Source organism: Argentina silus (assembly GCF_951799395.1).
Source record: "Argentina silus genome assembly, chromosome: 9".
Lineage (NCBI taxonomy): Eukaryota > Metazoa > Chordata > Actinopteri > Argentiniformes > Argentinidae > Argentina > Argentina silus.
Window position 1 is genome coordinate 6,928,476 of NC_139663.1, and position 71,683 is coordinate 7,000,158.

At 43.6% G+C, this 71,683-nt stretch overlaps 5 protein-coding genes across 5 annotated transcripts; all 5 read left to right on the top strand.

Annotated features, from left to right (window-relative positions):
- Window positions 1-13,315: 13,315 nt before the first annotated feature.
- On the top strand, window positions 13,316-21,423 carry LOC310809271 (vascular cell adhesion protein 1-like; the record flags this gene model as incomplete). Its single annotated transcript, XM_083676465.1, has 10 exons — window positions 13,316-13,469; window positions 13,742-13,969; window positions 14,094-14,360; window positions 15,997-16,320; window positions 16,460-16,702; window positions 17,309-17,524; window positions 19,941-20,213; window positions 20,348-20,677; window positions 20,778-21,029; window positions 21,128-21,423. The coding sequence occupies 10 exons, from the start codon at window positions 13,316-13,318 to the stop codon at window positions 21,250-21,252; spliced, it is 2,412 nt and encodes an 803-aa protein (XP_083532591.1). The 3' UTR covers window positions 21,253-21,423.
- Window positions 21,424-24,495: 3,072 nt separating this feature from the next.
- Window positions 24,496-26,279, top strand: LOC310809272 (intercellular adhesion molecule 5-like; the record flags this gene model as incomplete). The annotated part of the gene is made up of 5 exons (XM_083676466.1): window positions 24,496-24,539; window positions 24,794-25,110; window positions 25,286-25,618; window positions 25,895-25,963; window positions 26,230-26,279. 5 exons carry the CDS (start codon window positions 24,496-24,498, stop codon window positions 26,277-26,279), a joined length of 813 nt encoding a protein of 270 aa, XP_083532592.1.
- Window positions 26,280-26,741: 462 nt separating this feature from the next.
- LOC310809752 (hsp90 co-chaperone Cdc37-like) lies at window positions 26,742-29,506 on the top strand. The gene is made up of 8 exons (XM_083677184.1): window positions 26,742-27,072; window positions 27,530-27,811; window positions 27,894-27,996; window positions 28,092-28,207; window positions 28,425-28,547; window positions 28,702-28,884; window positions 28,992-29,063; window positions 29,258-29,506. Exons 1-8 carry the CDS (start codon window positions 26,959-26,961, stop codon window positions 29,396-29,398), a joined length of 1,134 nt encoding a protein of 377 aa, XP_083533310.1. The 5' UTR covers window positions 26,742-26,958; the 3' UTR covers window positions 29,399-29,506.
- Window positions 29,507-30,124: 618 nt separating this feature from the next.
- tyk2 (tyrosine kinase 2) lies at window positions 30,125-38,658 on the top strand. The gene is made up of 24 exons (XM_083677183.1): window positions 30,125-30,247; window positions 31,186-31,380; window positions 31,564-31,687; window positions 31,772-31,904; window positions 32,026-32,189; window positions 32,281-32,656; window positions 32,768-32,938; window positions 33,170-33,327; window positions 33,421-33,538; window positions 33,656-33,839; window positions 33,985-34,103; window positions 34,250-34,417; window positions 34,581-34,668; window positions 34,960-35,087; window positions 35,315-35,450; window positions 35,723-35,874; window positions 35,977-36,127; window positions 36,234-36,325; window positions 36,463-36,655; window positions 36,864-36,982; window positions 37,202-37,374; window positions 37,480-37,597; window positions 37,701-37,811; window positions 37,896-38,658. The coding sequence occupies exons 2-24, from the start codon at window positions 31,194-31,196 to the stop codon at window positions 38,034-38,036; spliced, it is 3,504 nt and encodes a 1,167-aa protein (XP_083533309.1). The 5' UTR covers window positions 30,125-30,247; window positions 31,186-31,193; the 3' UTR covers window positions 38,037-38,658.
- A 1,059-nt stretch (window positions 38,659-39,717) lies between these two features.
- On the top strand, window positions 39,718-50,266 carry raver1 (ribonucleoprotein, PTB-binding 1; the record flags this gene model as incomplete). Its single annotated transcript, XM_083677786.1, has 14 exons — window positions 39,718-40,044; window positions 41,222-41,288; window positions 41,811-42,280; window positions 43,212-43,403; window positions 43,519-43,639; window positions 43,780-43,880; window positions 44,425-44,506; window positions 45,118-45,323; window positions 45,436-45,520; window positions 45,625-45,767; window positions 45,972-46,043; window positions 46,139-46,258; window positions 47,463-47,528; window positions 47,645-50,266. 14 exons carry the CDS (start codon window positions 39,718-39,720, stop codon window positions 47,789-47,791), a joined length of 2,199 nt encoding a protein of 732 aa, XP_083533912.1. The 3' UTR covers window positions 47,792-50,266.
- Window positions 50,267-71,683: the final 21,417 nt, after the last annotated feature.

Sequence of the window (71,683 nt, forward strand, 5' to 3'; positions counted from 1 at the left end):
CTTGCTAAGACATGAGGCACTGTGTTTATTGTATCTCTTTATCACTGGACTCTTGTGTCATGGCAATTAGCATATCTCTCTAAGATAGAGTATATGCTGCTGCTTCCTTCTGTTCCCCATATCCTCTTTCACTGTGTGTGTGTGTGTGTGTGTGTGTGTGTGTGTGTGTGTGTGTGTGTGTGTGCATGTGCATTTGTGTGTTTTTTTACTCCAATGCTCATGTGGGAGAACAGCCTTTGGTGGTGGTGTGTCAGAATCAGCACAGGGTCAGTAATGAATTCCCTGGAAGTATAACTGATTTCTTGTGGAGGCAGGACCATGATAATGACTGGAGAGATTGGCAATGATTCACACACTGGATCTTATTGTCAGTTCTGTCTCCCTCCCTGACATCTGGGCACAAACCCGCCAATGTCCCTGCAGGCAGAGAGCTGAGCTGAGCCGCACAGCCCTCTGTGAATTCAGCCCCTCTTTATTCCTCTTTCCCTGGCCTGCTTTACTCCTCTAGGGTGCTCTGTTTTTCTCCTTTTCTGTGGCACTGCTGTGGGCATTCTGGCAGTGCTGGTGTCTTTGTGTCATGCAGGCCAGGAGTGGCCAAGCCCAGGCACACCTCTCTGGAAAGTGTGTTTCTGCACCGTCAACGGAAACAGAGACCTGATGGCAACAAACGTGTTATGACTCAATCATGGCTGGCCTGAAGAGGGTAGGAAAGGCATGTTTAAGTGTGCGTAACTTTGGATGTGTTCTTGCAAGAGTAACATGTGACATGAGGGTGTGCAGTTAGGTGCGTGTGTGTGTGTGTGTGTGTGTGTGTGTGTGTGTGTGTGTGTGTGTGTAAAGTATAGCCTCAGGATCCTGATGCTTGTACCTTCCCAGCACTGAATCGATCTGCCGTGAATGTCTACTTTCACACCAGCACCAGGGTGGATGAAACACAGGGTTTGATCAATAACCCCCATCTCTCTCTCTCTCTCTCTCTCTCTCTCTCTCTCTCTCTCTCTCTCTCTCTCTCTCTCTCTTCTCTCAGTAACAACTAGCTTGATCTTCACAGTCATCAGAAAAACTGTACAGCCCCATGAGAAGAAGTAGGAAGACGTAGTGGTCTTAATAAGGCCCCCGGGCCAGGGGGGTGTTTTCCTGCCTGAGGAGAAGCAGCTGGGCCAAGCCAACGTTGAATCAGCGTTGTGTCAGTGTTCCCTCGTTCCCTCTGATGTCATCATTTACAGGCAGTAGAACGCAGGTAGAGACAAACAAACAGTCAAGTTCATTGACTCACATCAAGGGAAAAAAGCTTTCTGTCATATCCCTTTCTCCATGATTCCATGGAGAAATGATTCCATGGCCTGAGATTTCAGACAAATACTGTACAGTACAACATGTCTGAACTTGTTCTCCATTCCTTTCATACACTTTGGTTTTACATGTCCTAACCTAGTTCTTTCCTCTGATAGCTTCATTTTAGAGGCTCAGCTATTTCCTCATGGACTTACCTTACTCTTCTACACTTTTCCACTGCCACATTGCAGCCTAGCAGAGTTCTGGACGTTGAGACACCTGGATCTAGCTAAGTTTTCCACCGAGAACTTTCTGGTTCAAATGCAGTTAAAGCTATAGTTTACAGTCATGTGATGATGATGTGGCATGAGCACTAGTGAGAATCAAATGAGTTAGGGGCCTCCACACCCCCACAGACTTCTTTCCCTCCCTCCAACCTCTCCACTCACTCCCTCCTGAATAAAATATTCGTGGAAGTGTGGGATTACTTTCACAAGAGGAACATGAACCCCCTGACTTCCTGCCCACTGATGAGGTCACCAGTCTCTAAGGGAGTGTCTGTGAAATGCCTGTTCAATAACAGCAGAGTGATGGCAGTGCAGGGAAGAGAGAAGAGAAGGGGTGCTGACGGGGGAGTTGTGGAGGAGTAGAGGACTGGAGGGGGGCTGAGGTGCAGAGTGTTGGGGGAAGGGGTGGAGGGAAGGTCCAGTGCCTGTCTCCAGCGTGCCCCGGGCACTTGGCCTAGCACAGCATGTGTTCATGTTATGGAGAGTGCTCTGGTCTCTCTTAAAAATTAGGCAAAGGGGGTGGGGGTGTTAAAACTATTCAGCCAGGAAAATCTCACAAAGTAGGGGAAAATGTTCCAGTGTTGGCCGAGAAACTTTCTGCTTTTCATTTATCACAGATGGCTCTGTGACTGCTCTGTGGAAGGATCTATCCCTCCGATCTGCCTTCTGATCTATTGGGAGAGATAAGGATCAGTACTTCAATATCCAGCATGCTCTGCTTTACCCCGGGGCCTGTGTCATTAATATCTGACAAGCCTTTAATAAATCTGGCATAACTCATTATAGCAGTGTCTTGTGTAACCTGTTGTGTCACATGGTGTTCCTCGGTTAGCTAGCCTCTCCCTAATATGGTAGATGATCCAAGTGCGCTGATTAGAGAGGGACCTGCTTTGTGTCTTAGTGAAGGTCATTCTGAAGCTCTCTGTTCCAGAGGTCCTGGGCAGCTGGGCTGCTGCTCTCGGGTGGATGAAGAAGGTGTTGGGGAGGGTGGTGGGGGGGGTGGAGACACCTGACGCCCCTTGCCTGAGGCTGGCCTAGGTGGGGGTGAGGGAGGGATGAGAGTGACTCTCAAACACAAAGCCATCTTGTTTTAACCCAGGCCCCAGATGGAACTGCTCTGTTGCCAAGGATCCCGATCTCTACATCCTGCCGCCGAGTGAAAGGCCCAGTCTTCAAACGACTCGCATGAACAAAGACTCATACAGTGGACTAGCGCTGTGTCACATACTCACACTCTCTCACTCATATGCACACTGCCTCGCTATCTTTATCCCCCCGATCCCTATCAGTCCCTCCCTCCATGCCTCCATCAACCATTCTCGCCCTCAAACACTCATACATTTGTATACTGACTCACACAAAAACAATGTAATTAAACCACTCTCTGCAACCCACACACACACACACACACACACACACACACACACACACACACACACACACACATACACACACGCTCTCCCCCCTCATATTCCCCCTCTGTCTCACCCTTGGGCAGTAACAGCCTAATGCTTTCCAGATGCCGTATTCTCCACCCTTACACAACGTTGGAAGTGCCCCCCTCTCAGGGCGTTAATGGTGCCCAGGAGGCCTCTGAGGAGGGAAGGGGGCAGCAGCCCTTTCAAGCTCCTACCAAGTCTGCAAAAAGGCTCCTACCCTACTTTCCCTTTCACAAACTAATTGCTGATCTGTCATCTCTTTGCCCTGATCAGCAAGGTTTCCAGTGATTAGCTGCATACAGTATGGGTGTGGTATGAGAAACCAGTATTACTGAACGAAGATAGACTCTTAAGCATTTGTCAAAACATAGTCCTCTCCTGTCCACCCTCCAGATGGGTGACAATATTGGGTTACGAATTATCTGTGTCCACAGGATGGGCTCCTGCTATTGGCTGTAACCATAGTTGGGTATCTGGTGTCGGCTGCTGCTCAGCAGGGCGCCCTCCTTGTCTCCCTCCTTGTCTCCCTCCTTGTCTCCCTCCTTGTTCCCTCCCTACTGTACCTCCCAGTCTGGAGCTATGAATATCCAGTTTAGAAAATCAATGACCAGTCTCAAGAGCTAGCTTATCTTACTGTCTCCTCCCTCCCTCTCTCTACTAACATGTTCCCTGCTAAATGATCCTCCATCACAGTCTAGAAGATAGGTGTTTCATACAGGAACATGTCCTGCAGTCTATATCTGTGAAAAGCCTGATCATTAGCCACTATCTGATTCTCAATATGGAACCAAGGCCCACAAGAGAAAGGCATTGAGAGCCACAGCCCCTCAGGCCCTGCTTTATGATGCTAATCCTTGTTTAAAACAAGCACTTGGTCTGCTCATTTGGCCACCAGACTCAATTTTTAATTTATTCATGTTTTGCAAGACGACCTTGGGGTTGTTTGGAGGTGAAATATTCAGATGAATGATACATGACTGCTTACAGGGGTGGCTGTAAAACACACTCACACACACGCACGCACGAACACACACAGGAATCTGTTCATTTCCAAGATGCAGGCAGAGACAGAAAATTAGATGACAGAAGCTGGTACGACTTGGACGCAGGGAAACTGAAAAGTGAACAAGACAACACATTAACATCTTGGCAGGCCAGCTGGTCCAGAGGGTCCAGGGGGCATGAGTGCAGAGAGAGAGAGAGAGAGAGAGAGAGAGAGAGAGAGAGAGAGAGAGAGAGAACAGGAACAACCTCCAGACTAAGCAGCTCTGTGAGAATGTGTCCATCTGCAGTACATGCTGGAGTCTGCCCAACACAAACATTCTAAAATTAAACCACAGCAAGACAGCCAATCTCCATGTTTAAAGTACTCACAAACAGAGGATTACCGTGTTACCGTCTCTAAAGCTCTGAGAAATGGCCATTTCTGAGGTTTATACCACCACAATTGAGTCAACGGTCCTACCACTGAGGCACGGGCAGTTGTCAAGTAATGTAATAATATGCTACTGTTGAGTCTCTCATTCAGCACTAGAAGCCAGTTTCACAGATTTAAAATTAATCTTAATCTAGACTGCTGAAAATGTGGTTGTATGAACATAATTCACTAGATTAGGACTATGACCCTTCTTAATTCCTACAGTTTAGTTTTTTTAAAATAACTTGATGAACTCAAATTGTTGGGGAAATATTTAACCTTGACCTTAAGATCAAATATAGTTTCTCTTTTGAATTTGGGGAATGGAATATCTAGACTTGTTGCAATTACACAATGGCACCATATTCACACCAACGGTCTAACATGATTTTAGTCCCCTTCGCTTTATCATACAATTCTCAAACTAGCTTTATATCTGAAATAATTTCTAGTGGATTAACTCCGGCAAAACCAGGCCTCCTCCTGTGTCTTTATATATGTCTACTTAACCAGCCCAAAGATTCTTCAGAGCTTTCAGATTATATATATCACAAGAAATGTACCTATCAATCATACTTCCTGTTCTATGTCCTGTTTAACCAGGTTAGATGATTATCTAGAGATGTTTATGTTGAAAGGAAGAAGAAACTATTCAGTAATGATTTAACCCAAAGGACCACACGTGATTATTCTCATTGTCCCTCACTGATAATTCAAGGTGACTATGAGAAACTGGAATCGCATGTTAGAAACCAGTCTGCTCTGACCTCACTACTTGTGTTCCCATGAGGTTCGCTACATACATGACCTCAGAATGCTTGTCTGTGGTTACTGTGGTTGCCACTGTTGAGGTTTTCCAAATCCATATGATATATGAGACTGTTGGCATAAAAACAATCCCCCTCCCCACCACCACTACCTCCTGGTTTAAAATTAGAGCAACCTGCTGAAAGCAAAGGAGAGAAGGACATTTTTCAGAATAATTAAACAAGCCAATGACTAGTGAGCTTTCCAGTCAAATAAGATGCAGAGGTCTACTGAGGTATTTCAGGTGGCAATAGACTGCCATCTAGTGGCTACAAATAAACACATCATACAGTGTTGGTGCTCGAGTGTCTTTACACGGACTACGTAGTATCAGAGATTTACAGAGCCAGTTTTACTAAGAACACGGATCCTAACCAGTATCCGGTTCTGCGCCTTAGGACCTTCCTCAGGACTATTGTGTTCGTAGTTTATTGATTGATGAAACTAGCTTTAATCTATCTAGTTTTACAAAGGTACATTGATTTGTCTGATCGTCCTAAACTTGACTAAGTTATTTCCTGTTGGGGGGCGGGCGGGGCCTATGCAAAACAAAATGACTAATTGTGTGCTATGATACACTTTGCTTTGCTTGAACATGAGGGGGAGCCAGAGATCAGTGAGAACATGGTTGTCTTCAGGGAATTTCATTATTACTGTTATCACTGGTTCCCCTTGCATTGTAGAAGGGGGACTAATACAGTTGTTATTGTTCAGTTATAGATACAGTATAAGTGTGTGTGTGTGTGTGTGTGTGTGTGTGTGTGTGTGTGTGGGTGGGTGGGTGGGTGGGGGTGGGTGTGAGAGTACATACACATGCATGCATCTGTCTGTCTATTGTGAATTGCATGTGAGTTTACATTAGGAGGGTTGGATCTTCTCTAAGGAACAGTGTGTGTACACTGCGAACAGCTGATGTAGAAGGGTCTCTTTACTTGAACAAAAAATATTTACAGTTTATTACCCCCATATGCATTACACACCATGCTATAATCCCCCCACACAGCACTGGGCCCACCCAGTTCCCCCTCCCACAAGCTCCCCATCCCCCCAGAAAAACATTCTTCTACACTCTGTCCATGAAACAAACATCACAATGAAACAAAGGAAACAGGAGACTTCTGTGTTTGGTTATTCAGTATGCAAACATTGATACTGGGCCGTTATCAAAACCATTTCTATCTTTTACACAACTAACCATTCCCAGATGACTATGATGTCAAGTATGTACTCTCCTGTGTGAAGATTTGTCATGGCATATTAAGGCCGGTCTATTGTATTTGGCAGCACCACACAAATGACCCCCATGGTGTAGGTATCTATCATTCATTCAGTTCCATGATGATACCAGCCAGCAGCTCCAGTCAGGATGATCCTTGCTGCCTCCTCTTCCCCCACCCAGGAGAAGCTGGCTGTATCTGCTGTTTGTCAGTGGGGAGTGGCCCTCCTAGAGGGAGAAGGCAGTTTGTTCATGCAGGAGCATTCTCCCATGACTCAGCTCGACTGGAGCAGAGAGGCCCCTTTCCTGAAACCATGTGATTACTCTGAAGGGGGGTACATGGTCCTTTGTCTCTGTAATGGACTGGGCTACTCAGCCCCTCAACAGCCATCACGTCCCTGCCTTCATTTTCAACTGGAGAACCATTTCCTATCAAGAGAGAACAGGATTCAAAAGAACAGATTGAGAGCAGAGGGGAAAGCAAAGGGGAGGGGAAGGGAAGAGATGGGAGAGCGGAGATAAAGAGAACAAAAGGGAAAAGAGGGAAAATGGGGATTGAAGCTCTAATTCTTCTAATTCAGACAACAAAATCTGACAGACAGATGGGCAAAACATCATGTATAACTTTCTCCCCGTAAGACTCAGTACTTTATTAATTTCACACAGACAATAGTGAATGTAAAAGAGAAAAGGGGGAAGAGAAAAGAGGAATAGAAAAGAAGAAGAGACTCACAATTTTAGAACAACAAGATAACCTATACACAGAGACCAGAGAATTTATTACAGGACAATATCTACTCATGACACATTCGACATTGCTTTGAGGAGCAAAGCAATGGCTCCTGGCTCCTGGCTCCTGGCTCCTGGCTCCTGGCTCCTGGCTCCTGGCTCATGGCTCATGGCTCATGGCTCCTCTCCTCTGTGTACTGTTTTTCCTGTTTGTTATCTGGTTCCTCTATATGCTTCCTTCAAATTGTACCTCACTAATGGAAGTAGAGAATTCCCCTATCCACTTAATCACAAAACCATGCTTCTGGTATTACTTTCTGTTTGAGGTCACTCACAAGTTGATGATGACTTACAAGAATCAGACAGGAGGGGCTTATTGGAAATGCACCAGAAGAAAGAAAAATCCAGTTTGTTTGAAGTGATATCAAAAACACACCCAGTCTCAGATTTGTCTTGTTTCAATATCATTCTAATACATTGATGTTATTATAATACAAATGTGGCTGAATGTTTAACATGGCTTATACTTTAACATGTTTATGTTTTACCAACTAAAAGTGTTTGAGAAGGAGACTAGCATCTGGATGTGTGGGATCTCCCCAGTGCAGTTCATATGGAATCAGACATACTGTACCTTTCCTGAAGCACATATGGATTCCAGATTTGACCTGATCAGGGAATAGACACACACCTTGGAGTCTGTTTAGTTACATAAGCACTGTGTGTGACAGAGACAGAATGTTCTTTTTATGTTTCTATCCTGTTATCTTAGAATAAGAATGTGGGAATGTGAATAGTTTACATTTCTAATTTTTCGAGGTTGCGACAATTTTTTGGTTAGTGGCAATGAATAATGGTTGCAACATTGCAGATGAGATCATGGTGAGTTATGTTGTAATCATGGTAGTCCTACAGTATGAACACTATGATAGATCAGAGTCAAATAGGAAGGAAAACTCCAAGAAAATGTTTTTTTAATACTGGGAACAGACAGGAACTGACAACACACACACACACACACACACACACACACACACACACACACACACACACACACACACACACACACACACACACACACACACCAAGTAGCCAACCCACACACCCACTGTTAGGCATAATACGTATGAGGAATCTGTAGACACAGAGGGACCTCTGTTGAGCTCATGTATTACAAATGATCAAATTACAGAGGGGTTTGTGTCAGTGGTTATATGAACAACAGCTATATTGTTATACTGGATGTTAATTAATCTGATGTGTTTCACTTTAGCACTGCATTTGTATTCTTTTACACTTTGAAGAAAAAATCCACGTCCAAAATTCAGCAGCCACAAGAGTTAACTGTACTTAAAAGGTGTGAGAAATGAGAGTCTGGTCACCAAAGCTGATGAGGGCTAGTGTACACACAGTAGAAGGTCATTCTATCAGTATCAAGGGATTACGTATCAATCAGAGATTGGCCTTGGTGTGGGTACACACACACACACACACACACACACACACACACTCACACTCACACTCACACTCACACTCACACTCACACTCACACTCACACTCACACTCACACTCACACTCACACTCACACTCACACTCACACACACACACACACACACACTATTGAAAAGGAAATGTTTTAGGACTAACCCAATGAGCAATGTCATTGTCATTCAGCCTCACACAGGTCTCTGTGCTTTACAGTAAAGCCAATGTACAGGGTCTGCATGGGGTAATAAGGTAACATGATAACAAGAGTAAGACATGATAGTGATCTATCCAGAGAGAAGTGAGTTTGGGGTTTCCTAGCAGGGGATCTGAACATTGCTGTCCCATTTGGCAGCTGTTTGTTTAATTTCTATGTGCCTTTGACCTCGTTGCTAAGATACACAGGACCCTTAGGAAGAGATTAAAATGTGCTTTTGGCAGGTTGTCAATGGCAAAGCTTTTGATCCATAATTTTACATTTGATATATTTCTTCATGCTGTGTGTGTGTATGAACATCTAATAGTGTCTCATAGAGACTTTCCCATGTAGAAAAGGGAAGTAAACACAATCACTACAGAGCACTAATGAAGGGAGTGTGTCAGAGACATGACTGGAATTTAAACTCCTTTTTTTTCAACATCAACACACTGTTCATCGCTCTGGGACTCCTCCTCTGCATCTCACATTGTGTCTTTTCTCCCCTTGCCTTCCCTTTTTCTGACAGCAAGTTGAAGCTGCCTTTGACCCTTTATGGATTTCAGAACTCTGCTTAGGGATTGCAGCTGGGTTTTTTCTCTAAACACTCCCATTGTTCTTTAGATTCAAATGCTCTATCATCAAAGTTAATGTAAACCCTATCTTACAACACTGACCAGTTGAGCAGGCAAATAGATAATTCCGTACAAGAATAACTACAAGGCTGGAGCTTTCTAACAGTCTACACTGCTACTGCAAGCAGATGACCTATTTAATCTAGTTCTGGACGCAGGTATTGATTGAACTTGAGCTGAGTTTCTTTGCTGCAGTGTACACTGTGTGATGTCTCTGTCATCAAGGTCGGTGCTTCACCTGCACCTGCCCTCCTGTGGGTCTCAGGGTCTGGAACCTGTGGCTGTGATAGGGAGCTCTCACAGCAGGGTCTGATTGGGTATTTCTGTACTCTCAACCCTCTGTTCTGACACATCTTTGTCTCAACCTCCAGAGTAGTTATTTATGGATGGCGCCATCACAGCCAGCCACCCACAACTTCCTCACCATTTGATGACTTATATCCTCACCACTCACTGACTGTAGAGCCACTCTGCAAGAGCTCATATCATCAGACTACTATGCTGTCATTTCCATGAGCCATGTTATGCAACATCTAAATAGGAAAGCTAGAAATAATAGAAAGATACAGGATATGACAGGTCATTTCACAATGCAGGGGACATTCTACATTCTTCTGTTTCCGCAAATCTGGTCAAATCATGTTATTTGGCTGACTCTAATCAGCTGATCTAAATCAAGATTTCTCTCAACTGAAAACAGATGCAATGAAGTGATCCCGTCTAACATTATACAACAGAATGAGACAAACAACGCCACTTTGTAACCACTCATGTTGTCTCATAGGGAAGAACACATGCACAGCCTCACTTTACCAAAATGCTGGTGTGTGGGAGTCAATCTGTGAGCTGGTGAACTCAGAGGCGTAGGCATGCCTACAAGCAAGGAATGACAATAGCTCAAACACACTACAGGGTTTGACATACAGTATTTCATCTAACTGTTCTCACACAGTGCCTATAGATGGATGGTTTCTTTAAAAATGTAGCCTGGCTTAGTGAGCATGGGCACTTTGACATGTTATAAATGTTGAATTGTCAATCAATTACATACTTATGGATTGTGATTGTGAACTGGTCACTAATATCTGCAAAACACAACACTTGTGGATGTACTTGACGTGTGGAGGCAATACAGAGTTGCTACTGTAAGACACTGGTGATGAAACACTTATGATGATGCTCACACACGTCAGGGCAGGGCAAGCCAGATCATTGAAGAAAAGTGGTAAGCATTGCTTCAATTTAAGTTCCAAGCTTCACAGCCTCCTGTGCTCTACAAAGTCTGTTTGTCGGTCTCACTTTCTCTCTCGCTGGCTCTCGCTTTCTTTCTCTCTCTCTCACTCACTCACACACACACACACACACACACACACACACACACACACACACACACACACACACACACACACACTCTGGAAATTCCTGAAGTTTACCCTTCTATATTGGGCAATCGAGGGGTGCTCCAGGCAGAGCACGTGTCTGCTCGCTATTTCATTCTCCTCTTCAAGTAATTGAATACAGAGTCAAAATAGGTTGCGAGACTTGCGCCAATAGACAAGCTGAGCTTGCGTCGGACTGGACAGTACTGGACAACATTTTTTGGAAGCAAAGAATTTTCTTTATCGCCTGCCGGGTATCAATACTTTGTTTAATATCAATGTGTGAGAGAACATTAAGTCGAGTTTTTCTGTGTTTCCTCGTCTCTGGTGTGACAGGTAAAGTTGCCTTTTGTTTTGTTTAGCTATAAAAACAATATGTATGAGTTAAAAGCTCATGCAGTAATTAGAGTATTTCTGACTGCCCATTTTTATTATGAGTTATTTCTGTTGTTCCAAAAGAGTAGTCAATTTCAGAACAGTTTAGTGAAAAGTAGGCTTGCACTTTTATTTATAATTATAATGGGGAACACAGATAATGCTGTCATTTTTGACAATCCTATGAAGAATAGGGACAATAACAGCCTTTGTTCAGGCAGGCAAATTGGATCATATTTCATCGTGGCCAGAGAGTTTTAGGGTTTAAGCCATTTTTAAATAACCAGAAGAGGGCGATGTCGTAGTTAACGAACATAATGTGTGCTCAACTAAGGTACTAGTCGGCAATAACTTTCAACTTAAAATAAACAATGTCTAGACTACTTTGCAAAGTCTACCTGGGTAAATTATTATTTTAGTAGTATTTTAAGTATCTGATTGAGGGTGTAAAATTGATTGATTATAGCTATTCTTCTCTGTCCTCTGCTCTGAACTGTAGGAATGCCGACAGATGCCTCCTGTCCTGTTGACCTCCACCCTCCCAGGATGGTGTTAAGATATGGAGAATCAATTTCAGTCAACTGTAGTACAACTACCACAGGTCTTGAGGGTATGGGCTGGGAGGTTACAGTTGGAGGTACAGGTGCAGTAGAAAATGTTACCTCTGTCACCTGGACTGTGGAAAACCTTACAGATTGGAAGATAGAGCCTACATGCTACATTAATAAAAATGACTTTCAGTGTTTGAAAACGCTCCCAGTTGTTCTCTACAGTAAGTTTTTTTGTTTGTTTAATTGGTCAACTTTTACAAATAAGGAAAAATAAGAATGATCTAATTTAATTGGTGACAATAGTTACGATTTAACTATTATTATTTTATCTCCAGAGACTCCAGACAGTGTCTCCATAGGACGTGAGAGTGACACTGGTCCAATGACAGAGGGGAAGGAATATCCACTCATATGTGACATAAAGGACATCGCTCCTGTACTGTACCTCACTGTGAGGTGGTTCAAAGGGAATCAAATCATAAAGAATGAAACCTTTTATGATCTTATAAAGACACCAAAGGATTTGTCCCCCAGCCTTAATATCACCCCCAGTAGAGATGATAATGGAGCTCAGTACAGATGTGTGGCAGAACTGGACCTGGGACCAGAGGGACCACAACCCTCTGCAATGTCATCACAGCTTATTGATATTACAGTTCACTGTAAGTCTATTTATTTAAGTCACACATGATTCAGACAATACTAAAGTACTAAAGTGATCTCATAGAACCCCATTATTCGATACCAACGTTAGCCTGTAGTGCCTGTAGCGAGGTAAGAAAAATATGATCTTATTACTAAATTTGAGTGAACTATCCCATAACTTAAAGTACCAACACCTCTGCTGCTCTCAAACTTCTCCTCATTTGACTGTAAACACAGCAGTCCCTTTGGCCATGCTGAATTACGGATAGGGACTATCAGCTGCCAGCAGCCTTTGGCTACAGTCTGATTCTCTACCCTTCTGCCCGAAGTGTGCACTGATCAACATTAGATTAGTTAGAGACAAGTCCAGTACACCCGTCCATGTACACCAGTCCATGTGTTTTAATCCATGAGGGGAAGTGTAGTATGCACTTTGGTTAGAGGGGTAGAGAATGAGCCACAGCCCTGGCTTACTGCACTGATGGCAGGATTGGGGGTTGTAGGCTGAGTGGAGCTCTAGTTCTTCATGGACCACAGCTGTAGTCACTCACCCTTAAAGGAGAAGGCAGCCATAACCTTGGGCTGCCTCTTGTGATGCCATAGTTGTTGTTCTACAGCTGCTCTACATTCAGATTTCCAAATGAGCATCAATTTGCAGGTATTTTCACCCCTACTTTTCCAATTTGTGTCTTTTCGTTTGACTTTGGCAACAAAAATGTGACGATAGGTCTCTGTTTTTTAGCATTAGTGTAACTGGCGGAATATGCTATGCATGCTTACTAAAATGTTATCTCTGTCCCCCCTTTAGTTGGGCCTGAGATGAACTTCAGTCCTTTCCTTGAAATATTGGAGGGGAAGAGTTTGGAAAGTTGCTGCATGATGCAAGGAAATCCCTCCCCTCGTATCAGCTGGATGAAAGATGGGCATCCCATTGTGCCCTCTGAACCTCTCAGCAGGACAGACACTGGGCAATACTTCATCACAGCTGAGGGACATAGGAATGTCACCATTTCAGTACAGGTCTCTGTGGTGTGTGAGTGTCCCATTTGTTCCCAATATAGCACTGTTTTCTAAACAATACACAGCACATTAAATAATAACATTGGATATGGACATCCAAATATCATTTTGAATAATGACAATTTGTTGCTGAATTGGTGTTTTTGAAAAGATAGAAAAGTGTCCAAACTGAAAAAATGAAATACAAAAATGAATAATGACAGACTTTCCTACCATACTTTCCTCACTTTCTGTTTGGTTTCCTGCATTATTCTGAAGACAATTCTTTGTTTGTCACTCTTTTAGATGGTCCAGAGTTTAACTGCCCAAACACTTACAGTGCTGTTGAGTATGCTCCCCACAACCTGTCCTGCACGGTGGAGGGCTATCCTACACCTGAGATCGTCTGGTTCAAGGATGGAGATATGGTGCACCTCCCAGAGAACCTAACCAGGAGTGATGCAGGGCATTACAGCCTCAGTGCCAACAGCAGTCACTCAGTTGTCAGCCACAGTCTGGATATTGACATTCTGTGTAAGTTATCATGAAGAAGAATTCCTATCAAGGACAAAGTACCTAACTAGCAGTATTATTTTCATGTGGCATTTCAGTGGCTGTCGCATTTGGTCTTACACTCCTATGCCTCTTTTGTCTCCAGACCCGCCATCTGAGATACGTGAGCTGGTGGACTCTGAAGAAGTTGACATTGGATCTACTTTTGGGCTTAAGTGCTCCTCCACAGGGAACCCCCGCCCTGAGTACTCATGGATTTACTACCCAGCCCCCAATGTGATGGTGCAGAATGACGATGGGGTGTCTCTGTTGCATGTTAACCATGCCACAGGGGAGAACAGGGGCTCCTACACATGTTATGCCCGGAATAAGCAAGGACAGGTCTCAAAAACTACCAGGGTCACTGTGAGAGGTAAGGCCTTCTTTGTGACTAGACCATCAATGACACTCTTGATCGCACTGTTCTTCTTTGTTAGTGTCAGGTTTCCCACCATATCTCATCCGCAAAAAAATACGAAACCACCCTATGTGGTCTTGTTATCTTGTCCATACTTATTAATATGTAATGACTGAACTACTGTAGATAATCAACTCTCAGGTGGATTTGTAACACCTTTATTTTTTTGAGACACCTTTGCTTAGTGGAAAATCAGTGATGTTGTACGCATCCTGTAATTTGCGATTTATTTCGATCTGATATGGAAAAAAAGGTAAAAAGTTGTGTTGAACTGGAAAGCTTACTAGACTGCCCCTATTAATGTAGTTAGGCATGAGGTCAGCTGCATAAATACATTTCTAAGACAAGGTTTTTAAACATTATTAAAAACTATTGAAGACAAGTTTTTTAAACATTATAAAAAACTATTGATGGGCTCTCGTTATATCACTGAATAACGCAGACGTCCGTAAAAGCGCTCTCGGGCTTGTGGGGGAGGGTTGTTTCCTATGATATTTAAGAGGGAGTGGAAAGGGTATAGAGTGATGTCTGTGCTTTCCTTAAATACGTCAACAACGTCGGCCCCGCTTCCTATGAACTTTAGGAAAGCACTGTATTCTGAGGCTGCTAGATAACGGTCCGCTGGACGTTCAGGCGGGTTTATAAACGGCCAAGGGATTTCAGGCAATGGATGGTCTATATTTAAATCGTCTTCTTTCAGTCACGTTGACTTTGGAACTGCTTTCGCTGTTGAATGGATCCGAATCAAGTAAGTTATCGCATTGGACTGGTCGTCACGTTTCCACATTACTGCCTGTAGTTTTTTTATGTGTTCCAAACACACATTTTTCCTGGAAGTATCCTGAATTACAATAAGAAAAAAATAGACTAATAATCACTCATATCAGCACATAATGTCGAGAGAAGAGTCGGTCATTGTAAGAGTATGACTCTGGCATAACAAAAACGCGCGCGCGCGCGCGCACACACACGCACACACACGCACACACACAGACTGAGAGAGACACACAGAGTCAGATCATTGAAGATAAGTAGTATACTACTTGCATTTGAAGTTACAAGCACTATGTGTGGGTTATCGTGATTTATGGAGCTTACCTTGGTGAGGAAGGGGCAGTGGCATTACAAATTCCATAAAAGAATGGGCACTAAGTGCCCAGCTTTGTAAAGGGGGGTGTCCTTCCTGACTCTTTTCCTGTATTTCTGAGTCACTGGCGGCTTTTGTTCCAGCTGCATGTCACATTTCACCACTGTTCCTTTGTTTTTGTGGTGGGCATTGGAATAGCATGTGACACAGTGATTAAATGTTATACATTTACAGACAGTTTAATAATTGTTCATTACCCCCTTCTGGTCTTGAAGCTGTAGGTACAAAAGCAATTTCTCCTATCAAGGTCAGCCCCCAGTAATGGTGCTGTTTCTGTTGTTCTGTGTCAGTTCAATCGAACACATTTCTCAATGCATAATGAGTATTTCTGTATCTGACAGGCGATCAGCCGCCATATGTTGTCAGACATTTGCTGTTTCCAAATTCTCCGTTGAAAATGTTTGAGTTTGTCCTACTCTTACACAAATTAAATGTTTTCCACAGAGACCGCATACAGTGTCTCCATCTCTCCTCTGAACCACACTGGTCCGATGGTGGAGGGGACAGACTACCAGCTACTGTGTGACATCCAGAACGTCGCTCCTGTAAAGTACCTCACTGTGAGGTGGTACAAAGGGAATGAAAACATTAAGAATGAAACCTTTGATGATATAAAGACACCAGTGAATCTGTCCCACCTCCGTAATATCACCCCCAGTAGAGATGATAATGGAGCTCAGTACACATGTGTGGCAGAACTGGACCTGGGACCAGAGCGACCACAGCCACCTCCTGTGACATCAGCACCTTTCAACATTATTGTGTATTGTGAGTTCACATACTATTCAGCATGTAACAGGGCTCAAATACTATCTTGTACATTTGAGCACATGTGTTCAGGAGCTTCTGTACCTACTGTATGATGCTGATAATATTTTTTCCATCTTCCTTGCCCTATCTCACTAAGATAAGCCATGTATCAATGCAACTAAACTGCCAGCAAGAATACCAGTGTTCAGAGGCTATCCTGAAGAATTAGTTTGTGAGGCTGAAGGTTACCCACAGCCAAGGATCCAGTGGCTCTATGACCCAGAGAAGCTCGTCCGTGTGGCTGGAGGCAACCTCACAGTCTCTGAGGCTGGGCTCTACAACTGCACCGCCACCAATGATGTTGAAACCATCTTTGTTGTTGTAGAGGTGGTTTTAAAAGGTAAAACGTTTACTGTGATCTACTATGTATTAACACTACGCCTCATAGGATGATTGAGCCTCTTGTTCAGTCTTACCTCTGTCTGGTATGCTTTTCCTGTTTCCCCTCACCTCTATATGTCCTCCATCCCTTATGTCTTTGCCCTTCTTTCTGGTTGACTGCTATGTGCTCTCAGAAATAACAAACTTAGAACTCTTAACTTACAGTATATTGTATTCCCCATGCTGAGTGCTCTTTTCGATTTGTCCCCTCCAACACCCTACACAGTTATTATTAGTGATATGTGAGCTGCTGTCGTCCAGTCCCACCTTTAGTACCCAATATTGATATGAACTATTCTTTGTGCACCTGTAAGACCACTCTCCGAGGAAAGGACAGAGGCTAGTTATTTCCCATTTGATATCAAGTGATAGCTTGGTAATGTTGAATATGTGTTGCTTTCTTGTGGCAGTGTTAGTTGAGACTGAGTATTGACTGTCAGAATGTCAGAGAGAAGTCTAAATTCAACCTTTTGTTTTAAATGTTGAGGGGTTCATTCTGAAATAGTGGGTTTTCGGAGACAGCAGAACGCTAATGGATTGGTGTGTTTTGTCTCCCTTGTCACAGAGGATTACCTGCCCCTCATTGCGGGCTTAGTGGCTGCCACAGTAGTGGTCATCTCTGTCATCTTTGTCTTCATCTACTGCATCTACTACAAGAACACCAAGATGGGCGGCTACAGCCTAAAAAACGCCAAGCCCAACACCCAAAATGGCGATGTTGCACAGAATGGTCGGGACACTCCACTCCCCATGACAAAACTGTCTCAGCCAAACATCTATTTCTAGGAAGAGGAGTCTTGGGATTGTCTTTGGGATAAGCAGCTCTTACCACTCTGAACCAATAGCCCCATGCTCCCACCGGCCAGAGACTAATGTGGTTGAGGGGCTGATTGCCACTCATTCAGCTGGCTGACTCAGGTCTTGGTTGATTTTGATCCATGGGATTGTTTCCTCCAATCTCCCCATGCTTCATGTACTCCTCCAGATTTTAGTTTGAACTATGATGTACACAACTGCTGTTTACTGTAACTGCTGTTTTCACTGGAGGACAAGAAGCAGCAGCAAATGGACAAGGTGAAATCCCTCTTTGGAAAATGGCTTTATGAAAATGTAATTCCTATAACTGGTTATGGAAAAACTGGTTTGTATTGAATAAGCTCGGACAAGGGAATTTAATGTTGAATGTCTATTTTGTTTGGTCTGATCCTTTTTACCTTGGATGCCTACTGTATGTTCTGGGATTTTGTCCTTTACTTTGTCACGTGTAATTGCTTGAGAAGTACGAGAATGTCCCCTTGTAAGTATTGGAGTGTGTACTTATAAACACGCAAAGTCTGACATCCTCTTCAGATTGATCAGAGAACTCCATTAACGTCAATAAGAGCACTGTTCCACCATCATCTCTTGCTTTCTTTATTGTGGGACAGTAAATCTCTGAAGGATCATGCCAGCTATACCCCATCTGTGGATCCCATGTGCAGACCTTCCTACTGCTCTCCACTACTACTCACCTAGCACTGCCTCTTGATCAAGTAATCAGAGTTGAGTGACCTAACTGCATTACAATCACACCTGACTGAATGCCATCTCTGAATGTGTGTGAGCATGTCTGTCACCTACAAGCAAATCTAATTAAATCATGCCTATCATGTCTGCAGGGGCTAGGTAAAAGCCTAAATCCATAGAGTATTATGAATTATTTCTGTGTGGTAGCTGATATAATTGCATATATATTTAAGTATGTCAAAGTTAGTGCTTCAATATAAAATTGCACTGGAAATTGGACTGCAAAGGGAGAGTATTAAATGCCTAGCGATGGCAGTGGATACTCAATGGGATGGGAGGTGAGATTGGTACTCAGTTACCATCTGACATCACCTCTATTGCCATTGCATGTGCTCAAATAATGTTGTAGGCTACAGAGTGTGCTTATTGATGTGTTTAGAAAATCATTTCAATCTTTTGCAATTGAGTTCTCATTAAAAACTGAACTTTTCTATCGGTTGATTATTTGGTAAAATTATTGATCGATCACATGATGACTAACCGTCATTGTAACGGAAGGGTGCGTGTGGTTGAGCAACCAACACCTAGGCAGACAACGCCACCTTGGGAATTGCACCCAAGGAAATATTTTAAGGAGGGGATAATTCAAACACCTTAAAATTCACAACATACAGGATCGATCCCCTAGGTTCTGTAAATGTGAAGACAGAGAAATGATTCAAAATCAAAAGGTTACTACCGTCGTCAGTTGCACGTATCAACTACTCCACCTGGCGATGACAGACTACAGCGCATCAGAAAATGTATTATCTCGGCGGTGGGAACCAGCACACTGTTGCAGCCTACAAGTGCGCGTCACATACCCAACCCAAGCCCATCGGATCTCAAGCCCTACCCAAAATACAGCACTATCCACATCGTAATTGGAAGTGTGCTCCCCGGTGAATCCCGTGCGACGCTGTTTCGGAACAACACATTCTACATTTTGATTCAAATTCCTGGCTAAAATAATAATGTTTAAAGGATTTGCAGGATTGCTTGCACTCAGCGGAGTATGGGTTGTTTTCACAGGTAAGTTGTGGGTCTTTTCTTGCAGTTTTCTTGTAGTTCTTTGTTTCGTTGACCGTTTACACCATGTGTAGCCTATTTAACAGTTTACACCTATAGGTGTGAATCTATTTACAATATAGTAATCAGTATATAGGAATAAGTTTACAATATAGATATTGGGTGCGAATAGTTGTTACCATACGGAAGTAACAGTGATACAAGTGTACAAGTACAAGTGTTGAAAAATGTTCTTAGCATGAGCCATCGTTCATGGTAGTGGCAACTGCAATTCTACGAGAGGCTGACAGACTGAAACAGAAAGCGGTGTGTTTTTCCGTTTGTTTTTCCGTTTTTTTCCCATTTCATGGCCAGTTGTAAACAAGCGCTTTTCAGTTCCTAGTATGCATTAGAACGAGTACACAACAATTGTCTCCTCACATAAGGCTTTTATCTGTTTCACCTTAATCAACCGGGTGAAAAGTGCCAGTGAGTGAATCAAGAGATCAGTGAACACTCAGACAGTAGATGTAATTGCATATAATATAACTGATGTCTATCTCTCTTGTACTATTGTACTATGTCGTTTTAGGCCTACAGCTGCCAACTGCCATGTTAATTATTGCCTCTGTTCTTACCTGTAGGTAGGTTTACAGATGCCCTCTGTCCCTTTAAGCTCCACCCTCCAAGAGTGGTGGTGAAATATGGAGACTCAGCCTCAGTCAACTGCAACGCATCATGCACAGACCTTGAGGGTATGGGCTGGGAAGCCACATATGGAGGAACTGATTTTACAACAGATGTCAGCTCTGTCACATGGACAGTGGAGAATTTGACAGATTGGACAATACAGCCAACATGCTACATTAGTCAGAATGGAAATCAGAACACTGAGACTCTCCCAGTTGTTCTCTACAGTAAGTTTACAATAAGTAGGATTCTGAGTTTGGACCCAAGTTTACAAATTATATTAGGAAAAACAATAATTTATATAGTCTAATTGGCGACAATTGCTTTTCAGATTATGTAACTATTATTATTTTATCTCCAGAGACTCCAGACAGTGTCTCCATAGGACGTGGGAGTGACACTGGTCCAGTGACAGAGGGGAAGGAATATCCACTCATATGTGACATAAAGGACATCGCTCCTGTACTGTACCTCACTGTGAGGTGGTTCAAAGGGAATGAAAACATTAACAATGAAACCTTTGATGATCCTAAAAAGACACCAGTGAATTTGTCCCCCCGCCTTAATATCACCCCCAGTAGAGATGATAATGGAGCTCAGTACACATGTGTGGCAGAACTGGACCTGGGACCAGAGGGACCACAACCAACTCCCACCATGACATCAGAACGCTATCATATGTCTGTATACTGTAAGTGTCTCTGGTAATTTTTTCATTTTCAATTTTGATAATGGGTCGTCATGTTTGATTTGCAAATTATCTCAAATATATTTCTGTTTATGCTCTTCAGATCCCACAACCTTCCTTAATCCTAAACCTGAGACCTTGGAGCTGGAAGAGGGTGATGAAATCACCTTAAACTGCTCTGCTACTGGAAACCCCCCTCCTGTGTACAGATGGCAATCTTCACATCCTCAAGAGGAGCTGGAGGATCTACCTCATTTTACCTCCACCTCTCTGCACCCAGGGATCTACAATTGCACTGCCTCCAATTTACTGGGCGTTGAGACCAAGAAGTTCATTGTCAATGCCAAATCCAAAGGTAAGACAATGTATTGTATAACTGCTTCTAATCTACCCTGCAATGCCCCTCAGTATTTGTAATTCTCTAATACTCACACGTGCCCGTTTTCTCATCAGGAAGCCGCTCTGGGACCACTGCTGGGATTGTAGTGGCTGCGCTGGCTCTTTTTGCTTTTGTGTCTGTGTGTGTGGTTTATCACAAACAGAGAATCTCTCCTACACAGGATTATGGGGTCAGCTGAGAGACTGGCACATACACGTTTATTAACTAGGCCCTTTTCCCACAGGGGATCGTACAACATTCTGGGCTATATTTGGAGCGTTCCTGGGCCTGGTGCTGCTGATTGTTGTTGTATATGGGGTTGTCAAAATGAGGGCAGGCAAAGACTCCATTATCTGAACAGACTGCAAGAAGTGCCGTCCATCTGTCTTCAGCGGAAGAACTTCCTCACCAAAGACTATATGAGTTAAAATGTTAGCTTTATCCTGCATGACTTTAAAATCTAGGATTGTAGTGGCTGCACTGGCTCTTTTTGCTTTTGTGTCTGTGTGTGTGGTTTATCACAAACAGAGAATCTCTCCTATTGCTGGGACACAGGATTATGGGGTCAGCTGAGAGACTGGCACATACACGTTTATTAACTAGGCCCTTTTCCCACAGGGGATCGTACAACATTCTGGGCTATATTTGGAGCGTTCCTGGGCCTGGTGCTGCTGATCGTTGTTGTATATGGGGTTGTCAAAATGAGGGCAGGCAAAGACTCCATTATCTGAACAGACTGCAAGAAGTGCCGTCCATCTGTCTTCAGCGGAAGGACTTCCTCACCAAAGACTATACGAGTTAAAAAGTTAGCTTTAATCCTGCATGGCTTTAAAATCCAAATGATTAATTGCACCCCATGTCCTTGTGCTGAGTGGACGCTGTTTTGAATTTTCTCTGTAGCATGAGCTATGTGCATGGGATCTGTTATGGTACAACACACCAAAGGATTAATTTACGGCCATGCATGTTATTTTTTAAACTGTTTTGCCATGATGTTTTTAATCAATCATGCTTGACCACTGTGCTCTGATGACAGCACCAAGTTACCTAAATGGCTATACAGTAAGAAGCAGGCCACACTCTGTTGCTGTTTCCAATTGTGTCATTGAATTAATGGTGGGTCAGTAGCGCTATCTGAACCAATAGCATCATCTACTCAGGTAATGTAATCTGTTTATTAAACTTACCAGCTGGCTCACATGTTAGGTTTTGCATTTACTATACTTTACAATATTTACTTGACACAAGGCACTGAGATCATGTTGTTGTCACTGGTAATTCCGTGCTGACAATACAGTATGGTGACTTTGAGTGCCTCCACGGCTGTCTTTTTTTATGACCAGCTTTTTGTGTGTGCTTTTTTTCAAGCACAATGTATATTCAGTCTACATAGTGTGAGGCCTGAGTATTCTTTGTGCTGTTCCAAACAGTGCTGATAAGGTGCACATTTTGAGGTACGGTGCACGCAGAATATATTTGTATGTGTTACTTAGTAATGGTGTATGTTGTGAATTTTTATCTTAGCCATATAGACATCAGCTGTTAATTCCCGTATTTTCTCGAGTTCAGCAACAGCCAATATTTGTGTAACTATTGTCGGAGCAAATGATGCTTGTTTTGGTTACTCAATTTCCGATTAAAACGATGATTAGCTCATTTAGAAATTACTTGTGTAATAGGTTCAGGAATTATACTCTCTGAAAGACGGTTGTGTTTCGAAGGAACAATTCTTACAACATAGACAATCTGCAGGATGTTGCTGTGTGCTAGTATACACTGTTAAACATAAGCCAAGTACTCCAGCCATGTATGATGCTCTGAGAAAGAATGTTAAAACATCAATCTCTGTCTTTGAATGTGACATGTTCCTCTGCTGCCTTCTCTAGGCTTTTGTGAAACCTTTCTCTCATTGTCTATCTGCCGTACATCAACCATCACTAACACTGCCATACTAATCAGTACATAACAAAGTGAATGTAAAGCATAGAAGTCCATCTGTTGTCCTTCCTGTGGTGGCCTCTATAAAGACTTCCTTTTCCAGAATTGAGTGTGTCTTTTATGTCATTTGAGTCCAGTTTCCTCCTGGTGAAAGGTTTTCTCTTGTTTGTGTGCGGCCTGACTGTTGCTATAACAACCTGGCAGTGTGGACAGGGCAGCTTGCCAGCACAATGTGTATTGGAGTAAAAATGTTATATTATTCACATATAATCATTCAAGACACAGACAACTTGGAGAGGGACAGCATAGCAAAACAGAAAGCACACATACAGTACACAGGCGAGGCAGCTGTGCCTTCCACAAATACACCAATAAGCATCCAATTACCAAGCAATGTTTCTGGCACTCCACTCAGGGCTAATACTGCTGTGCAGTGGTCGCACATTCTGGTCACAGTATGAGACCTACACACTACATGTTGATGACAACTCAAGTGTGACACCTCTCACCCTTGGTGTTTTGACACAGCATGGAGTTCACAAGCAAAAGGGATCAAGCATGCAAGCAGAACGCAGAGAATCAAACTTCACACACGTTTAATTTTAGGCAAGTCAACACATCATATCCGTTTAATTCCAGTTAAAAGAAGTGAAAGTTGTCACCACATCAATCTGCTAAGGTCAACAAGGAACTCAATAGCCTATACATGTGCCCAAAATGATGGTGTTAGTATTTTTAAAAGATAATGGATACAAATAATTCTGTCTTTATTAATTGTGTGTGAAGTGAGTTATTCATGGCTGACATCTGTTTACAGGTCGAAACTATGGCACTGCTGTAAAGTGTTAAAAGTATGAGTTATCTTATGGTATACAACCTATTGAAACAATTTACTGCACATTATCGACATAGGTCAATGTTTTGAATACTTCAACTGATTTAACGATAATGTATAGGCCCTACAGTGAGGCCTCAAACCCCCCTCTCCCCTTCCTAATTCCCCCTAGGGGCCTACAGCTAACCTACGGGATGAGAGCCCTCGATTGGGGAGGGAGGGCTTTTGTTAGCAATCACAGTTCACGTTTGAGTTGCCAAGCAGGACCAAGTTGGAATTCCACTCGCTTTTCAACTCAGACCACTGTGGATTTACTTAACAGTCGGATAAAACGATGGGAAACAACCTGATTAAATGGATTCTAACATTTTGCATGTTCTGCTCTGGTAAGACGTGACAGGCCACAGTTTCTCACTATTCATTAAATTGGCTGATTCCTGATTATTATGTAATGCTCTGGATTATGAAGGGATTGCGCTCGGGTGAATATTCTTGGACTATTATTGTCGACGAGTTTATCATTGAATTTGACGTATTTGCCAATTTAATCTTTGTCGTAATGTCTAGGGGAAAGCTACTTGAGCAATGTGTTGCTCAAATCGTGCAGTATTGTGCAACGGTGACCTGCGCATAGCATTAATTCAATTGGTTACCTGTGTTGTGTCCGCAATGAATGTGCACCCGAGGCAGAAGACGCCAAACGCAGTTCTAGAGTCAGTTGCCCTGTCCTACCCCAAAATATTTAATCAGGACCGTCAATTTAAGAATTACTCTGGAAAGTGCTAACTGTATGTAATCACTGAAAGTTATTTGATTTTCTTTGGACATTTAATTTGAATGTACAGTATTTATGGATATGAGTGTGGGTGTTTTTGCAATCAAGTAGGGTAATAAGACCATGCTTTTTTACCTAACAAAATCAACATCTGATGATTATTAAGATTATATGACAGTGCTGCTGATAAAGACTTGGTGAAGCAGATGATGATGATGATGATGATGATGTTCATGTCTCAGTGTCAGGTGAGGGTTGCTCTCTGGAGCTTAAACCCTCCAGGGTTGTGGTGGGATTTGGAGAGTCTGTGTCTGTCAGCTGTGAAGCCTCTCGTCCAGTGCGTGTTCTTGGCTGGGAGTCGGCCATCGGTGCAACACACACTCAACGGGATCTTGCTGTCCAATGGAGGGTGGACAGTCTGATTGACTGGATTGAGGAACCTATATGCTATGGAGTGTTTTTCACTGCGCCCAGACAGTGTGAGGAGAAACTCAACCTCATCCTCTACAGTGAGTCAACCTGGCCTAAATTAAGGGCTTTTTTCATTTTAGTTGAATCTAAGGCTGAGAAAGATTTTAATATCTTCAGTAAATGCATCTGGGAATAATTCATCTATTCCAGTCATAATGGCTACAAAACATGCATGTGTTAAGCTTGAAACTCTAACCAGCCTATCTTCCACAGAGACCCCAGACAGTGTCTCCATCAGCTCTGTGAACCACACTGGTCCGATGATGGAAGGGAAAGAGTACCAGCTGCTTTGTGATGTCCAGAATATTGCCCCTGTTCAATACCTCACACTGAGGTGGTATAGAGGCCAGACTGAAGTTTATAACCACTCATTTTCGGACCTCACACCTGCCTCCCCTGTCCAAATATCCTCCATTCTCCTTGTTACCCCAACCAAAGCTGACAATGGAGCACAGTACAGATGTGTGGCACAGCTGGACTTGGGACCAGAGGGGCCACAGCCACCGCCTACAGTGAAATCAGAGCCTATCAATGTTTCTGTGCACTGTGAGTCTGTGAAAACATTTAAACTTTACATTATAAACTAAAGCATAGCATGTATGTTTGTATGTTTGCAATATCCATCCCTTATGTTTCTCCTCTCAGACCCACCAATATTCCTCAGTCCTGAACCTGAGACCTTGGACCTTGCAGAGGGAGATGAAATCACCTTAAACTGCTCTGCTACTGGAAACCCCACTCCTGTGTACAGCTGGCAATCTTCACATCCCCAAGAGAAGATGGAAGATCAACCTCTTTTTACCTCCACCTCTCTGCTCCCAGGGACCTACACCTGCACTGCCTCCAATAAGCTGGGCAAGAAGAGCAAGCAGTACATCATCAAGTCCAAAGGTAGGAGGACACAGTGAAGTGCAACAGTGTTTCAAATCTGCACACGTTTAGAGGACTCATACAGAAGTCTATGTCCTTGGTTCATTTTTCTCAGGTATGTAATGCAAGGGATGGTACGGAAGTAGAGAGGCCACATTGGAGGTACAGTAAGTGGCTTTTTCAGCAGTGGGATTTGGCTTTATAAACTTTTGTGTGATGTGTAGACATTTTGTGAAAGGAAGACCAGCATGGTCTAGGTCTGACTGTACTGTATTGTCTTGTTGCAGGTGTGAAAGCATCACGTTCAACAGTCAACCACCGCATAGAGAAAGACTAGAGACTTCACCTTTTTAAGGACTCTTAATAGTTTGTAGTATTGTATAATGATTTATTCATGTTAATAACGTATATGCTGTATATAACCATTGATAATACATGTATATAACTTATATGGCTAGTGGTTAATGTTGGATATGGGAATAGTTGGTCTTGTCCACCTCATGTGTGGAGAACACAAGACAGGTAGCACACATAGTGGGTAGCGAAACTTGATTTTGCACATTGTCTTTCTTTTTCTTTTTTTACATGCATACTAATAAAATGAATAACACTGACATGACTTCTTGGTATTGTTATTACTACCAGTTATGCTAGAAATTGTAATATAATTGCATATTAGAACTAAATCTGTGCTCTTGGACTGTAAAATCTTGCGTGAAGAGGCGGAGCATTTGGGCAACGTCCCTCTTCGACAAGTTCTACGTAGTGGAGACGTCAAAACGGAAACTTGTAAGGATTTCCTCAACAGCAAAGCTGGTGCTAAATTGCTGTCCGCTCTTGCCCAACAAGAGTAAATATATTATTCACTGCCGAAAATATCTTACAAGGGTGTACCTAGTTACATAGGCGTTGTACATAGCTAAAGTTATCAATAGATTTGATTTCGTTCAGCCCGTTTAAAGTGCTCTTGTAGCTGCAGCGAATCTTTAGCCTACTAGCAAGCTAGCCAAGCTAGAATGGCAAAAGTAGGGATAGACTACAGCGTGTGGGACCACATTGAGGTTTCAGATGATGAAGATGACACTCATCCGAACATCGATACACCCAGCCTTTTCAAATGGAGGCATGAGGTACGTCCCCATGAGTCATGGGTCTGGTTTAAAATTTGTAACAACAAATTAGTCTGAAACGGGGTGGTTTTAAGGTGATGTGATCTCGGGTTTGTTGTGCTGTCCAATAAATGGTCATTTCAATTAATGAGATGTATACTAATTGATTCTCGAACAATATAATTAATATATTAACTGCCAAATGAGCTCTCGGGTTAAGCCTCTTGGGTTTAAGGAACAGTGCAGGCCTATACCCGTTGCTTTGAAATATGTCAAAACTCAATGTCATGGACTCGTGCCTTTGATTCTGTCTGAATTTTGAGTGGTTACATTTCCCAGCCCTTTCTCCCAACTTTATACCAAACAAGTGAAAAACGAATTAAGGGTTGCAGCTCTAGCAAATGTTAGCTAGGTGGTGTGTGAAAATGACTTATTAAAACATCTGACGTTCCTTGATTCCCACACACGTCTCTCTCAGGCTCGTGTGGAGCGAATGGAGCAGTTTGAGAAGAAGGGGGAAGAGCTGGAAAAGGTGCTTGCAGAGGTCAAGCGCAAGCTGGCAGATGCCCAGAAGAAGACACGGGACCTGTCGAGCTCCGCTACGGATGATGCCAAAGCAAAGCTGAGCAAGGCACAGGCAGAGGAGAAGAAGCTGAAAAAGGAGGAGCGGGAATGGGAGAAGAAAGTGGAGGACCACCGGCGGGAAGAGAAGAAGATGCCATGGAATGTGGACTCACTCAGCAAGGAGGGCTTCAGCAAGGTGAGATTTGGTTGGGACCACATGAGATCTTAGACTGCAGGTGTTGATTACTGATGTCTGATTCTCACTCTGTTTCCCCTAGAGCGTTGTGAATGTAAAGCCAGAGACTGTGGAGACTGAGGAGCAGAAAGAGCAGAAGCATAAGACTTTTGTGGAGAAGCATGAGAAAGAGATTAAACACTTTGGTGAGTGCCATTCCCTCTGCTCCCATGCTTTGCTGAGTGTTAAATGCTATAATTAGTTGATGTGATGATATCCTTGAATTATTTATTTGTTCCAGGTATGATGCGACGCTGGGATGACAGTCAGAAGTACTTGTCAGACAACCCTCACCTGGTCTGTGAGGAGACGGCAAACTACCTGGTCATCATGTGCATTGACCTGGAGATAGAGGAGGTGAGAGCAGCAGAACACAAACCTCTCCATATATGGCACTAATCTGCCATATATACACTCTGTCTGTGAGGACACGCCTCTATAGTCGTGTGTGTCACAGAATGGATGAGTGATTATTTTTTACCTGCCCAAACATGCCCTAATATGAGGTATTCCCATTGTTATAAGTTGTAAGTAATGAATTAGTTTTATTGTGCTGTCTGTGTTTCCTTTGTAGAAACGTGCTCTGATGGAACAAGTAGCTCACCAGACCATAGTCATGCAGTTCATCCTGGAACTTGCTAAGAGCCTGAAGATAGATCCCAGAGGTTGCTTCCGTCAGTTCTTTGCCAAGATAAAGGTGTTTGTTTGGTCGGTCGGGGTTCGGCCTCGTCCCAGTATTTGTATGCACATCATTCAGCTATTTGTTCTCTTGGTAGCTGTGTATCTGGTACAGTATCACGGTTTGGGTTATAAGCTCAAGTTTCGAACCACTGAATGTATTCCTCTCTCAGACGGCGGACCAGCAGTACCAGGATGCCTTCAACGATGAGCTAGGGTCTTTTAAAGGCCGAGTGCGTGGACGGGCAAAGATTCGCATAGAGAAGGCCATGAAGGAGTATGAAGAAGAAGAACGGCAAAAACGCATTGGGCCTGGAGGACTAGACCCTGCAGAAGTGTACGAATCCCTGCCGGAGGTAAGTGCTATTAGTCATCTGACTATTGCCATCAGTATTATTGCCCTTTCTCTCTTTTTTTCTGTTGTGAGTAAACGATACATGAGCAGATTACTGTCTGCTTGTAGGAGATGCAGAAATGCTTTGATGACAAGGACATCCAAATGTTGCAGACTGTTATCAGCAAAATGGACCCAACGGTAGGTGCCAATGCTTTATGCTTATGATGATCTTGTTGCAATATTTTATGCATGATTATAGCATGAGCGAGCATTAGAAAACATACATTTATATTTGTAAAGCTGCAATGAATGGTAACCTGATACCTTCTGTAGTATTGTTTTTAGGAATGCTATGAACTGTTGCGTTATATGTGCTTATTCCCACCCCTAAGGAGGCAAAGTCCTACATGAAGAGATGCATTGACTCTGGGCTCTGGGTTCCTAACTCAAGGACAGACGATGGGGAAGAGAGAGAGGAAGATCCTACTTATGAAGAGGTGAAAAGGGAGATGGAGGAAGATAAAAAGGAATGACCGACATTGACTTTGCAATTATAATATTTTCATCTATATAGCAATTCCGTCTATTGCTACTTCCAATGTTTTTCATAAGTTTGTTGTTAAAGCGTTTGAACAATGTAATCTTGGTGATATTGGATCTTTTTTTTTTACTACACCGTGTGTGTGTGTGTGTGTGTGTGTGTGTGTGTGTGTGTGTGTGTGTGTGTGTGTGTGTGTGTGTGTGTGAGAGAGAGTGTGTGTGAGAGAGTGTGAGAGTGACTCAATATGTTAAGTTGCCCTTTCTTGGATGTGTGGTTATGAGTTCCTTGTTCTTTGAATAGTCTCACTGCTGGTTCTGCTTTCGTGAGGATGGAGGCACAGCAGGGTTCCCTGGTATAATTGCTCAAGCTAATGCGTTGTCAACACGTTATTAATGGGATTGCAGATTTTAATTTACTAAATTAATTATGGGATCTACTTGCAGCTGATGACCAGCAGATGTCGCCTTATATCTTCTAATTGAATTGATAAGCAACAAATATGAGTTCCTGTATTGTTGTTGTCTCCACAAAAAGAGTAGCACCATCTTGGGCAGTGCTCTTGAAGTAGAAATCCACTCCTCGCTCCTCTCTCCCCTCTCCCAACCCCTCTCGTTTTTGGTTATTCTATGATATCTGCGACATTGTATTCAGTCAGAGCTGTGTAAGGGGAGTGGCCCCAAGCTGGCTTTGACAGTGTTTTCGTCACGTAGTTGCTTCAGGGGAATGCGTGGGAGTAGGGGAAATACGCACCAGCTACTAGATAATACGAAGACTGGACATCAGTTATAATTCTTGCTTTTGTTTTTCAAATTATTCAACGGCCAAGAGAAACACGTAGATGGTAAGAAATCTGATACTGACTCGAACAAGTTTTTAGATATGTAACTTGATTAATATTATATAATGTGTCGACCATTGCCTGCTGTAGCGAACTGTACAATAGGAAGTAATTGCCGTGGGTATTTTAATTGTCAACCATCTATTCGATGACTCAATAATAACCTATGATGTAGATGTTGAATTATTGGGAGAAACATGAACCATTTGCTACCCATGTTGTCATTTTATTTACTGTTCCGTGTACAACTGATGTTCAAGTTCAATACCCGGAAGGCCTTATATAATTGATCATATATCATTGTTCTACAATGTTTTCCACCATATGGGTTTGTTTATCAAGTGAATAATATTTATAGTTGTGTTGACTTGGCGCCTACATGTTTTCTCAACAATGACATGTCATTAAAGTCTTTTAAAGGGGCAATCTGCGATTGGTACATACATTTGTTTTTAACTTTTAAATTAATGATATATCTTGATTCTTGAGGAATATAACTTATAAATGATCATGAGCTTAGTTCAACTGTCTTACCCCATCAGAACCCAAAATATAAGCTTGTTTACTCCATTGTTGATAAACAATGTAATTGTAAACAAACACAGTATAGCTTTAACACATGGTTAAAACTATCATTTTGATCTCATAGATGGTAGGTCCTTAAATTCATAGCTCCATTTTTAAATTTGAGAGGCACATTTCTCCAGGCCCATCCCTCAACTGTTTACATAAAGAAGCGGCGGGTGACCATTTTATTTAAATACTGAAATGCCCCCTTAATAAATAATGTAGGCTTATCTAAACATTATTATCATGAGTGCACTGTGTGGCACAAACTGATCTTCGTGAGCTGTATTATTTCTGCATTAGTCTGTATGACTACCGCTTAACTGGGTGGCATTGAAAGCCTTCTCTGTCTCCTGGCTGTCACTTAAACCCAGCCTGGCTGATGATGTCTCGACGTGGGCGCTCCAAGAGTATCAGGACTGGGGCATCCACAGGCCAGTGTGAGCTGCCTCAGGGACAGGGCATCCATGTCCTTCTCTTCTGGACCAAGGAAGGGGACTGTTATCTGTCCCACACAGAGGGCAAAGTGACAGCAGAGGAGCTGTGTATCACTGCAGCCCAGACTGTCGGTGAGAATTAGTGCTTTTGTTTTATAGAAATGGACCCATAAATGATTTTGTGTTTGTGGATGAAACTAGTTCATCAGGTTCACTGTAGTGTTTTGTTTCCTCATGTTTGATGACAGTCTGGTGGTCCCAGTTATCTGTATTACATGTCAATGAGACCGTGTTTAACCTACATGTTCACTCTAGGAATTACTCCACTGTGCCATATCCTCTTTGCTCTATACGATCCCCTATCCTGCTGCTGGTATAGCCCAAACTACATCCTCAACCCAGAGGAAAAGCCAAGCCTGGTGCTTCACTACCGCATGAGGTCAGTGGTAGTATGGGTTTGCAGAGGGACAGAGACTGTACTCATGTTGGCCTGCCTAAAGACAACAGGTGTCTCTTTTCCCAGATTTTACTTTCGGAATTGGCATGGGTTGAGTGAGAAGGAGCCGACAGTGTTGCGATATGCCCCACGGTCAGGGACAGAGCAGGGGGCTTCACCTCTACTTGAAATGACATCCTTGGAATACCTGTTTTCTCAGGTGGGTCTCAGCATGGTTTTCTTGATGTATTGTGTGGTTTTGTCATATTCAGTTGTGTTCGCACACTCCTTACTTACAATACTTGCAGTAAACAATTGTTTTCTCCGTGTGTCTCTCTCAGGCGAAGTATGATTTTGTGAATGACGTGGCACCAATGGAGGAGGCTCAGGGAGAGGAAGCGCTGAGTCGCTTCCAGAATGAGAGCTTGGGCATGGCTGTACTTCACCTTTCTCATCAGGCTCTGCACACAGGCTCTACTTTACAAGAGGTGGCCAAGACCATCAGGTACTGCATTAGTGTGGCGCGTTGTAAGCCTCTGACAAGGTTTATGACATTGCCAGATTATGCCTTTTACATGCATATTCCCTTTCCATAGCTTCCTGCGCTGCATTCCAAGATCCTTCTCCAGACACATTGCAAAGGACAACTTTCTTACAAAGATCCGTATTCGGCGGGTGTTTGCTGACTTTGTGAGGACCTTTCAGCAACACACTGTGGGCCTCGGGCGACTGGGGTCACAGGAGGTTATGTATAAGTACATCTCTACGCTGGAAAACCTAGCTCCCCGCTTTGGCACAGAAATCTTCCCTGTGTCTTATCTGGAGCTAGGCCAGGATGGGGATGGGAGAGGCTCCTATCTCAACAGCAGTCACACTCGTGGGGCTGAGGAGAACTTTGGCACTGAGGCCACTCATGAGATCATGGTGTCTGGTTCTAAGGGGATTCAGTGGAGGAAGATTTCATTGCAAAGGGTATGTCTTTCAAATTGTGTGTCAGTGGCTGCCTGGTAGTAGTCTTGAGTTAAGCCTCTGTGTTTTTATTAGCATGCCTTTGGGATGTTTCATAAGCCATGTCTATCCTAGGCTAAGGCGAACGATTACGTGAGGAACAGGAGGAGAACAAGGCAACAGCCTTACAAGCAGGATGTCCATGCACCCAACAAATGGGCCTCTTTCTGCGACTTCCCTGAGATCTCCCACATTGCCATCACTGGAGCCAAAGTCTGCATCAGCAAACAGGACAACCACTCCATGGTTAGAGCACCTGCCTCAATGTCTCTCTGTTCTCCTGCACTGCACTATTTCTTTTTTAAAACATTTTATATATACATAGGATGGCTTTGGGTGTACTGCAATATAGCTCATGCATCTTAGCATTATTATTATTATGAATGTCTGTATGGAAGCAGTATCATTGATTTGTATAGCCTACTGTACATGTGTGGGGGAGGTATTTCTGACTGTGAAATGTGTATGTGTATGTAGGAGGTGAGGATGATTTCCAGCTTGGAGGCTCGTTCCTTTGTTTCCCTTCTGGATGGATACTTCCGCCTGACTGCAGATGCCCACCACTACCTGTGTCATGAGGTGGCTCCACCCAGAGTAGTGCTGAGTGCAACAAATGGCGTCCATGGACCTATGCAGTGAGTAAAACACACACCCACCCACACACACAAGCACATTTGCAAAACACACTACCTGTCTTACATTACAACGTTGACCCTTGTTTTTTTCAGTGATGACTTTGTGGTGCTCAGACTGAAGAAGGAACCAGCAGAGGAGGGAGCCTTCCTCGTGCGCTGGAGTGTTCTTGACTACCACCGTATCATATTAGCTGTTCTAAACAGGAGTCAGGTAATGGTGCTTACATAGAGTTGAGGTATGGAGAATCTAGTAAAAAATGATGAGATGTAATGTAATTTGTGTGTGTGTGTGTGTGTGTGTGTGTGTGTCTTTGCTGGCATCTTATAGAATGGACTAGCTCCGACCCACAAGCAGTTCAGGATCCTGCAGAGGGGCTCTGTGTTTGCTCTTGAGGGCTGGGACCGGGAATTCTCCAGTGTGAAGGAGCTCACTGACAGCCTGAAGACCTTTGTGCTCAAGTCTGGCACAGACAATTTCACTGTGAAGAAATGCTGTCTACCCCGCCCAGCAGGTGTGTGTGATACGTGTTCAGGGTGTGTTGGTGTGATGTCCCCACTTGTTGTTGTTCAGTATGTATATAGAACAGTAACTCAAAAGTAAGTGCAAAACTGAGTGTTTTTTCTGTAATTGAATGAATGTTTTGGTTTGCGTTTCAGAGCTGTCAAATCTGTTAGTGGTGAGGCAGGGTGCTGACCACTGCATTCAGCCCGACTCTGTGACCCTAAACCTGACCCAGCTGCGTTTTCATCAAATCAAAGACAAGGAGATCACACAGGTGAGAGAAACCAGTCTCCACATCTCTCACAGTATCCTCCTCTGACCAGCTGTTTTACTTGACTCTTGTCTTCCTCATTCTGATTGTTCTAAATACAGTTGTTGCCAGTTCTTTAACATGGCTGTATGCTGTTTCCCTGTGTGCAGGAGCAGCATTTGGGACGTGGTACTAGAACAAATATCTACTCCGGGCGTCTGTTGGTATGGAGTGGAGGGGAGGATGATGAGGACGAGTGGAATAACAACCTCACTGATCGCAAAGGGATCCGAGTGGTCCTCAAGATCCTGGATCAGAGCCACAAAGACATAGCATTAGTCAGTGATCATATGTTATTCCTATCTCATGGTTCTCTAACAAGCATCTCAAAACCATCTCTCTTTTAAGGTTGTTGATAAGCACTGTCTCTAGCTCTGCAGATTGGTGCTCTTTGTGATATTATGTTGTCACTATAACCCCTCCTCCTCTTCTCTCTCATAGGCGTTCTTTGAGACAGCAAGTCTCATGAGTCAAGTGTCCCACAGTCACCTGGTGTTTGTACATGGGGTGTCTGTCAAAGGATCTGAGAGTAAGTGCAATGCCATTAATCAACCTCATGCACTCACTTCCTCATACAGCTGCACTACTTCCACCTTTAGCACTGTAACTTCCCTCCTATAGAGTAATTTTTCGATGGTAAACTACAAAGCAACAGTACTGTCTGTTCAAGTTCTTGACCAAAACAGTCTAAAAAACCTTAGCCAAACAAAAAAAACATAGCCAAACAACCCTAACCCTGTCAATTATTTGAGGTTAACATCATGTGTAACAGTCAGTGCTCTGGTCTGTAATCATTTCATTCCTTTTGACTTTCTATCAGACATCATGGTGGAGGAGTTTGTGGAGTTTGGGCCTCTGGATGTGTTCCTTCGCAGGGAGAGGGCACTGGTGACTCCTCAGTGGAAATTTGCTGTTGCCAAACAGCTGGCCAGTGCCCTCAGCTACCTGGTAAGTTCAACCAATACTCTCACATGACAACAACATAAATCACATTCTTTCAACGTTATTATTGTCTGCACAGTGTGCAGCATACTGATCAATGACTATGTTAAACCTCATTCCTCTCACAACCCACACTAGCTTCACCCTGATTATCAACCCTATTCTTAACATATTGAAGCTTTCACCTTTGAAGCTATTGAATGTATGATACCCATACCACTTGGTTATTGCAGGAAACTAAACGTCTGGTACATGGGAATGTCTGTGCCAAGAACATTCTGGTGGCTCGTCGTGGTCTTGAGGAGGGCACCTCTCCCTTTGTCAAACTGAGTGACCCTGGCATTGCCCTCACTGCCCTCAACCGGGAAGGTTAATACTACCAACCAACTATTTCCTTATTGCAGTCAACACTGCATGAAAAAATATTATTTAGTTTTTGCTGCACTTGATTTCCTCTAGTTGTTCCACTTGACCTCATTATAATCAGATTGAACCACAGGAAGCGCATCACAGACCACTTTCTGGTGGATGTGTGTCTTATTTCCTGTCTTTTAAATAGGTTATGTTGTATATGCTGTGCTTGAGACCATGTTGTGGAATCATAGTTGAGGCTAGTTTGACTAAGACTGTCTGCACTTCAGAGCGTCTTGAGAGGATCCCATGGATTGCTCCAGAGTGTGTGCCATGTGATGCCCCGATTGGCAGTGCTGCCGACCAGTGGAGCTTTGGAGCCACACTGCTGGAGATCTGCAACAACGGTGATTTGCCCATGAGTGGCAGCACACTCTCGGAGGTACCACCCTGTCATTAGTCTCTGATTCCCCACTCCCTGACATAAGCCACATATCTGCCATACCTGTCATTTCTGTTGACCCCTGACCTCTCCCTCCAACAGAAAGAGCGTTTCTATGAGACACGGAGTCGCCTAGCTGAGCCCTCGTCTCAGGAACTGGTCAGCTTCATTAGCATGTGTTTGACCTATGAACCTGTGGAGAGACCGTCCTTCCGTACCGTACTCAGAGAGCTCACTGAAATACAGCTAAAAAGTAGGTCCTCTCCTTCTTTGATTCTCGCTCTCGCTGATTCTGTCATTATTCCCTCTACTCCAAAGTACTGTCGTGTGATAAATTAATGTTTCCTGTACATTGTCAGATCCAGACATATCCCCCAGTGAGTCTCTCCCAGACGCAGACCCCAGCGTTTTCCTCAAACGCTACCTGAAGAAGATCCGGGACTTGGGAGAGGTGAGTTAATTTTCCTGTTGAGCAACTATGTGCACTTAACCCTCTCGTACTCTTCACCTTGTGCTGTATTGTGTGATCCACCAACCTTATGTGAAGTCCTCTAAGACTAGGACAAATGCTTTGTGCTCTGTCTCCAGGGCCACTTTGGGAAGGTGATACTGTATGTGTATGACCCTGACAATGACGGTACTGGGGAATACGTGGCAGTGAAGGCCTTAAAGCAGGAGGGAGGCGGTCATCTCCATGAAGGCTGGATGAAGGAGATAAAAATCCTCAAGTCCCTCTACCACAGCAACATTGTCAAGTATAAGGGCTGCTGCTCTGAGCTGGGTATGTGTTGCCCAGTGTAGCTCACGTCGTCCGCCAGTGTGTCTGCACTCAATCTTAAATAGATACTGTGTTTGTTGATAAATCTCTCCCTCAATAAATATGTATACTGTATATCATGTCTTTATGAGTGAGGATTTTCAGGGGTTTGCGCACATTGTGTTGGGGAGTTTATGCATAATGTTTTACTTCAAAACCATACTCCTTGCAGGAGGTCAGGTGGTGCAGCTGATCATGGAGTACCTGCCTCAGGGCAGCCTCAGAGAGTACTTACCCAAACACCGTCTGGGCGTGGCACACAGCCTCCTCTTTGCCCAGCAGGTCTGTCAGGTGAGCTGAGAACACTGTTGGGAGGACTGGTACATGTTAAAGGTGTAATCTAAAGTGCAATACAACATGGATTAATCATTTTTAAATAGTAGGTGACAGTATAACCTATTTACCTCTCTAACCATCAATTTCAATTTCTCTCTTCCCCTCCTCTCTCTTCACCTGCTAACTCCCCTTGGCCTCCCTGTCCTTTCTTCTGACTCTTTTCCGTTCCTTTAGGGCATGGAATACTTGCACACAAAGCGATACATCCATCGGGACTTGGCTGCACGGAATGTTCTTGTGGAAAATGAGGGTTTAGTAAAGATAGGAGACTTTGGCCTGACCAAATACATCCCAGAGGAAGAGATCTACTACCGTGTGCGTGAGGATGGGGACAGCCCTGTGTTCTGGTGAGTTCTGGAGCAATTGAACAATTACCCTCCTGTGTTCTACTATTTTATAGTCAAGAAGTGTTGATGGTTATATTGTCCCTTTATACTTTATTTTTTACACAGGTATGCGATTGAGTGTCTGAAGGAAAGCAAGTTTTCCTTCTCTTCTGACATTTGGTCCTTTGGTGTGATGCTATATGAGGTTCTGACCCACTGTGACCATCGTCAGAGCCCTCCGGCGGTATGTCACCCTCATCTCACTCCATGCACCTTGTAGTTCATAGTGGCACCATTGATGGGTGGTGTGTTTTATTGTGAAATGTTTGTTTATGGTTCTTCTGTAGAAGTTCTCTGAGATGATGGAGCCGGTGAAAGGTCAGATGACTGTGATGGCGTTGATCAAATTGCTGGAGAGACACAGGCGACTGCCCTCTCCCCGAGACTGTCCTCATGAGGTGAAGTATATAGACACTCACAACTGCCTCTGTTTGCAGTCAGCAAAATGTACCTAGAATAACACACTTGTTTCTTTTTGACAGGTGCACATGTTGATGGAGCGGTGTTGGGACGTTGACCCTGCACGACGGCCGTCTTTCAAGTCCCTCATAGAATCCATTGAAGCAATTCGGCGGACGTATGAATGGCAGCCCAATGTGCGCCTGGCCCAAATTAACCAGTGATATCCTTGCCTCTCTACAGCCCAGGACTTCACTCCTCTATACCTCAGCACTTTGCGACCTTCCAACCATGCCCTGCATTCTTCTCTACACCAGTGCCCCCTGTCTACTGAAGGCTGTATAAAAGCATTGGCTGCTCTTAATGTCACTAAATGAGAATTCAGGTGATATCTAAGTCGATATAATTTAGTTTTATTTTTTTAAATCCTTACATGATCAAGACTGTGCTTTGTTTGGAACTCATGCATCATTTAAGACAACCCCTTCTGATTAAGTGAGTTGAGTCCTTGAGTGAGGCCGTTTCTGATGGGAGCACAAATATTGTTTTAAACTCTGCCATTCCTTGAATGTCATAGTGCTGCCTCTGGTCTATTTCATGACTTATACAATTCTAACCAGATATTGAAGATCCCTTTCGCTCAAGAAATTGCTTCAAATGGTTTTCAATTAGGTGGTGTTGTCTTTCCAACAATTTTACTTCTGTAAGTTGTAAAATATTATAGGCTACTGTTGTTTGAATACTTTTATTTTATGTATGTTTATTATTGTGTGTGAATAGGAGAGGAGAGATTATGGATGTTATTCAATGTAAATGATCATGTTCAATAAATCTGAGCACTGGAAAGCAGAATGTGAAATGTTATTCATCTTATGTGCAAAAGTTTCACCTAATGTCAATATTATTTTCTTTTGTTGAGAGCCATGAGAGATGATCTCTTGAAAGGCTAGCAGGCTCTTTGTCCTGTCTGATTCAGTACTTGAGTAAACTGCCCAGTCTGTCTACAATAATCAGAGGTCCAGTGTATCAGAGAAAAGATACAAGGCTTGTTATAATAATCCATTTCTTTGCTCAAGCTCTAAATCAGAGATATGGAATTTACATGTAACCTAATCCTAATGAAAGAGGGACAATATATCAATAACCTACTTATTTTCCTAATAACTAAACTCCATCATCGTACAGCTTTTCTGTGACTCCCTGCTGTGAATCATATCACAGAAAGGAGCCAGAGGGTCCAATCGGCGTCCATTTCCGTCCGCAGTCTGTGGAAAAATAAGGACTCGGCCGTATTTTCAATGCTCGGAAACAATAGGAGGGCGGTGAACATTCGTTTTTTTTTTTTTTACTAAACTGCACATTGTCCTTATTGATTCTATCTAATCATGTGTAATGTCCAGGGTCTTATGATATTTTCGCCACACAGAGTGGAGCATGGTAGCCCGCCAATCGGCAAAAAAATAATGTATTTTAGGAGAATGACTGCTACGCACATGCGCAGTCTGACGAGATCCTCTGTCCTCGTGAATAATTGCTGATACGCATGTATAACAACATTTGTGACACCATTTAAAATATATTCCCACTTACTTGCAGTTCGTTGTCCAGCTACTTTCAACTCTATATCACTGACAAAACTCTCTGCGCATGCCTGCAGTGGCTACGTTGCTTGTTTCCGGGGTGGACAACGGCTACCATTGGATTTCGAGCCACTCAACCATCTTCTTATTATACAAAATCTTTGATCATATGTTGATTTACCCCGCCCCGTACCTGTTACGTTGCAGTCGTAGAAAAAAATGCATCCCTCTGTCGTCCAATTAGAACCAGAGTTGCGCCCATGTGTGTATTGTTTAAACTGCTCAAATCTGACGGTGTTGTTAGTTGAGAAAACTTCCAAGCTAAATGATGGCGGCCGCGGTGTCCGTTAGCGCAGCTGCCCGAGAAGAAAACCCTAATGCAGGGCCCAATTTCGCTAACCGTCCACTTCACGAAAATTATGACCCCGCTGTTGAACATGAGAATTGGGTGTCCAAAGACCGCGGAGACCATGAACTCGAGCCCAGTGATGAGGATGCAACATTAGGCAACGAGTGTCAGCGAAGGGTCGATGAAGAGTTGACATCACTTAGCCACGAAGAGATTGAGAATCGCCTGGACAGAACTCGCCGAGAATTTTACAACCGCCGAAAAATTATCATTAAAAATCTGCCATCCGACGTTAGCAATCAGGTAAGTTTCATAAACTTTGTTAGCTTGTTGCTGCCCACCACACCAGAAATACAGATACTAGTTCGCTAGCTAGGTAACGTTAGCCGTTTGCCAGCTAATTGCATGCCAACTTCGCCGCCGCAGTGGCCATCACTACCTACATAATTAGTTGGCGAAATATATTATACAGCTAGGTATGTTTTATGTAATATGTATATTAAGCATTATCAAACCATCACCATGAAACATAACGGACTGTCATACCTAGCTAACATTATCGTTGTTGATGGTCTTGTTGTAGCTACTTCCACTACGGCCTACTAGTACTCATCATCACGCGTGGTTGATGGACATTTGTTTGAAGTGCAGAGGAATCCTCGTGTCGGCCAGGATTTGCGACATCATCGCACATGAGAATTGCTACATTTTGTGTTTTACATTGTCAGTCTATAAATTCACAGCATGTCATGGTTCAAATAAACAAGAGACTACTCTGGTTGCCTTACTTTATATTCAATCTACCCTAGCTAATTGATCAATTGTGGGGTGGCATCTAGCTATGACAATTTGCTACATTTTTTTAGAACATGCTTGACTCGTGGGGAACGGTGGCCTTTGCGCGTGGCATTGTTTGCATTGGTGTATATTGGGAGTTCGAGATGGGAACGGGAGTTGCGGTGACAAAAGGTTGAAGGCGTAGAGACAACGTAGCCGCTTTCAGAAAATGCTAGACAGCATTGCAATTCGTTTGTGGAACAGGGAAAGCATTGTGGAACAACATTTCTCCTACCACAATGAACCAGTTTTTTTTTTTTCCTCTAGGGCTCTAGCTATTATTGGGATGACTTTGCTATTGTTTCCTAACGTATATGAGACAAATTACCCAGAATCTTTTTATGAACACTGATTAAGAAGTTATTCTCAAAGCTGATTATTTTGGAGACATTTTACAGGATGTTTCAGAATTGTTTTGAGGAACACCTTTAAATTCATTCGAACAAAGCAATAAAATCAGTTGTTTGTGGTTTGCTGACTAAAAGAGCCCCTGTTACTAGTTTGCAAACTTGTCCCCCAATATGGGCAGAAATGAACTGTTGAATCTGGGCCTCAAATGAATCCTCCTCATAGTATCCTCAATGATATTGTTTTGAGAGAATGTTTGGATACTTTTACTGCAATCTTATCTTGTCTCTTGTAGGAGGTGCACGAGCTGTTGAGCAACTATGACTTGAAGTACTGCTTTGTGGACAAATACAAGGGAACAGGTAGGCGTGATTATGATCTACATTTCTACATCAGCTCACAGAATAGTGTGCTCAAAAAGTGAGTTGTCCACCAAAATGTCCAAGTGTATCAATTCAGAGACTTTTATAGGCCTATTTACTGCCATTTTGAGCTCTGAAATATAATGGGTCATCAACATTTTCAAATCAAGACATGCCAGTTGCTTTATTTGGCTCATTCATCAAACCTGTTTGTTCATCTCATATGCAGCCAGACTATGGAGATAATATTTATAACAATTTATTTTCCACATGCTGATGAGGTTACTCCTGACATGCTTGAAGCCACACGCCTGATTTATATTATCACTTCCACTGCCCTTTATCAACACTCTAGTACTACTGACTGGTGTCAGCACAGAAGCATCAAGCATGGATCCTGAAAGATCTGTGCAAACAGAATTGATTTGCCTATTTTTGAGCTTGTCACTCATGGTGTGTGAACATAACCTCCCACTGCGTCCCTTGTTAATTCCAAGTGTTTTTTCCTCTCCTCTCCCTCAGCCTTTGTCACACTACTCAATGGGGAGCAGGCGCAATGTGCCATCAAAGAGTTCCACCAGCATGTGCTGCGGGACCGGGAGATCTCAGTGCAGCTGCAGCCCACAGACGCCCTGCTTTGCATCGCCAACCTGCCCCATGCCTTCACCCAGCAGCAGTTTGAGGAGCTAGTGCGTCCCTTTGGCAACTTGGAGCGCTGCTTTCTGGTGCACAGCGCTTCAACTGGCCACTCCAAGGGCTACGGCTTTGTGGAGTACATGAAGAAGGACTCAGCGGCTCGAGCCAAGTCTGAGCTGCTGGGGAAGCAGCTGGGCTCTCGCATGCTCTACGTCCACTGGACTGAGGTGGGCTCGCTTACCTACCCCCTGCTGCACTCGAGATGCCTCTGTGTGGACCGCCTCCCCCCCAGCCTGCTGACAGCCCAGGACCTCCGCAACGCCCTTGCTGACACGCATGCGCCCATCTTCTGCCAGGTCATATACAGAATTGTCTCACCTGTCAGTTACACTGCTTTGCAAATGTCTGTTTGGCTCATAAATTGTATATTAAGTAGAGCTTTCTCGACTTGAATGTCAAGTAGCAAGTACAATATGCCCACTAGTACTTCATGAAGGTTGCATACTGCTGTTGGTATACCAAATGTTTGACTTATTTTCTACTGGGCACTATGGATGCAGCAGGTTCGGTTGTTTGTCATGAAACGAGAGGAATTTGTCCTTGGACAATACATGAAGGAGATTGATCTTGATTTAAGCATTTTGTACATGGCTCTGGTTTTGGTCTCCACAGCTCTCACCTTTGCCCTGCTTTTCCTGTGGCCACTCAGAGTTTCTATAGCAATGAGCATTGCTGGTTTCTATGGTGATAACCACCTGACTCCCAGGTGGTGTCAGTCAGCAGGCCTCTGGCCCTGCAGGCCTTTCTGGAATGAGAGAGGGCAGCGTCCTTTTGGCATGTCAAACACACTGACACACGCATATGGTCATACACCCACTATAGAGACAGTAGTTTGACGGCTTGCCAAAATCTTTGTTACATAAGCGCTTTAGGGAGGCTTTTTTTAAGCATTGAAAGCACTTGCTACATGTTAATGGTGTGCTAGTGGGCAGGTCAGAGGTTAGACATTTGATGGTCTTTTACGCATGAAAGATGCTGATTGAAGATCTACATGGATATGTGCCTGCCCTGTGGTGTTAGGTTATGGAAATGACTAATGAGTTCAGTTCGGAAGAGAATAAGTAGAGAATGCATGGTTCCACTTTTACTTGTTGCTTGTTTGTTTAAAACATTGAGCAACAGAACAACTAATTTGGACAGCACCTAAGCAATAGTCATTATTTAAGAGCATAATTGAGCTGGCAAAAGTTAATTTTGCGTCATTTCACACCCTTTTCTCCTCTTCAGTTGGCTCAGGGACAGGATGGAAGTTTCCGGCGGTTTGCAGTGTTGGAGTTCTCTTCGGCAGAGATGGCTGAGGAGGTGCAGAGAATGGCTGACGGAAGGGGAATGGGAGGGACCCACCTTCGGGTCTCGTTCTGTGCCCCCGGACCTCCAGGAAGAAGCATGTTGGCTGCCCTCATCGCTGCCCAGACCATGGTAATCCCCTCCTATATCATCTTACCAGACCACCTAATGCCCTTCCCTTATGCTACTGTTACATAAGCTGTCTATCCCTTGTTGAATGCTTGTCCTGTCCATCTCTATTCCAAAGGCTTTAAACAGAGGGAAAGGGCTCCTCCCTGAGCCCACAGCCATGCAGATCCTCACAGGACTGAGTAACCCTGCCACCCTCAAGATGCTGCTGAACCCCCTGACCCAGGGAAGGAAACAAGGTCTCTCTCTCTCTCTCTCTCCCTCTCAAAAGATGAATGCATCTTCTCCCACCCAGTCATGTTGGTGCATTAATGCCTGGTGAACAGTGTGTCCTGTACAGTACTCTTGAGATCAGGTCAAACAGTCTCCCTGTGTCCAGGTCTCCTTGGGGCTGCTCCCACCATGCCACTGCTGGCTAACCCGGCACTCTCTGCTGCGCTGCTGCAACTTCTCCTCCAGAACCAGGCCCATGTCCAGCAGGTAACAACCACCCAGTGTCCCTTCTGTCTCCATCCTCATGTCTCTTTCCTGCTGCTGGTTCCTTTTTAAGTCTTAACTCTCACCCATGCACACAAAGTTATTCCTACTTTATTCTCTCCTCTCCTCCACTATTAGCAAGCCTTTTTGGGGAATCATCTTCTCTGGGCTCAGGTGCTGCACAATAAAGAGAATCGTCTACTCCCTTGTGTGAGTGATCACAGAGAGTGCGTGTTTGAGTGTATAGTGTGTTTGGCGGTAGATGGGCTTGTGTTATTATTAAAAAAAATAAAAATAAAATCCTAAATCAGAGTTGGTAAGTGCTCTCACTTTGGGGGGGGGGGGGGGGGGGGTTCTTTTGAGTGATGCTGACTGATGTGATGTACTGTTTTGGCCTGAATATCTGTTGATGGCATAACACATGTCCCTACATTTTTGGTAAGTAAATGTCTGATAGGTAGAATTCCTGCCATTCTGACGCTTTGAATGTGTTGCTGTGTATGTGTGACCTAGCTCTGACCAACCTCCTGTCCTCTCCCCCCCCAAGCAGGCAGGACTCATGGGCGACAACCCTCTGGCTGCCCTGTCTCTCCAGCAGGGAGTCCACATGCTCGGAGACATGCCTCAAGGTTTGTCCACAACTCAACTATCCACATACTGTGTGCCTTACTTTGTTCCTGAGCCATGTCGTCTCACTAAGTCACTCCATTTAAATGGGCAGTCTGACAGCCCACGCATCGAAAAGCGCTGATGGGAGGCAGTGCATCCGGTGAATTTCATCAGCAACACGCAGATTTTACTGACAGATGGAAAGGAGTGCTTCAAATGGAGGCAGGGATTTCAACCGGATTTTTAGATCATTGAATGCACACTGTTCGTCTGCAATGCTGGCATCAAACGTGTTCCGCTAACTCCATGTTTTTAATTGTGTGCACGTCCGTTTGTAGACGATAGCATGGGCGGATGGAAGGAAGGTCATTGCGTGGAGCCGACAGCAAAGAAATAAAGTTTAGAGGGGTGTGGACTTGCTTAGAGCTTCCGACAGCACTTTTTGCATCCTGCGCCCCCAGAATTTCAATCGAGATTATATTCTGTGATCTGAGATTACAAGCCATGTAAATGCCACGCCATGTCTGTTTGTGAGCGATGGGGATTCTTTCACTGGTCATTAGTTTTGTTCTCTAGTCTGTGTTGTATTGTTGCTGTGTCTATGGTCATGGTGTTTTCCTGCTGCCCACAGGCGGTGTGGTTCCAGCTCTTGGTCATTGCCAATCAGATCCTCTTGGTCCCATCAAGCCCCCTTCTCTGGGCCGACCCCTGGGCAGGGAGCAGGATTCCCCAACAGCACAATGCAGCTTCTCCCAAACCCCCTCCCCCACCCTACAGGGCATCTCCATGCCCCACCTGGGTGGTGTGATGGGGGCAGAGGGGCTCACAACACCGGGGGTGAGCATGTGCAAGATGCACCATTTCCCAAACAATGTTATTACATATCAGTGGAACAATAAAACATTGATTTTTTTATTTAACCAGGGTACCTACTTGTTTTCTCCTGCAGGTGTCTATACTAGGAGATCCTCCCAAAGATATAAATCTGCCCCAGAACCCCTTCCTCAATGTCCACAGCCTGTTTCCATCCTCGGGTGAGATGTCCTTCAGCTGCAGCCTGTGTAGTTTGGCTCCCTGCTCTTCATACTGACCCAGGGATTTGTGTTTGACTGCCTCGTGCCTTTCTCTCTTCATACAGGAGCAAACTGCAGGCCCCACCCATACAGGAAGAGGCCAACGCTAGGCAACTCATCTAACCAACGCTCAATCCAGGGCATCCACTCCAACTATAGCCTGCGCTACCAGGAGTCCTATACCCCAGACTACCCACCTCTACACCAGGTAGGCCCGTCTCCTTGACTGCCCAGCTCACAGCTTGGCATGAGTGATCTGGATGGACCGCACTGTGATGAATGTGTTTCTGATGTTAGCCGACACTGCGGTGCCAGTAAGGTCAATATGCCCTCTGGTGATTTTCAATGCTTTGGAAACCTATGCTCCTTTGCTGATCAGGGTTTGATGCCCATCTTCTCCCTCTATCCTCAGGATCCTCTGGCTCACCTGTACCAACAGCAGGAGGCTCTGGACACTGGAGCTATGTCTGGGTTTGGACAGCAGGTGAGAGCCAGTATCCTCACTAATCACCTGTCATTCCAACTCAGACCTCTTGGCCTTTCCTTCCCTCTGACTCTCCATGTCTGTGTCTCCTTTAGCTCTCGCGCCACCCAGGCTACAGTGAGCGGGTCTCCCCCTACAGCTACCCTTCCAGCCCCCCCCTGTCCTACTACAGCTCTGGGGCACCTGGCAGCCTCCCCTCCAGCCATCTCAACAAGGTAGGCTCCAGACACACGGCATGCTGCTTACATAGTCACTGTTTTCTCAGCATTAATAATAAATAAAGGTGCTTCTTATGACTTGACTTGTAGCTGCCAGATATACAATGTGGCGGTGTTGCAAATGGTTTAGCTTCATCTGTGATGTTTAAGTGGCTGTCACCTTGTTTTTGTTTTTTTAATATATAAAGTGTATTGATTTACTTTGAGCTGTCAATGCCGGAGCAGCAAGGTTGTGATGGAAGAGTATAGTGTCTGATCTAAGAATAGAATTTGACCTGTACTATTGACAGTGAAGTCTAAGCATATGCCTCTCAACATATGTAGTTGGTTATATTGGCAGTTGTTGACTCATCATTATATGGCCTTTATCTTACCCCTATGAAGGTGAAAAAAGTGGTTGAATTTGTTTTACTTATGGCTGTGCCTGGCTGGTCCTCAAACTGAGTAATTTGTTTTGTAAGATGGAGACCTAGGCCTCAGTCTTCCTAGATGGCACTGGTGGCTAGTTAGTGTGTTGATGGAGTAGAAAAGGGAGGTGTAGCAACAGGAATCCAACTTAAGTTTTATTTTTCTAGTAGGTGGTTTTTAGGAGCTACAAAGAGCTGATTGGCAAAATATTGCAGGAAATCATACCTGTGTTTTTAAATTATGTAAAATAAGCCTGAAAAATCCGACAGTCTAACAATGCCCAGAGGCAATCAGATATACCTGTAGCCTAGTCTCAGCCACACTGCCCAATTCATTCCAGCCAGAGAGCTGTTTAAATACCCCCACCCCTCCTGGAAGATACCAAATGCAATTGTCAAATACACACAAGAATGTAAGTATAGCATTGAATTGATTTCAAAGATTCCTTCCATTTCAATCTGTGTGTTTAATGTTACCAATGTATGCCACTAGGGCGTTGGACCAAAACAACTGATTACAACATTTAATTTCCCAAAGTATACTACCACTAACACAAAAATGTGTATGCTTGAAACAGTAATAAATATCCAGAGTTGATCACTCTCTTTGATTTCTTTACTGATGTTAGCTTAAACAAAGCTGCATGGCACATCAGCCACATTTTAAAGGGGTAATTGAATGTCAGGTATAATGTGAACTAGTGTCGGTAGTGCTTCTCCACAAGTTTATTATGAAGTTATTTTTCTGCAGTGCACCTTTTTAATTGAGACTTAAATGTGATTTGTTTCTTCAGGCTGTGGGAATGCCTCCTGTGAGCCACACCAGTAATTACCCATCTGGCTTTGGGAATGGGATGAAGGTAATTTTGGCATGGTCTTTTTGTATGTGTGTGTGCGCTAGTTTTACTTTTGATGTTCTATTGCCAGTGTTTGAATAAACTACTGGTAGTGACTGTATTGTGTCTTCCATTTCCAGACTCCCATTGGTGGTCATAAGCGGCTGTTTTCCCGTCTGATCCCCTCCCCAGAGCCCAGCCCTGAGGGGGGCTATGTGGGCCAGCACTCCCAGGGTTTAGGCGGCCATTACGCCGACTCCTACCTGAAACGCAAGCGCATCCTCTAACCAGAGCCAAAAGCCTCTTCCTGCATCAACAGCCAAGATGGGATGGGCTCCCACAGAGCTCTACCAATCAGCATTTTGACTTGGCAGTCCAGTGATCCCTCACCTTTGTGCTCCTGCCAGTGACCCCTGGAGGGCACTGTGGGGTGCAGCCTGTCAGGACAACTGCGTGCCAGTCTATGGGAGTTTTGATGTGTTTTTTGTAAATATGATTTCAGTGTGTTTGTAAATTAAGTTTTAACCTTTTTATTTGATTTGTAATTCTTATTTTCAGGAAACCCTTTTGTTATATTGGGAGTATCTTGTACAAAAAGGAAATCGTAAATGAGCTAATTTCAGGTGTTTTTCTCAGTCAGAATATTCCCCTTTTCCTTGGTTGGCTGAACTTTTGCTTTTTTTTTTTTTTTTTTTTCCTGTTGAGTGTGATGGTGTGTCAACGGGTTTATTTTTTTATTATAGCCTCCCAATGTTTGTATATAGTTCATTAGTTTGTTTGATGGGATGGTGATTCTATTCCCCCCTTCCCTTCCTCCCACAGGGGTATGTATTGGTGTATACAGACTTCTGGACAGGATTCGGGGCTCTTTACTTGGATTCATGTAGAACTCTGTGCAGCAGTAAAGGTAGCTGACTGTCTCATCCTCTCACTTCCTTTGTCTTTGTCCTTGGAAAACTGTGACCTTACCAAAGCTAGTCTGGAATATTCTTTCAATCCTTTACTCTCCACCTCTTTTTGTCTCCTAACCCCACCCCTCCATCTCATTTTCGGAGTTCGTTCTCTGCACTGACTTTAGTGTTGCACTTGGAGGGCATGGGTCACATTTTGTTCTCTGTTCTCACCTGTCGTGTCTACTGTTTACCGATCTGTTCTCACTTGTTTGTGCAGAAGTTTAATATTTTCTGTGTTGGCGTGAGTTCTGTCTGCTGAGTTAGCTGTTCTGACGCTTTGGCGTCTCCACCACCGCACCTGAATACTCGTTAGATGTGCCTTTTCCAGATTATCTGCAGATATTGATAGCAGGGACACCTGTGGCCTCTGTTCACTCAGAGCCTTAACCTTCATTTATTGCCTCATCTGTGCCTTGCTCTCTGGGGTGTCTCTTCCCTGCAGACCAGCAGAGGGAGATGTTTTTCCTGGGGGTGTGGGGGTAGGGCAGGGCTATGCTCAAATCAACAACAGCAGTATCAGTTTCTGCTGGTTGGCTTTTCTAACTGAGTAGACAACAGTCTGGACGACAGGCCGGGCCTGTGTTTAAACTTGATATAGTTGGAGTTTTACCTTGACAAGTCTCCAGTAATCCCAACAGTGGAAGTTCACTCAGTCAGCCTGGGGAGGCAATAACGGAAGCTAGCACATGATTGGTCAGTGATCGAGTTCTAGGTCTGTGAGCGTGAATAATAATCTGGTTGACATTTTGATTGTGATAACCCATTACCTCGGACTTATGATGGGAACTGCAATTACACTTGAGCCTTAACAGTATTTTCTGTAATCTGATCTTTCCCTCTGTGGGCTTTGACTACATTTACCTTTTTTTCTGTGTTATTTGCTGTGTATATACTTAAGCTTGATAATTTCCTCGGAGTCCCAAACTCTTGTTTCTTAAATATATCTGCCTCTGGTCTGGTGTATTAAGATTGAAATTGCTGCTCAATTTTTGTGTGCGTTTGCTTGTATGTTTGAGTGATTATATATGACCAAGTGCACCATGGTAGATGATTTGCCCATGTTGTGTATGGACCAAGAGGTGCTGGTGTATGATCAATGAATTCAGATTGCTTATGTTAAAGATTCTCATAACTGCCATGTCTGTCATCTGTATCGCCATATTGTCTGTGTGTGTGATGTTTTTGAGCAAGTAAATGTTATTTAAATTCATGTTGCGGTCTCATTTGTTTTTTACAAGTCCATCACATACCTCTACCAACTTCAACATGTATGTTAGACAGGCTTTTCTCAGTAAGGCTTGTTAACCTAGACCAGGGATGGGCAACTGGTGGAAGTTTTTAGGATGGTTAAAATTGATCTATCAATTCATTTAAGTTCTGTCCATTAGTGTTCCTTGCATCATATTTAATATTTTTTCTTATGCTTTTTATTCTTTTTATTTTTTAATAATTATAATACATTGATTTCACTGCTGTATTTTTGTTGAAATTTTAAACTAGTCAGGGTTGCACTGCTCTATTGAAAAAATACTTATGTTCAATAACTTTTAAATTATTCTTAATTGTATTGTGAGATTATTTGACTATGTTGATTGTTACTGGTATAATACAATTGGTTGAGATGTTGTATAAATGGGTTAACTTTGTATGCGCTTGCTGCCCAATCATAATGATCACATACTTTATCTGCCCCCCACCAGCATCAAAGTTGCCCATCCCTGTCCTAAATAAACACAGGTTTACAAGGTTTGGATGACAGTGAGTGTTCCCAGGGTTGCAGCCACACCTGTGCCCTTGCCTTTTATAACTTGTAAACATTGATCTGAATAAATGACAATTGTATTTCCTCCCATGATGGCTGCATTCTGCATACAAGATATTTCATACAACCCTATCAATGTTTCCATCAGTCTTATCCATTCCCAGTCTTTCCATACAAACAAAGCTTGTATAATTTATACAAAAACAGTGATGAATATATTGTTATTATTGGTTATATTTGAGCAAGCCTAATTTCAAATAGATATTAAATCCTTTTTGAATAGTGCTTAAGGCCTGCCGTGCATACTGCCAAAACCTTCAAATGTGTCACGCAACATGGTGTTTTCCACACATCATTAACATTTCATCATATTTTGCTGATGAGCTTTGTGGAGCAAATTCGATGACAATTCAATTTGCCTTGACACACAGATACGATGCAGATAGAAACAAACTGACCAAGTCTGATGACAACTGGGAAGAGGGGGAGGGAGACGTTTGTTGTGTTTGCTTTGTTTGTGGATTTGTTGTTGTGCCTTGGGGTACAACGCCTGTCTCCCACATGCTCCATACACAGGCCTACAGAGATGCACAGATGGAGAGAGATAATATGTGTAGACTCGGTGAACTCTGCTTTAGCCATTTAGACCGGCAAACAGATGGTTCTTCGACACCTCCAAATGCCAGGCTGAGCTCATTGTGTCATCCTCAAAGGTTGAGATTTAAAGATTTGTTAATAAATAAACACAGACCATCAGTCATCTGTATCTCAGCGAAGATGAAAAATGCCAATACGACACTGGGAGCGACGGAGGGAAAAAATCCCAATGAGGAGGTGTTAACAATAGAGAAACTCATGACATTAGAGTGTGAAAAAACTAAAATGTCAACTATTCCTCTGCTTAGTTATGTCAAGTTCTCTCTCTTTGTTGTGGCATATGGCAGGTAAAGGTGAGGTGATGTCTAGTGTTCAGGGCACATTGTGAAGAGGTCTGCAGATTTGGCAAGCGTCACCGTGTTGTCGTCCTTCACCTTCATCAGCCCTTCAGAGGGACACTGAAGGGGCACTATAGAAGCTCCATCGTCCCCACGGTGATCAACCTAAAGAGTGGTGTTGATTGGTTGTTTTCCCCCTTAGAACTGCTGATTTCATAATTGTTGACTGATCACAGAGGTGATGGAAAAGTCTATTGTATAAACAGAAAAAGGATTTGTGCTCAGATAATGAAATTATTCTGATGTGAAAAAAAAGAAGTATAACTTACTTCATTGGATAGTTTGTCTGTGATTATTTGTATTCTTATTTTACCTTTATCTTAACAGGTTTGTGTTTAGAATCTCTTTTACTAGAAAGGCCTGGCCATAATAGCAACACACACTTACAGACCAGAATAACATTACAACAGTACAACAGTTTAGCGGCCCTAATCTCTGTTCTGGTGCCTGCTGTCTGTCTACCCAGAGTACTCTGGGGAAACCACCGCAGCTCAGTGGACGGTATGTCAGACACATTTAGATTTCTGCCTTTCATATTTCCACCCACGCAGTCACCCTGCACGGTTGCCGTTGAATGCAGTAGAAACCTGTGATTTTCCAAAATACAGGAGGGAAATATAAGAGCTCCAGTGCAGAGCATACTGTACCAGCATCAAAATCAGCAACATGAACAACATTAACATACTGTATCTACATTCTGTTGCAATTATGGATCCATATGAAGGATGACTGTTTGCCAACAGAACTGATTTTTAGCATGAATGCCACGGAAATCAAATCCCCTCTCTGCTGCAGGGTTTGTAGTTTGTCTTTGACTTATTAAAGCAGTGGAAAGCTTTGGTAGGACGTGTAAGAAATGTACCCATAAGTCTGCCACTATGTTTTATTTAACAGGTATCTTATGTGGTGGCCAATAGGTCAAGCTTGACCGGTTTCAAATGTAAAGACAAATTAATATATTGAATAGTTACTGCATCTGAATGCACTGTAGCTGCAACAGTGGAACAACAATCATTGGTGTTTTATTGAACAAGTATCAGCTTCATCAGCATCAATACTAATGATATGAAACAGAAGCCATGGAAGTGCACTGCACGAGTGACTATGGGGAAATTGGACAGCCTTGTGGTTGGCCTGATATTCAATCCCAGTCTCACATTTCCCATTCTACTACTCTGTTTCATCAATACTGGCTTTAAGAAGCTCTGGAATCTAGTTATCTAGCTATTATAGTCCTCAGTAGTGCTCAGCATGTCCCCAAAGTAAACCACAGTCTCCTCAAGGTCTCCCATTCCTGATCCATGAAATCATTTCTCTGTTTCTCTCCCACTGCCTTACACATAGAGACACTGTAGTTTCACATGGAGTTCAGAGTAGAAAGCAGGTAGATAATGGACTAATAGCCAACATGAACACACTGCTCCACCCCCACTGCAGCACTGCAGAAAAAAAGAAAGAGAATATGTCGACACGTCATCTAAGGTTATTTCAGTTATTTCAGTAAAAAAAACAAAAAAAAACAGTAGCAAACCATGTGATACAAACAACTTCAGGTACCATGCTGGAAGTCTATAACTGTAAAACACTGCCTGCATGCACACACACTCTTCCTGTGACACAGAGACATATGCACTTCTATTCACCCCCCCCATGGCCTTACACATGGACAAACATATGTGCGCATACACACACACACACACACACACACACACACACACACACACACACACACACACAAGACTATTCTTCACTGTCAGGAAAGGGTTGTGGATTAATATTTCATGGCCCTAGGAGGAGAGAGGAGCTCCAATTCCCAGCATTCCCTGGTGCTTACACTTCTGTTTGGGACAGTAGCCAGACAGACACTGAGGGCTTTTCTTGGCATGATACAAACAGAAGAGTCTGCCTTTCATGTTTTGGTGTGTATCAAAGAGCAAGAGAGAGTGGTCCTTTACCGGAATGATCTTGATATCAATATTCCAAAACATCAGGTACACAGCAGGCACTTGAATGTCATTTTCTTCAAACTAACAACCCAGCAACACACACACACTCACGCAAACATGCACACACATTTCTTTAATGAGAAAATTCATAAGCGGAATGAATGTGCATACCCTCTATGGTATTTCACCAGCAGAATGTACTGGGAGTCTTTTGACATTTCAATTATGGTTCACAATATGAATGTACATGTAGAGACCCATTTATTCAAGTTGGTCATCATATTTCAATCATCCTCTGAATTTACTGAGCAGCTGAGTCAAACAAGATGGACAGCATTTTTTCCAACCATGTATCGGTATGCCCCCTACTCGCATGCACATCATTCCCAGATGTTTCAAGGCACTAGAATGCCTAGAGATGGTAGTATGTAATATTCTGAGAAATAGCATGGCTATTTGTTACACATTTCAGGTATTATCTTCTCACTGCGTATTTTACAGTAATTACTGCCTAACGCCTATAGGAGCCATTTTACCCGAATGTCTTGCAAGTGTTATTATTGTGCTAATATATAGTGCTAATATTGCTGGTATTTATGACATGCTATCAGGAGTCTTACCACTCTCACTGTTGATTGGTTGTTGAATAATGTATCTCAAGATGAGCAGACGAGCTCAGTGTGTGGTATTAGGCCTAGGCTACTACTGGATGGTTAAATGGATGGTTCATTATCGTGACACTTACAATCGTGGGGAACGTTGCAATAATAATGACTGACAAAAAGTGGAATAAGAATCGATATATTATCAATTTATTACGGCTTACACTTTTGACCATGTCGTCAGTGTCGTCAAAGCAGACAATGGTGACAGACCCTTAAACAGATTGCCCCAGATTTTCTGTAGATTTTCTGTGGAGGGCTTTACTACAAGAGGCACAAATAATTGAATGCCGAGAGAGAGAAAGGGAAATTAGCAACATAATGATCGATGAGGTTACTGAATTTATCCCAGTCCAAAGAGATAGTCCAACAGGCCTGGAGCCGCGTGCGTTGCCATGCGCGCGGGAGAAAGAGGGGGAGGGAGGGAGGGAGGGAGGGAGGGAGAGAGCGAGAGAGAGAGAGAGAGAGAGAGAGAGAGAGAGTGATGAAGCGTTAGGTTATTGTACCATAGGTCGTCAAACTGGGAAAACAGACGTGAGAATGGCAGATAATACTAACAGCAATCACAGGACCTCGACAGTTATTGTTTTTAGTGGCCTTTTTTATGATGCATAGTGGCATTCAACCAAAAAGCGAAGAGCGTCAAAGAAAAGAAGATCGCGTGGGTTTAGCACACACGCACAACCACAACTCCATAGGCTACCAACATGATGTAATTAATGGCTATGCTCTATCGCTTGAAATCCAATTTAATCTCAAACTGAAATTATTGGATCAAACATTTTAATGGAGGGGCATATCAAGACTATGGGCTCCGCGCGCGCGGCTGAGGCGCTGTAGTTCCAGATGCACGACCGTCTTCTAAATGTGATACTTTTTATGGCTCCAGCTGGAGACGGAGTGCTTCTGAGCGAGCTTTGACAGACATGTGCAGTCGGGAGCAGCAATAATACCCCGCATCGCACAGGAACCAGCGCCAACGGTCTGTGATTCTGCAATAAGGGGCTGATAAAAGCAATAAATTGTTCTGTAAATAAGTGATCCATTGCGCCATGGGCGACGAGGCGTCCAACTTCAGGGGAAGCAGCACAGGCGAGTGTCTCTCATTACCTACCACTCGGATATTTTAACGATTGATAAAGATCAAAGCAAAAACCTAGGGAAACATTTCGGTTTCAGGAAAGAGATTAACTTTTGATTGGAATTGAATTTGATAACCTTAGAAAATGAGAACGACACTTTTTGGGTGAAATTAGTCCCCATCTCTGCTTGACATTACCACTGTGATAGTTATCGAGAGATGTTCATGTTTTTATTTAGAATACCGGATCTAGCATCAGACTGCACTGGACTTGGTCACTTTTGTATCCAATACCACAGGGTACGGAGAAGTGACAACAATGGACATTAAAACGGTTTGTCAAGTCAAAGAATACATAGCCATATTGTTCTTTTTTCAATAAGTTGAGATATAAAAGGGATATTTTAATTTGCACTATGATGGAACCACCACCATGCTCGAAGAAGAGCCTCTCTCTCTCGCTTCCCGTTCCCCGGGAAGGGCAGGCGACCCTCAAGCCTCCGCAACATCTTTGGAGGCAGCCACGGACTCCCATCAAAATCAAACACCGTGGATACTCCGACACAGACCGGCATCACCACCGGCAGATCGAGCGCTCCAATGCAATGGACACAAGCGACCGACCGGGGCTTAAGAAGTCTCGGATGTCCTGGCCATCCTCGTTCCATGGAACGACGAACACATCCATCGGCAATTGTGTTGGAAATAAACGGTATGATGGGTGTCCAACATTTCCTAATAATATAGGCACAGTTAGACGCATATGCATACATAGGGGCATTTAATGACTGCATGATACTCTATGTTCTAGTATGCCTGAAGGGTTAACTGATATGAAGTGCTTTGTATTGGGAGGCGGGTAGCGTGGGTTCTCGGTGGTGATGCGTTATGCGTCTTGGATATGTCAGAGAACATGAGTTTGAAGCGCTCGGAGTCCGACTGTGAGCAAACCAGCCCACCCACTGAAAAACAGGAATAACACGGACAATATCAATAATGTCTTCGAGTGTGTCTTTGTTAAACACATGTGGTAGATAACAGAAAGACACAGTTGTGTTGCGCGTTTGCAATAGTATCAAAGGTCTAGTGGGTGCGTTCGTGCGTGCATATGGTGATAATCTGTCGCCCAAACCACTTCTCGCGTTTTGTCACTTCTGCGTGTATACATGTTGACATGGCTTAGACGTCAACCATGGGTGCACTTCATAGAGGAACGGGGCATGTAAGTGTAACCCACCTGGACAGGTGGTATCCCCTGAGGTAGAGATTCTCAATTCAAGTGCCAGAGTCTCACAGTGTCTGCTGGTGCTCACTACGAATTTAATTTAATTTTTATTTGAAATTAACCAGCAGAGAATAAACATTGAGAAACGTAATATTACTACAATAGGGTTTCATATTCTATTACTGATATATGGACCTCAATCCAGTGGGTTTATAGAATCACCATAGAATGGTTTCTGAGTTATTTCCTATAATTTAGACAGTATCAATGGCACTGGAAGGTATAATCTGGATGAAAATGCATTCATACTGAAAATGATATGTAATTGGATTTGCCAAGGAAAACATCTATAGATTACAGAAGTTACAATATCCATTCCAAACCTCATCAATATGAGAATGATGACTTGGCTTCTTTTGGACCTCTATTGTCAAATGACCTTCCCTCTGACATCAAGTGCTTATTGACTGCAAATACAGGACAGTGGAAATAAGATGAACCTGTCCTCTATATGACTAGAATTAATTCGATGTGTTTAGATCCACAGTTTAAGCGACTGTATTTTCACAGATCTATATGACAATTTATTTGTGATTGTGTTTGTGTGTAAAAGAGAGAGAGGGGCATGCACACACTCACACACACACACACACACACACACACACACACACACACACACACACACACACACACACACACACACACACACACACACACCAGTGGTGGCTGGTGGAGAAATGGGGAGGATGGGCTCATTGTAATGGATGGAACGGAATGGCATCAAAAACATATCAAACCCATGTGTTTGATACCATTCCTCATTCCGTTCCATCCACTACAATGAGCTCATCCTCCCCATTTCTCCATCCACCAGCCTCCACTGACACACACACAGCCTAATACCCCCAGATGTTCCTTATGAATGTGTGTGGGCGTGAAAGAGTGTGCTGGAGTGTTTGTGGCTCCATACTGTGGCTCTCTCTCTCCTTCTATCTCGTAAGAGAGGTTAAATCGGTGGCTTCCGGAACCGCAGCACAGTAAGCAGGGTGATTATTACAGTAATAACACAGTCCTGTGAGAGTAGTGGGTCCCAAGGGGGGCTGGGAGCCCAGTCCTGGCTTCCTTCCTGTCAGGTTTCTTCTGTGCCACAGACGGCCCACACGGCAGGCTCCTGGGAGTAGGGCCAGCTCAGGCTGACTGGAGTGGAAAGGCTGATTTGTATTCTAGTCCCCAGGACACGCTCAGAGCCAGTCCAGCATTAGTGCAGTGGGGCTGACTCTTACTGTGGGTGGCACAGCGCGAAGAGAGAGAGAGAGAGAGAGAGAGAGAGAGAGAGAGAGAGAGAGAGAGAGAGAGAGAGAGAGAGCCTAGCCGGTTTGCATTGTGTGTTTGTGTGTGTTTACACTTTGATAAACAGACGGTGTATGTGTGCAGGGTTAGAAATAATGTATGTCTGTATACTTGTACATGTGCACTTAAGGTCATTAGTGAAACGGTGTGCATCTGTTTGTGGGTGTTTTTGTTGAGGAATGATCAGGAGTGTACTGTACGTGAAAACTCTGTGTGTGCGAAGAAATATACTATGAGTGGTTTATGTGATCTGTATTTGTGTGATCTGTGTGTGTGTGTGTGTGTGTGTCTGTGTATGTGTGTGGGTGGGTGGGTTGGTGTGTGTGTGTGTGTGTGTGTGTGTGGGCGGGGGGGGGTTGGCTGCAGGATAGTGTGTGAGCTGTATGTGGATGGTAATCAGGGCTGCTATATCTCTGTTCATATCTGGGGGGTTGGTTTGGGGTGACTTCCGCTGTATTGCAAGGTTTTATTTAATCCTTTTCATTGATTAAAGCAATATTCTACTTTCACACTGACATCTGAATAATGGTGCTGCATTATTGTGAGCATCGTGCTTGTGCTCCTCGCTGGATTTATGAAGCACTATTACCGCGTATTTGGATCCGGCAGCTCCTTGTAGCCCTGGGCTGTAGCTTTCTTTGGGCTAAGTGTAAGGAGTACAGCTTCACACACAGTTCCTCTCTTACTCACTGCTGCTCTGTACTTGTGGCAAATGCTGTAGCTCTTATTTACATGCTTTGGCTGTGTTAGAGAACTTGGGTTGAGGAGCAGCCTTCTCCTCCTTTTTTACAGTCTGGGGTCAGGTTCTGATCAGTGTCCAGCCATCCCTGGTGTCTGCGCCATGCAGACAGGTCACTCACTTGTGGAGAAACTGGAGACAGTTCTGGAAAAAATCAGTAATCCCTAAAACGTTGATCAGATTAGCTGGGACTGATGGAAAAGCGAAGGTTGGTTTAACAGAGGCAAGGATGCAGAGACTAATATATGCTGGCCACTCAACTATAGTTTCATAAATATTTAAACAGGTTAAGTAGTTGTCTTTTTCTGGCTGTATAATGTAACACGAAAAATCTGAGTAGCGCCCTGCATCTCCCCAAGTGTATCAGACTGTTCATCTCTTCGATTTCTCTCAGTCTGCATATGACAGTCTGTCAAGCTCTCTGTCACTTTTTGCTAATGTCAATTTATCAGTCATCACGTCCCATGCCCAATGCACTCTGGGAAGTTACCACAGAAAAAAAGATGACCGACACTGAACAGTGGAATAGCTCTGCTCGTAGTTCTGTTGCTATGGTTACTTGTTTTGTGGATGTGTATAATAGATACATTTACCCAAAAAGGCAAAGCCTCAAGCCACTGATGGGTATTATTGTATGATGTTTTTCGGCACATACCATCAAGCATACATTATGAGTTGTGTGGTTATGTAGTGATAACTGAATAACAATTTTCTGTTGCCTACTGAAAACCCCTCTGGTGCTAAGTCAGAGGGCTCTGTAAGTATATCCTAGCTATTCACTCCTTTCCAATAATTTCAACCCCTCTTTCCGTCCGGCTACGTGCATTTTCTCTGTCTCTCCAGCCTGTATCCAAGGGCGAGCCGCAAGCTCTGTGTTGTTCTTTTGGCTGCTGATTGGCTTGCGGCCATAATCATTTACTTCTTAATTAGATACACCTACAATTAATTACTGCCACAGCTGCATTGTTGTAATTCCAGGCTAGATGTACGGTACAGTGTACCCCAGCACCTCCACTCTTGGTTCCTGCATAGACTGCTTGTTCAGATATAGGTTGTGTTTTCCCCTACACATACAGTGTGTTTTCTTTCAACCTTCAGCTCTAATTAGTGTCTCAGGGCTGTTCATTTAGCTGTACTGTATCTGTTCACTCAAGCTGATCCTGGAATCTCAGGCGGTATCCCTGTAGGTCTCTATATCTGACACCGAACTGGTTGTTTTCACTAGGGGTCCTACGGGTATCCTCCAGGGCTCCTCTGCATGGACTCTTCCTGCTCATTACCTAACTGTCTCCACAGAGGCACCCAAAGGCTTCCCCATGTTTCCCTCTGTATATCCAGAACGGCTAACCAGAGCCTCTTCCACCTCCCACAGTGTATGCGGCACATGCTTTTTCATCTGACATTTTTTTTTTTTTTTTTCTAATCTGACTTTCAGCTTTTTTTTTCTTATGCTTTTCACCATTTTACACTTGACCTCCAGTAACTGAAGTCTTCTGTTATCTGACACCTTGAATACAGTGGTTGTCTCTAGTGGCTTCTCTCCCTCCACATCCAGAATATCAGGTGGTCACTGTGCCGTACCCTGTCATTCTCTTAGCTTGCCTGTTCTTCGATAAGCTCCTGTCTACTCTTTCCAATTTACTCTTATCTAATAATATTGTTCATATCACTTCTTTGTCTGCTGTAATTACTTGCTTCGATCGACAGAAACTTTCCCTGCACTGGTCTATTCTCCCATCACTGCATCTCTACTTCTCTCCTTTCCTTTGTCTCTCCATTGTGAAGTCCTCCTCATTGGTTCCCTGATGACTCTCAGATTGTCTCTGATAGCCTTGTTCTTGTTTACCGCTGTGTTTAATCACACTGCTCCTCTATCTAAAAACTATAATTTCTTCCCACTCCTCCTCTTGTCCACTGAGATCATCATCTGCTTGCTAGCAGACTATCTCTTCACTGAGCCATTTCTGAATCTCAATGTCGCCATATCCCAAGTGGTAGAATGAACTACCCACCATTAACGGTCTGCCTAGCTTTATCACGTCTCAAGGTTCCCCTAAAGGCACATCTCTGTAAATGATACTCCTGCATTATCTCTTTCCTACCATGTTTTCTAAACCCCCTAAGCCAAAGCCATGAACTCTACAGCATTGTTCTGACAGTACTAAAAAGCCTCCTCAAATGAAGAGTTTTATGACCTCCCATTAAAGGGATAGTTCATACAAATGACAAATTAAAGTGCTTTATGGACCCAAAGAGGACTATTATTATGTATATCATCATCATCATCATCATCATCATCATTAAGATTAGTATTCCACCTGATATTACCCATAGTATTGTTGTACATGATGCAAGACCATGATACAAAAAGACAGTGCCAGTTTGGACTGAGTGAGTCACAGAATTGCTGCTAAGCAAATACGGCTCTGCTACATGAAAGGGCAAGGGTGATATTATTTTACCCTCACCGAAATTTCAATTTGAAAAAGTCTAAGAAAGCCTGCCTTCCAAGGTTTCCAAGCAAATAACATGTTCATTTACCAAGGCCAAGTCATACTCTCTCTCGACCTGTAATATTATTTAATCGTCCTGATCCTCCTGTGTGACACTGCCAGGCACTTCATCTTAAAGATTCCAGAGCAATGTAGAGGTGTGAAGAGTGTTGTGGCTTGCCTGTTGCCCAGTGAACGAAAAAGCTCACCTTAATCCTCCAGAACCATAGTGGCCCACAATCCCGTTCTCACATTGTGCTGTTGTGGCGCGGAGTGATGCCAGTGAGGGGATGACCCCGTGGAGTGTGCTTCAGGCAGCTGTCTCCATGGAGCACAGTCTGAGTGAGTGAGAGACGCTCCTGTGTCAGCTGGATATCAGCATACCCCCTCACAAACCCAGTCATAGTGGAGCGGAAAGAACAAACACAATACCTGTTGGGCAGAGCAGAACTAAATGCAAGGTACTGAAGGGACCACACACAGACAGAGAGAGAGTACCCAGTTTAGATCAGGAACTCCAAACAAATCAGTGCAGAACGGGGTGAATTACGGCACCTGGGGACGAGGCCCAGCACGGGCAGGCAGACATGACAAGCTAGGGTGTATTGAACAGGCAGGCGGTGCCAACGTTTCAAAGCAGGCATTACTTCCTGTCTTTTTAGGTGAAACATGATGCCTCCTGGGACACATATTTTCCCAGAATTGCTGGCAGGGCCTCAAACTCCAATTCACTGGATAATTAGGAGAAAGTGGCAGCCCTGCTTACAGAAGGACAGATGGCAGTGATATATGCCACAGACTGCCATACTGTACCCTCTGGCTTCAGCCACGGCAATACTGTACAGTAAATGGCCATGACAGAATACCCTCTATTCCTATTTCATATTTAACAATATATAATAATGACATGTCATGTCATGACATGATTCATATGTTGTTTTATGAACATTGGGTTGAGTTCATGTTCTGTCTGTTGGATGAAGGATAGGTTGAAGGTTGAAGGATAAAGGATAGGATAGGATGAAGAATGAAGAGGGATGATGGAGGTGTCTACCTTGGCCTATGTTGGTCTTATTTGACTCTTCTCTGGTTGTAGGTCAACTGGACTGGAAACAACTGGAACTCTGACTCACCATCATTATATAACCAGCAGACAAATACCATTATTTCAGAAATATAAAGATATACGGTTGTGACAGCACCAATTGTTAAGTGCACCACCTGCTATGCTATTTCTAAATGGATGCGACTAACGTTGTATCAAGATTTAATGTGTTGGTATTGATAGGTTGATCATATCTGCAGTAGAAAAATATTCACAGAATATATTCCATGCTTTTGAACTCTGATTCTATCTTCATATTTCGCCTCAGTTTGATGGGTGATGTTGAGTGGATGTCTGCCTGTGTGTGTATATGTATGTGTGCATGTGTGTGTGGGTGGATGTTTGCGCATGTGTGTATGAGTGCAGCAGGATCTACTGTACCATACTCTCTCTTTGTTGCGAGACAGAAAATGCAATGCCAATGCTAAGGCATCAGCATGATTCAGAAATCCAGCAAAACAATACTGTATGTCTGAGGAATATTGAACAGCTCTTGCAAGACGCACAGTCTGTACAAGGTTAGTGGGAACAGTAAAGGATTCTACATAATGTATGAGGTGCCTTATGATGTATAGCTATACTCTACCTGACTGCAAGGTACAGTCTAAGGGGGTAATACACACCCCTGTTCCTCCCACAGGAGAGTGAAGCACTTATACGGTTCCTGACCTCTGCTAGATCAAAGTGTGAACACCGCTTGTCTTGTTAGAGCTTTGAGTCCAGTCTGCATAGGTCATGTTGGCACATTTAGACTCACCAGCCAGGCGATTGGATGGTAAAAAGGCTATGCCCCAAGGACTCAGGATGGTATTCATAGTTGATGCTGTACTTGTCAGTTTGAGACCCGGGATCCTCTTCAAAATACCATGACTTTTTGTTCTGGGCAAGGGCCATGGCATGAGTATTTCATCAACAGCACCATGCTCCACTGCACCGTGACTGACAGTTAGTGCAGGTCATCTGCAAAGAGCCGGAATTGGATTTCTGGTCATGCTGAGGCAAGCCAGAGGCTGTCTTTTACTCTGATACACGACTAATTAATTAACATCAGTGGTGAGCAGTCCTGGACTCTTTCTCTCTGTGACATTCCCCTTTATATTCCACTCTCACGCCATCTCCTCTATATAGATATGTCTTCCAACACCAACACACACACACACACACACACACACACACACACACACACACACACACACACACACACACACACCAACACACACACACACACACACACACACACACACACACACACACACACACACACACACACACAGATACACATACACACAGATACAGACATTCTCACGCACATACTCAGGCACGCACGCATGCATGCCCGCACACACACACACACACACACACACACACACACACACACACACACACACACACACACACACACACATATAAAAAGACCAACTCCCTCTGTGTCTCTCTGCACAGCTCACTCTTTGTTTTCATTGCTGGCGCATTCCACTGTTTTTCTGGCCATACTAGATAAGATCATACCTTTTAGAGATGCTACAGGATTTTTCCTGCTAATTATTTACAGTATATAAACTTTTGGCTCAAGTGTTGATCATGTGGTTCATGATATCATGTTAATTGATTTCTTGTCTCATTAGACCACCCAGTCCTCAGTTTAAGGCCAACTAACCATTGCAAAATAAGCTTTTGCTTATGGTAGTGGGGAGGTGTACCCGTTTTTGCTCGTGAGTGCTAATTTTAGAACTAGTGGCTGAAAATATACAAAAATGCTATAGCATCACATTAATGGACTAATTAAGTGAATGAGGTGACGTGGAGGAGGACGTCAGCACCAGGCATCTCTCTCACCTCAGCCTCCTCTTGGTGTGCTCCTGAGATCGTAACCACCAGTGACAGATTAAGGCATGTGTCCTCCTCTTCCTTTAGATCCTGTCCGCTCTGACGGGACTATGCTCTGTCTTTGATGGAGGACAGGTGGGACGACAACAGGGAGAGCGGAGTGGAGAGAAGAGCGGAGGGCGGGTGTGGAGGAGAGTGTGGCTTGAGTGCAGAGAGCAGGGGCAGCTGTCGCCACAGATCACTGTGGCAATCTCAGGTTTTGTCATATTATATTTGAACCGGACTCCATCTGTGATTGGTCCTGTTTCCTATCAGTCATCGGGTCACCGCAGCAACAACCCAGTGGAGCGTATGTTGAGGCCAGCCCTCTTCTCTGTCAGGGTGCTATAAATAGGAGGAGAGAAGGCCCCAGGCTCCATCTGTAATGAGATTAAACCCAACCAGCTTCAGCTCCCAGTGTTTATTGCGCTTTATTTCAGCTTCCTTTCTGTATTTCAATGTGTACAAGAAAGATATTGAGTGTGTCTGCGTTTGCATGCGAGGCACAGAGTATGCATAGAACACGTTGTGTATCCTCTGCTTGTGTATTAGCGTGTGTGTGTGTGTGTGTGTGTGTATGTACTGTACACAGAGGATGTGTGTGTAATGTCCTCATTTTGCACCCCTCAGGGCATGGCACATCTCCTTAAGATGCGCTCGTCATGAGGGTAAAGCATTTGTCACCATAACGTTTTGCCATCAGGATGCAACTGCCGAGCTGAAATTGTCATTGGGTTCTCACATTTGAACCAGTTTGCTTTGCATTCTATGGCGTTGGCCATTGTTTCTCCAGCACGAGGCGAGAGTTACCACAGTAGTAAGGCTTTTGCCTGGCTATTGTTACTCTAATTCCTGAACTGTGAATGCCACACGGAGTGAGTTCCGCTCTGGCACAGCCATTGTGTGTGTGAGTTTGTGCCTGTATGTGTTTGCGGGCGTTATTGTGAGGCTGAATGTGTCTGGGGACATGTAGAGTGGGAGACATCCCGTCTGTTTGGACATACTGCTTATTCACAGCCTATACTCACTCTCCCTCCAATGTGTTAGAACGGCCTGTTACTAGACACACTAACTGTATGGAGCTCCCACCGTACCCCGGGCCTCATTAGCCAATCAATGCTCCTCCCTCCCTCCGTTCTCCATCAATTACGGCGCGCTCTGCTCCCCTGGTCCAGTCCACTCTCAGCCAGCCACAGCCGTATATCTGCTATTTGTCTCCTTCATCCCACTCTCATTACAGCTGTGACTCCAAACATGATGTCTATAAACACTAATGCAGCGCACCGCTGAGTTCTATTATAAGGACATCCATCAGTGGCAGCAGCAATATGGAGAGAGATAAGATGAGAGCAAGAGAGGTGTGGCTGATAGACGAGATAGATGGAATTCTGAGAGAGAGGGAGATGAGATGGACTTACAGCGTGGGGCAATTATTACAGAGAGACGGTAGAAACAGATGTAGTGGTGTCTATGAATACAGATCAATTAGAGTGGATTCATCACAGCATGGCACTTCAAAGCAAAAATAAGCTTTTAGAAAACATTTACCATCTCTCGCCCCAAACTCATATTTCAGACAGAAAGGCAGTGACAACATGAAACTTTTGGGCTGACTTTCAAAGCTGCTTAACCCAGTCAAACAAAGCGTAGGGATTGCTCCCAACCATTGGGCAGGTGTAGGGACCTGGACCGTGTTCTGACTGAATAAAGAGGGACAGATGCTCAGAGCCATGACGACTGGCAACATGTCAAAACAATAAGACATTGATGTGAAGGAGGAGCAGAGACAGAGATTTTGGTTTGTGTGGGGAAACCCTTTGAAGTCTAAAATGATCCTGGTTTATATCTAAATTGAAGACAAAAAAGACAGAGAGAGCAGTGATGAGATTGACAGGCAGACAGACCCACTCATCAGCCAATCCCAGTCTCTCAGCCTGCAGACCAGTGGCTCCTGTGGAGGAAAATTATCCTTTCTTACTAATAAATTCGGTTGGGTATTGAACTCCAAAAATCTGTGAACGAAGACAAGGCAAATCTAATAACAATGATTAATAATAAGTTTTAATCCAAGCTTGCAGGAGTACAATAGTGTCTCTCTCTAAGAGAGAACCAGAGTAAGTCGGGGGTACAAAGAAAAGGGTGCAAAGAGAAAGCTTCCTATACATTCTATTCCATTCCAAAGTCTCTTTCTTGGACTGTCTTCCAGTTTTCAACATTCCGATCCCATGACTTAACTGGGGGTACCCAGGGGTCCGCTTTATCTCTCCCCCCTGCACCCAACCACACATGAATGTCTTCCAGACTAACCTTGGTTGTACATACATATTACTCTGCATTGTGTTCTTTAATATATGCAATTATAGTTATGCAAAATGATTAATAAATGCAATTATAGTTATACAAAATGATTAATAACTGCAATTATAGTTATACAAAATGATTTGCCTTCCACACTCCCAGACAGTTTAAAGGCAAAATAATCCAGACAGATTATCTACAGTATTCTTTCCCTTACTAATGACTGTTTTACTGCTATTGAGGATAATCATAGAGATCTCACTATTGTTATACAATTGATATACACATGGTTATGTGTTACCTTTGTTAGATGTTAGATTAATGCCTATTGTATGAATCTAACATGATCTCAGTTTTCTAAATGATTCCTAATATAATGTACTCCTACAGTATTATGCTCACACAATTACAGAAACACGAGGAGCTAGCTATAAATTATGAGGTATTTCTAGCCATATAAGGAGGTGACACATCAACTAAACACTTTATTCAGCTAAGAGCTATGAACAACACTGAATATTCTGCAATATCAACAAAAAAAAGATTGATAGTAAGATAAAAGCAACATACTATACATGGAAATCAACCATGTGTGGTTTCTCCCTCAGCTGCACTGCTCACCATATCTAGACCTTGTTATTATGCCACATTATATTAGTAATTATCTATAATATTGGTTTCGTACCCTGACTTCCCCCTTTGTGGTATAAAATTTGTGTAACAAATTGTTTGCCAAGATTGCTGTATTAGAGTGCATTTCACTTTTAAATCGGCTTAGATGTGATGGAATTGAGGTGGAAATACACAGACAAAGATAGATAGGTAGAGAGATAAATAGATAGATAGGTAGAGAGATAAATAGATAGATAGATAGATAGATAGATAGATAGATAGATAGATAGGTAGAGAGATAAATAGATAGATAGATAGATAGATAGATAGATAGATAGATAGATAGATAGATAGATATATGGATGGTTGGATAGATAAAATAGATAGATAGATAGATAGATAGATAGAGATAGATAGATAGATAGATAGATAGATAGATAGATAGATAGATAGATAGATAGATCATGTGGTAGCCCATGGATGGATGGATGGATGGATGGATGGATAGATGGATAGATCATGTTGTAGCCCATGATAAAGAGAGGTGGAAAAAAGACAGATGGAAAGATGGAGGGAGAGATGGTGAGATAGCGATGAGGAACAGAGTTACACTGACACAAAGGTAGCTCTCGATGACTCACGCTCTCTCTCTCTCTCTTCTCTCTCTCTTTCTCTCTCCCTCTTCCTCTCTCCAGTCTGGATTAAAATAAAAGAGCCCCGGCAGCCCCAGCCTGCAGAGAGGGAGTTACGTGCTCCATCTCAGAGACAGGGTGATGCGCTAAAAATACTGCTCCTTGTGTGGGCTGCAGCGGGGCGGTTGGGGAGGAGGGGCTGCTTGGAGAGGTGGTTTACACATTACAGATTTGGTGTGCAGAAGTCGAAGATATCAAATGCAATACAGTGAGCATCTATCATGTTTGCAGCCATAAATGGTTCTTAGGGGTTCTTTATGGCACCATTGAGGTGCAACAAAGTCATTTATACAGCAGAACCATTTCATCAAGGTGGTGCTTTTTGGAACCAGTTACATCAAAAAGGTGATATTTGGAACCTTCTCATCAAAGAGTCTCCCCTAACCCTGTATGAAGTTAGGATGTCACATGAATCGATTAGTGAGGTATTACAACATAAAGAACCGAAATTCACAATTCCCCAGCAAACTTGCTACATTGCTCCCTCCTGTTGCTAGGGAATTGTGGGCAATTATGAATTTCCATTGTTTGTGTTGCATTTTCTCACTAACCGATCTACCTGTGATGTTGGTTAATGTTTGATTCAAACTGTATTACATCTGTGTATTACATGTTCATGCATGTGTTTAGTTGAGGTGGTTCCTGTGAAGTGTGTGCAAACTGTATTACATCTGTGCTCATGTTCATGCATGTGTTTTGTTGGGGTATTTGGTGTGAAGTGTGTGCATGGTTGAGCAAGGCCATTCACCTGGGAGGTATCTTGTGGTTTTAACTTTGATATATGTTGTGGTCTGCCAATATGAAATAGCTTGGAATCTACCTGAAACTAGGCAACTTTTATTATACTAGTTAAAAAAATAAAAATCTACAAAATAGAACCACTCAAGGTTCCTTAGACTGTAGAGTAGAACCATTTAAGGTTCTTTAGACATAACAAAAGTTCTATACCATGATTCATAAATGGCACCACTTATATGTCTCAAAGCATGGAACCTTGTAAAACTGTTAGTTCTAAGAGTGCACTCTTGACTCATTTGTTCAGTCATCTGCACTACACTGATTGCTTTTCTAAGCAGGGCCCCTGAGTCTACATTCTAGGAACTGTTCAGTCTGTGATGACAAGTATATATGTCTATATATATCTATATCTATATCTATATCTAACTATCTATCTATCTATCTATCTATCTATCTATCTATCTATCTATCTATCTATCTATCTATCTAATCTATCTATATCTATATCTATCTGTCTATCTATCTATCTATCTATCTATCTATCTATCTATCTATATCTATATCTATCTATCTATCTATCTATCTATCTATCTATCTATCTATCTATCTATCTATCTATCTATCTATCTATCTATCTATCTATCTATCTATCTGCCCCCTCCCCATGGTAGTGCATGTCTCAGGCGAGGCATCATAGAGAAAGATCAACTCCATTAGGCATTAGACGCAAATCAATATCACTCAGTCCTTGTTGTGAAATAAGCCTCTCCCTCTGTCCCAACATTTATATCTCTCTAGACGGAGGTCTGTACACTCAGTACAAGCCATTACATTTTTACAACTGCTAATTTGTCTAGATGCGGTTGCGTAAATGAAGCAGAGCACCAATTGAGTGTTTCTCCATCTGTCTTCTCTCTGGATCGGTGTCTATGTCAGCCTATCCATCTGTTTAGCTGAGGCTCAATCTCCTGCTCTAGAAACAAATGGAATGGAAATGCAGCTCTTCTCCACAAAGAAATGCAGGCGCGGTATACTCTCTGAAGAACACAGCGCTCATTAGAACAAACACTTGTTCTGACTCCCCCCCCGACATTCCAGTTCAGTAACGCTGCTTAAAGATGTAGATGTTGGAGACACGATTTTAAGTAGTTTCCTTTTACACTAAACGGCCCCTGGATCCGCAGGGATCATTATTTACATATAAAAGGTTAGGGAGCTCACTGGAGCGAGGGAGCATGAGAGTGAGGGAGGAGAGAGAGAGAGAGAGAGAGAGAGGGAGAGTTTACCACCATGGTGGTGGTAGTGGTGGTGGGTGTGTCACTTATCAGCTGAGCACAACCTTGACTGATAATGTACAGTAGAAAGGCTGGCCAATACAGCCGACGTGGATTAGGCTAGCAGTCTATAGTACAGAACAAACTGTTGAAATACAGTATACGGTCGAAAGACAACTGGATAATGCTGTATCACAGATGTACAGATGTCCTAGTTTGTGCGATGATATATAATAATGAAAATCAGAGTGTCCTAAAATCAAATCTAATATTGGAAATGTAGCCTGTTATAGCCTACAGCACAGCACAGTCGAGTCGAGGCAATCAAGGGTTAAGCATACACAAGGTAAACAGGAAAATGATAGAGATTTGTGCCTTTGACATGGTTCCTCTGAGAGCTGATGCAGCATTACTGATCTACTGATAGTAATGCAAGGTGATGGGTGTCCCTGGTGGGGTCGGGAGGATACAGACGTTAAGACAAACAACGCGGCAGCAGAGACCAGAATGATGCTGGGGAATGAGGGAGCTGGGAGCGTCTTAGGTGAACTGTTCAATTTGGGAAGTGTATTTGAACAATGCATTATCCGTTCTGTCTGAGTGCTGTCAGGTTTAGTGAGTAGTCTTTCACACTGAGGTGAGCCTGTGGGTTTCCAGTTGATCGATGGTCTGATTATTCAGTAGAGTGCGTCTATGTAAAGAACCCCTATCACCAGGGTTAGCCAGGCGAGTGATTGTCAGAGGAATCAATTCTTGTGCTTTATAAGCTTCTCCCTGAAAGGATCTGCACTTTCTGTTCCTCCACGACTCTCTGTGTTCAGCCACTCTGGATAGTGTCTCTGATCCTGTGGGCAGGATAATCTGCTGTAATCCTTTGCTGTTATCTCACCACAGTGCAGTGGACGGGGGGAAGCACGGCCGGGCGGGGAGGAGCCGGGGCACCGCTGGGTGACCAGCCTGTCACTCTCAATCTGCTCTGTAGACAGTCCCCTCCCCCTCTCCCTCCCCCTCTCCTTCCTTCTTCCTCTCCCCATTCCTCGCCCCTGCAGTGTCCCCGGCCTGGCACAGCCCAGCCCTGTGTGAGGCTCCGATGGACAGATGCCCTCCGTGAGCCTGGGTGGCATGGTGCCAGGGCTGCCCCCTCACAGGCCCAATCAGCCAGTCAGGCAGTGGAAATGGTAGTATTAATGTGCAGGCAGGCCGGAGTCTGTGTCACCATCTCTATTAGATGAGGGATAGCCTCGTGAAATGCAGGGCATGCTGGGGCACGCAGAGGTGATGAGGCAGCGTTGGACATGTCATATCTGAGACATGTCAGTCGTGGGCACCGTGCCCAAAAAGCCTGCCTGCAAGAGGAGAGCTCCATAAAAACCCTATCATCTTGCCAGATCAGTTGCTGATTCAACAGAGTGATTCAACTGCACCAGTAAATACACAGTTGTGATTATATGATTGGTCCATAAAAGTAGCACCCCCATTCCCCCCCCCCCTCTCCTCTGCCCCCCACACACACACACCTAGGCATAGCAATCAGCCAGGTGCTAAATGCCTGGGTGAGGCACAGCGTATGTGGGGGGTGGGGGGAGGGGGGGGGGGGAATCTTGGCAGTGGAGAAAGCGGGGGCAGGAAATAACTGTCATCCTCCATTGAGCCATTGAGGCTGAGGATACAAGGTTGCAGGGAGGTGGTGGTGAGAGGCTGAGGAAGGTTTATCAGTAACTCGAGGACAGGGAAGGAGTGAGAGAGAAAGAGAGAGAGAGAGAGAGAGGGAGAGAGAGAGGGAGAGAGAGAGAGAGGGAGAGGGAGAGAGAGAGAGGGAGAGAGAAAGAGAAAGAGGGGAGAATGGTTAAGTAAAGTGTCTTTAAGAAATGAAGGCTCCCTCCCTAATGTGAGCGAGTGCTGGGCTGGCCTGTGACGGCACTGTGGAGAGGAAAGGAGAGGAGAGGAGAGGAGAGGAGAGGAGAGGAGAGCTTGGAGGAATGGGCTCTGGGCAAAATGCTGATGTACAGAACAGACAGGGCCTCCATATTGATTGTTATAGAATAATCAAATGGACGGGGGGGGGGGGGTCAATGGATGGATTGAGAGTGCAAATCTCTTACCCTGTCCCTTATCAGGTTTAATTAAACGAATCATTGCATTGACTCAGGCTTCAAAGCCTTTTAAAGCCTGCAAATTCCGAAATGTGTGCATAGAAGAGAAATTAGGCATCGCTGCAGAGCACTCAAATTCTCTGGTTTAGATACTGTAAAGCACTCAATAATACTCTGCAGCACTGAGACACATAACAGCATAACACTCTATCAACTCTTACTCTATCAATCTATTGATTTCTCAATGCAATAACACAAGCTGCATAAAGTACTGGCTTAGACCTACTTCATAATAT

Excerpts from the sequence above, each read along its gene's own strand:
- tyk2 (XM_083677183.1), top strand. The coding sequence starts at position 31,194 with ATGATGTCTCGACGTGGGCGCTCCAAGAGTATCAGGACTGGGGCATCC. Across the intron at positions 33,840-33,984 it reads CTGTCTACCCCGCCCAGCAG|AGCTGTCAAATCTGTTAGTG; the intron begins GTGTGTGTGATA and ends TTTGCGTTTCAG. Across the intron at positions 36,983-37,201 it reads TTGCCCAGCAGGTCTGTCAG|GGCATGGAATACTTGCACAC; the intron begins GTGAGCTGAGAA and ends CCGTTCCTTTAG.
- LOC310809752 (XM_083677184.1), top strand. The coding sequence starts at position 26,959 with ATGGCAAAAGTAGGGATAGACTACAGCGTGTGGGACCACATTGAGGTT. Across the intron at positions 27,997-28,091 it reads GAAAGAGATTAAACACTTTG|GTATGATGCGACGCTGGGAT; the intron begins GTGAGTGCCATT and ends TATTTGTTCCAG. Across the intron at positions 28,208-28,424 it reads TTGACCTGGAGATAGAGGAG|AAACGTGCTCTGATGGAACA; the intron begins GTGAGAGCAGCA and ends TTTCCTTTGTAG.